The sequence below is a fragment of the Ailuropoda melanoleuca genome, chromosome 8 (genome assembly GCF_002007445.2).
Source record: "Ailuropoda melanoleuca isolate Jingjing chromosome 8, ASM200744v2, whole genome shotgun sequence".
NCBI lineage: Eukaryota > Metazoa > Chordata > Mammalia > Carnivora > Ursidae > Ailuropoda > Ailuropoda melanoleuca.
In genome coordinates this window covers 94,460,447-94,532,030 of record NC_048225.1, presented here as the reverse complement: position 1 = coordinate 94,532,030, position 71,584 = coordinate 94,460,447, and the positions used below count along the sequence as shown (strand labels likewise).

At 44.8% G+C, this 71,584-nt stretch overlaps 2 protein-coding genes across 3 annotated transcripts in view; one reads left to right on the top strand and one right to left on the bottom strand.

Annotated features, from left to right (window-relative positions):
- IRF6 (interferon regulatory factor 6) overlaps positions 1 to 3,011 on the bottom strand; it is an 18,381-nt gene extending 15,370 nt beyond the window's left edge. For both annotated transcript variants that reach the window (XM_011228467.3, XM_019802614.2), the window contains exon 1: positions 2,783 to 3,011. The gene's annotated coding sequence lies outside the window, so the exon portion shown is untranslated. The remainder of the gene's footprint in view (positions 1 to 2,782) is intronic.
- A 20,335-nt stretch (positions 3,012 to 23,346) lies between these two features.
- UTP25 (UTP25 small subunit processor component) lies at positions 23,347 to 46,468 on the top strand. Its single transcript, XM_002922047.4, has 12 exons — positions 23,347 to 23,550; positions 24,293 to 24,332; positions 25,694 to 25,946; positions 27,705 to 27,875; positions 29,784 to 29,872; positions 31,356 to 31,766; positions 33,569 to 33,788; positions 35,632 to 35,834; positions 37,022 to 37,204; positions 37,341 to 37,453; positions 38,250 to 38,495; positions 45,458 to 46,468. The coding sequence occupies exons 1-12, from the start codon at positions 23,444 to 23,446 to the stop codon at positions 45,699 to 45,701; spliced, it is 2,280 nt and encodes a 759-aa protein (XP_002922093.1). The 5' UTR covers positions 23,347 to 23,443; the 3' UTR covers positions 45,702 to 46,468.
- The last annotated feature ends 25,116 nt before the right edge of the window (positions 46,469 to 71,584 follow it).

Sequence of the window (71,584 nt, the reverse complement as noted above, 5' to 3'; positions counted from 1 at the left end):
CGACAGCTCATCAAGAAAAAATTAAAGCAACCAAGGCAACACAGGGAGCTGCACATAGTGATAGGGAAGGAGAAGCAATCTCATAGAGATTGAGCATTAAGATCTAGAGTCTTGGGTTCTCAGCAATCTCTCAAGATGGCACTACACATGAGCAACCCCGCCCTAGCCTGCCTTCCTCCATGCCCCACCTGCACCGCTGCTAACCCTCTCCAACCTCCCGAAAGTCTGCCAAGATCTCCCCTATCTGCCACCCAGTAACTAGGGCTCTAAAAACTGGCAGAGAGGGAAAAGTTGGAAGCAACCAAAATAACAGAGGAAAATGGCTAATTACATATTCATAGGCTACCCTATTAAGCAGCCATTAACAACGGGGTGTCTGAGAATTTTTATTGGATTTAGGGAAATGTTTACAACATGAAGTTAAGGGAGAAAATACAGCATACAGTGTTGACTCAATAGTGGCATCTCCATCCTGTAACAGAACATGAACTTGCCTTGCATACATATGCACATACACACATATAATTTAAAAAAGGAAAAGAAATAATACACCAATGTAACAAGACATCCATAACGGTGACCTGGTGATAGGATTATGGGTGAATTTATACTTGTCTATATACTTTTGTATATGATTCACATTTTCCTACAATGATATTTCAATTTATAATAAAATGAAAAAACAAAACAAAACCAAAAACAAAACCAAAAACGGGGCTCCTGGGTGGCTCAGTCGGTTAAGCATCTGCCTTCAGCTCAGGTCATGATCCCAGGATCCTGGGATCGAGCCCCACATAGGGCCCTCTGCTCAGCGGGAAGCCTGCTTCTCCCTCTGCCTGCTGCTCCCCCTGCTTGTGCTCGCTCAGTCTCTCTCTCAGTCAAATAAATAAACAAATTTTTTTAAAAAAGGAAAAAAAAAAACCTACAAGTAGTATTTTTTTAACCACAGGAAGCTAAGACCTTTCTTGGCCATTGGAAGGTATAAAAGATGATGACCTTCAGCTGCTGAGACCATGATACCAACGCTACTTTATTACCTACGTAGGCTTCACAGTATTTACATGCACTTTAACATGTTTGATTTCATCCTCATGATCTGGAAGTAGTACTATGGTCATCCCCATTTTATAGCTGGGTTAACTGAGACACGGAAAAGTGCTTCATCTGGGGCTGGGACCCAACGCTCCTGAGTCGGAGTACACCATAGTAGTGAATCCTGCCCCGATACCCTGCCTTCCAAGTCCCTCCTTCTGCACACTCACAGAGTAAACCAAAATATTGACAAGATCCCAGCAGCATGAAGGGCCAAGAATGTGGTTAGGGAGGAGACTCCATGATATCCACCCCCAAATACACCTAAATCAGAGTTCTTTTTCAAAACACTCACATCACCCAAATCTCAATGCCCACAGAAACTTAGCCTAGCTGAACTCAGCCCTGGTATCTCTAGCTGCCATCCCAGTGAAATTCAAGGCCTGTGTCTCCAACAGGTATTTACCCCTCCAAAGAACAAAGATGCTAACCCCTCCTCTCCCCTCACACTGGGCATTGAGCAGGGATACTTTCAACCCCCCCAAGGCGCTGACTGTCCTCTCTCACACACCCATTCCAGGGAGCAGGTCCTCTATAAACACCCCCACTGCCACCTCTGGAGCCCCTGCCCAGACTAATTTCCAGGGGCACCACTACCTCAAAGCCGAGATTCGGAGATTGGGCTGCCAATGGTTTGGTTTAGAGTAAAACACACTTGCCAGGTAGTCCTGCTTTTTCCCCTCCCCTGGAGGGAACTAAGGCCATCTTCCAAGTTCCCCAATCTTTCCTCCATTTAGTTTAGCCCTGCTTAGGGGTAAATTCTATGCCTCTCGCCATAATTCCCATGCCCTTCCTCCCTGCTGGATTGAAGTTGGGGGCTGGCAAGAGGGAGCTACAAGGTACTGGGTGCTGCTGTCAGGCATTATGCACACATCTAACCCTAAACTACTCTCCTGGGTCAGCACCAGCCTTCACCAACTCCTACTCAAGCACCTTCTCCCCCTCCCTTCCCTGGATTCCACTTTCGACATCCACTAGGAAAGCAGGGTTAGGACAGAGATGACCCTCTTACTACAAAGCAGGCTCCCTGTAAAGAGTGGCACCCCAGGCCTCCTTTCTAGTCAGGCCTGGGAGACTTTCCCCATTATTCCACACCCACCCTCCATCCCCTTCAGGCAAAGAGGGCCTCACCCCCCCCGGAGCAACCACACCCAGCGCCACCCTCCCCAACACCAAGCTTGGCTACTTGGAGATCCATGGGTGTCTCTGAGGCCCCAGATAGGGGCCTGACTGCTAAACAAATTAAAGGAGAAAAAACAAACTGGCTAGAGCTCTTGGCCGTCCTATCGCCGTTTCCCCAAACACCCACCAGGACCAAAGGCCCGCGGGCCTGGGAAATCCCCTTTGGGACACAGGGGCCAGCGGCCCAGCGAGCTCGTAAGACCGGAGGGGTGGAGGCGCCGCCGCTCTATCCTATGGTGGGTGGGTAGGGGCCGAGAGCGGCACACTCCGGTAGGGCAGGGGTGGAAAGAGAGTAGAGAGAAGTGTGGGCTCGGGAGGGGCCCCGCGCTCCGGGACCAGGACCGCCCAGAAGCTACCTAAAGCAGGGCGACAGGCACCCAGCCCCAGAAGGTCTCCCCAAACAAACAGATGTTCTCAAGCAAGGTTCATAACCGCACAAACTCAGGGGCGGGTGTGTCCCCAACCCCCCACCCCCTTCCAAGCTAATGTTCAGAAGTTAGCGACTCACCTTTTCTCAATCCGGCGACCAGAAGCAGACGTCCCTCCGAACCACGTCCCCAGTTAAGATCACCCACCGCCACCGCTTTCCTTGACCGGCTGGGCAAGCAACACCAGGCTTTGCGCAGTAGAGTCTTTGAGCTCCGCTCCCAGTCCCGCACCAGCCCTTACCTGCCCGATTCAGGTGCGCCGAACTCACGTCAGCGCCTCGCCCTGCGACGCCGCAGCCCCCTCTGCCGTCCGGCCACGCCTCCCAGGTATGGCCACGCCCACTCGCGTTCAGGATTGGCGGGTTACGAGAAATAGGATACTCTGTGTTCCTGGGCGCCCCAGCGCCGCCCAGCCCCTTTCCCACCTCACTCTCCGGCTTCTAACCCCGGCGGAGAAAATTCCCAGACTCGCGTCTGGACCCTATGCCTCGGGGCTGGTGGTCTTGGAAACACCGAGGTCAGATCTAAAGTGGGGAAGGTGCCTCCCCTTTCGTCTTGTCTCATAGTTACCCTGTGGTATGGAGACAGTTAACCACAAATAAGGGTTGAAGAGATTCTGGGCTGGCCCTACTACCTGTGGGCCTGCGTAAGTGAGTGGCATATGGAAAAGGGACTCAGGACACTTAGCCCCGTGGGGGAAGAAGCCCTGTGGCTTCCAGGGCAGGAATTCTGCCTTTATTCTGCCTCTGACCCGAGTAACTGTAAGTTACTTGGCTTCTTGGTTTCACTTTTCTCGTCTATTCAAGGAGAATAATATTTGCTGCCTTTTCCAGTCACTATCTGGTAATGATTAAAAGCATGGGCCCTGGAGCTATTAGGATTCAAACCCCAACTCCATCAGTTACTACAGACTTGGAGAAGTTTCTTAAGCTCTCTGGGCCTCCGTTTCTTATCCATACAACAAAGTAAATAATAGACCCACCTCAAACGGGTGTTGTGGGCGTTCAATAAATTGCTTCCTAAAAAGCATTTGAAGCAGTACTTTGGCACTTACTGAGTGATACATAAATACTTGAAATTTTTGTGTAAGGATAAGAAGTATATACACCTCACAGAATGAGGTGACATCTCCTGTTATTACCTGAAATTCAGGGCCGATATGTCCCCTAACAGGTGTTTGATGAGAGTCTCCTCTCCTTTCCCACCAGAGTGAACCCCAGTCCTTACAGAGTACATGCTTACAGTGAGCTCTGTACCAGTTCATGAGACCCTGAGGCACTGAGCTGGCACAGGTAGGAAGGGGCTTAAGCAAGATACTTAGATTTGGAGTTTAAAGCAATGAGTCAGAGACCATGAAAGAGTAGCGTTATGGCTGAATTGTGTCCCTCCTTAAATTTGGATGTTGAAGTCCTACAGCCCCCAATACCTCAGAATGTGACCTTAGTTGGACATAGAGTCTTGACAGAGGTGATCCAGCTAAAATGAGGTCATTAGGGTGGGCCCTAATCAACTAGGGTGTACTTATTAAAGGACTGGTGTCCTTTTTAAAAAAAGGGAAATTTGGACAAAGAGACAGACAGACACAGAGGGAAGATGATGTGAAGAGACACAGGGAAAAGACGATCATCTACAAGCCAAGGAGAGAGGCCTGGCTCCCTCAGAGCCCTCAGAAGGACCCAACCTTACTGACACCTTGATTTTGGACTTTCAGGCTGCAGGACTGTGAAACAAGACATTTCTGTTGCTTAAGCTACCCACACTGTGGCACTTAGTTCCATTGGCCCCAGCAGACTAATACAGATGTGTTGGAGAACTCCAGATTGGTAATCATGTGGACTTGATTCCTGGTGCCAGTTCAGTTTAGGGACATATCCAGCAAATGGGAAGATAGCAAGTCCCCAAGCCTGACTTAGCCAGCTTCTGGCTCAGCCACTGCTGGTGGCCACTCTTCCCTTCATGAGGGGAACATCAGCACAGCCTGCTCTTTACTATGATGAGCTCACTGGACAAGCAGCATCTCCTATTTGGCTCAGGGCTCGGCTCTTGAGACCAAGCAAACCGCCCACTGCAGGTGTGTGTGAGGGGTGGGGGGGAAGACCACCAGGAAAGCATTATTTGAAGGGGAGCCGAAAGCCCTATGTCATACAAACAGGAGCCCACACACAGGCATTCACGCGTGCACTGGCAGAAATCCTCATAACCAGGGGCGCCTGGGTGGCACAGCGGTTAAGCGCCTGCCTTCGGCTCAGGGCGTGATCCCGGAGTTACGGGATCGAGCCCCACATCAGGCTCCTCTGCTATGAGCCTGCTTCTTCCTCTCCCACTCGCCCTGCTTGTGTTCCCTCTCTCGCTGGCTGTCTCTATCTCTGTCGAATAAATAAATAAAATCTTTAAAAAAAAAAAAGAAATCCTCATAACCAAGGTGATTACTTAAAGATTTTCTTTAGAAGACACATACTTTAAAATCAGAAAATCCAAGCGCTTCTAATCCTCTAGTCTGAGGGCAAAACTGACTTAGAGATGTTTGTTGGACCCACATAGTATTTTAAACACCGGCAGATTTCACATAAACATCCAGATTTTCAGTATCTCTTGAAGAGTCAAATGCTGCGGACAGCCTGGCTCAGCAGTTCCATCCGACACCAGCTGCTCATTTAGACAGAATCCACGTGTTAAATCCAGGACAACCCCACCCTATTGGGTTCACTCATTTACTTTAATTACCTAACCCTGTAGGCATATGAGTTTGCAACTTCTACTCCATATTCCCCCTTTTCATAGATGAGAAAACTGAGGTCCAAGGAGGTCAAGTGATTTGCTCCAGGTCATGTAGCAAATTAGGCGCAAAGCCAAGACTAGCACCCAAACCCTTCCACTTGGGCTCTGCTCAGTATCCCAACCAGAGTCGATTCTGACTGGTGCTGCATTGGTTGTTAATTTTCTTTTTTTCTTTTCTTTTTTTCTTTCTTTCTTTCTCTTTCTTTCTTTCTTTTTAAGATTTTATTTATTTATTTGACAGAAAGAGACAGCGAGAGAGGGAACACGAGCAAGGGGAGTGTGAGAGGGAGGAGCAAACTTTCCGCGGAGCAGGGAGCCTGATGTGGGGCTCGATCCCAGGACCCTGGGATCATGACCTGAGCTGAAGGCAGATGCTTAACGGCTGAGCCACCCAGGCGCCCCTGTTAATTTTTTTTTTTTAATCACCCATGTATCTAGGCGCTGTTGATACTATGGTGAAGAAAACAAAGTCCCAACTCTGGGGTCACTCTACTGAAGAGTCGACGAAAGGGGATGAAGCAGGAGGAGTTAAGGTGGAGATCAGGAAGAAATTCTGGGCTCTTCAAATGATGAGATCCGGCAATAGGCCACCCTGAAGTCTTCTTTTGCTTGAGATACAAGCTCATCTGCTTGGTCTGGGGAATAAGAACGTCTTGTGAGCCCCTCCAAAGGCTCGGAAGAAATCAGTTCTGTGTTCTCAAAAGAGCATTCTTTTTTTTTTTTTTTAATTTTTTATTCGACAGAGATAGACACAGCCAGTGAGAGAGGGAACACAAGCAGGGGGAGTGGGAGAGGAAGAAGCAGGCTCTCAGCAGAGGAGCCTGATTGTGGGGCTCGATCCCATAACGCCGGGATCACGCCCTGAGCCGAAGGCAGACGCTTAACCGCTGTGCCACCCAGGAGCCCCTCAAAAGAGCATTCTTAAGATTCATAGATCCCCAATGTGGCGTGGGCCTGTGATATTCCCATTGTTTTGCCTTCCATCTCCGATCAGGTAAGGCATTGCTGACTCACTTGTGAGTCTGAGTTTCAGGCAGTGAGATGTGCGTTTCAACACAGGGGCATTGATTTATGGCAACAAGGAATCTGGGAATTCCTCTCTCCTGCTTCCAGGCAGCTCCTACTTTGTGAGGACGGGTCTCTTTCACCACCCACAGGCTTTAATCTCTACAGTATCAATCATATGACAATAAAGCTATGTGACCCAAATCCCACTTGTCTTGGCAGTCAGAGGGTGGGGCAACTGGGACTGCTCCCAGTGGTTCAGTACAGTGGAGAACTTAGTGTCCCTGGTAAATAGCACTAGACTGGGCTACTTGTTGGTGGGGCTGTGGAAGAGGCTGAACAGTCCGATTCTGTGCTCTCTCAGAGGAACTCAGACCCCATCCAGCCTTCTAGAAGGCATTTTGGAGCCCATCACGACTGCCGTAAATCCTACCCTGATTTATATCTGGCTCCATCCATGTGTTTCAAGGTCCTGGGGCTACAGATGAGCCTAACACTTTGCCGACACTGCAGCCTGAACTGTTGCTCTTCCTCTGTCCCCTTCTCCCCTATAGAGGCATCCCAGAGTGTGGCCCAAATTTGAGGCTCATTGAGATTTCTACAGTGAAAGGGGCAGCAGAAATAAATTGATAAATGGATCTCACTTTCCACCCTGGCAATGAAACCGACTTCAGTTTGGGACTTTAGGTGAATTCCCCACTAAAGTGTTTAGAATTATTACTTTCTGACTCTCTTTTTATCCTTGAACCCAGCACTAGTAAGTGTTCTCAAAGAAGCAGCTTTCTTTATCCCAAACTTGGATCTATAGGGAGGAGGCAGAGGGGGGAAAACAAGGCCCAGTAAATCTCTTAGAAGTAAGCTGTCTCCCTGGGGTCCTCCCATCATTCTTTCTCTCCTTCAGTGCAAATCCCAGAGTCCACTTCCACCTGCCCTGGCAAAAGAAGCTTCCATTGGCCCTGCAGACAAAAGAGCCAAATAAGAAACCACCATGAACGTGAAGACTCACAGTGCTGATTTTAAATATGCGGCCCTGTCAGGGCAGAGCAGTGTCCTGATTTTGACTCCCTGGTCAACACCAAACAATATAACCTGTGATTATATGCTGCTGTCAAATGAGATTGTGGATATGAAAGCTTTCCAAAATTGGTCAAGTGCGGATGGGAGGGATCATCTCTGCGGTTATCTGCTCTTTGTTTTCTTGTGTAAATCATTCTCTGGACCTAGTTAAGTCCTTGAGGGCAGCAAGGCACAGGCCAGACAGGAACTCTTGTGAGCCAGAAGCTGCTAGCACAGGTCAGACTCAGGGTAAGCTACGTGAGCACTGGACATGTGTTGACTTCAGAAAAATGAATTATCTGGGGATACAGAATCTTATGGAGGACAGCGTGGTTAAGACACTGGACTTCTGTCCAATAGGACTGATTGACCAAGTGTGTTTATCTCTTTTCCCTCCTCCGACCATTCTAGTACAATCACAAGGTTAAGAGAGGACAAAATCATGGGAGGGGGGATGAGAAAGGATGAAAGATTCCAACAGAAATATTAGGAGATGAAATATTATTTCAACAAAAATAGGGAGTGGGGACAGATGATGTTTTGGTTATAAAGCTTTCAGTGCTCTTTGATTTTTAAAACAGATAAATGTAATATTTAAGAAAGATATTATCATCACGGACTTTCAAAGACAAAAGAAAAACCACATGGGAGCCTGGAGACTTGAGTGGCAGTCGGTGACTGCCAAGCTTGTTGCTGCTCCTATCCGAGCCTGAGCCCCTCATTGGAAGGAGCTAAACAAATTCTGCAATCGCCTTCCAGTTCTAACAATTCCTAGTTCAGTGATTAAATTCCAGAGGCAACACCGATGGCCTCAGAAAACCAACCTATGCTTTGGAATTTGTCAAAACTTGTCTCGAATTTCCCTTTTCTTGGTTTCTAGCTGTGTGAACTAGCTGGACCTCAGCTTACTCATCTCCTGCATGAGGATACTGGCTGTTTCACCAGATTGGCAAGAAGAACAAATTAAATAAATGAAATAATAAAAGGTTGATGCAAATGTTATTTTTCTCCACCATCTTTAGGCAAGGATCTGACGCAGTTCTGGGCACCAGGCATTCGCTTAATAGAAACCTGGAGAATTCAGAAATGAGCTACTATATATTTATTCTTGGGGCAGGGAGGATAGGAAGCAAAGCATTTCATTTCTGCTGATTGGATTAGGAGCCAGGTCCAAGTGTGGATCTCAGAGCCCAGGGAATAATTCCTTTGAGGAGATGTAGCTAGGGAAAGGGCAGACCAGGGAGGGTATAAATGTGAGGTTCTTTGATCAAGCAGCCACCCCACCTTGCACCCCACCACCCCTCCAGTGTGGAACTTTCTCTTAACACAGTCCACACACCCAGCCTCAACCTATATCAGCCTCCTATCCATTACTCGGTGGTTCTTCAGGAAAGCTGAAGGTGACATCCACAGGGATTTCCTTGAGCTCCAAGGGGAGCTCTTGAGGGGCTCTGGACTGGCACACTCATTTCCACACTACCAGCTCCCTTCCACTCTAATTTCTCCACATCGCCTAAAGCTTTAGTTGTATAGTATTCAAACATGTCATTCGATCTGGTCCCTACCCCTAGAAACTTACAAGCTGAGCCCCACCTCAATTCCTACAGCCTGAACCCCCATTTGTCTGAACTAAGCCGAGGCCTGGAAGATGACTGCATGCCATGGAGGGTTAGCCCAATAACGAAGGAAGGGAAGATGTACCATAAATGTAAGAGTTCAGTGTTGAGCTCATGTAACTCCTAGCCAAGGGAACCCCAGAGTCAAGAGCAGAAAATGTTCAGGTCTTTCCTAAGATTGACTCAGACCAGAGGCCTGAGGCAATCCCACATGAAAAATGCAAGCATCATTCCCTCATTCATCAATCAGTAAATATTTATTGAGCACCTACTATATGCCGGACAAATTCCCTGACCTCAGGAAACTTAACCGCCCCCTATTGTCTTCTTCTATTGGTACTGAAGCCCTGTTTAAACTTTCACTTATATGTCCTTCTGTTATTGTGACTACCTCCTCTCCACCAGGTTCCAGGCCCATCCTAATCTATCCTACAGCCCTCTGTGAGCTCTAATCCATTCATTCTTCTGCTCAAAACATTCTGTGATGTCCCAAGGTTTATTGAATCGAGAAACTATATTCACTCATCCGACAGATGTTTAGTGTGTATCTGCTATGTGCCAGGCTCTGTTCTAGGTTCTGGGGGATACAGCAGTGAGGGAGACAGACAAGAACTTCTGCTCTCATAGTGCTTATACTTTAGAGGGGGAGACACACAATAACCAAGATAAATAAGTGAAACAAGTAAAGCATGTTAGTTGGTGATAAGTTCCAAGAAGAACAATAAATCAACAGGGATTAAGAAGGGGAGGGGACAGGGGCGCCTGGGTGGCACAGCGGTTAAGCGTCTGCCTTCGGCTCAGGGCATGATCCTGGCGTTATGGGATCGAGCCCCACATCAGGCTCCTCCGCTATGAGCCTGCTTCTTCCTCTCCCACTCCCCCTGCTTGTGTTTCCTCTCTCGCAGGCTGTCTCTATCTCTGTCGAATAAATAAATAAAATCTTTAAAAAAAAAAAAAAAGAAGGGGAGGGGACAGAGGAGAAGTGAAATTTTACATAGACTACCAGGGAGAAGATGACATTTGAGTAGAGATCTAAGAAAGTGATGGATGGAGCCCTGTAGATAGCAGAGGGAAGATTGTTCCAGAAGGAGGTGCTGGCAAGTGAAAAGGCCCTGAGGTGAGCACATGCTTGCCCATTAAAGGATGGGCAGGGAGGTCAGAATGAAGTTCAGTGGCTGGAAGAGTGAGGATCACGGGGAGAGTGTTAGGATATGAGGTCTGAGAGATAATGACTTTAGCTTTTACTCTGAGGGAGATAGGGAGCCACTAGGAGCTTTAGAGTAAGAGCAACATGGGCTGACTTATTTTGCAGCATCACTCTGCTGCTGTGTTTAAGATAGAAAGAAGGGAGGGAAAGGCCAAACAGGGAGACTAGTTGGAAGACCCCTGTCTCACCCTAACCTGCTCTTCCAACCACATCTCCTACCCTACAACCCTAGCAGACTCTTCCCAGAACACCCACTGCGGCTGCTGGCCTCCTATTCTTGATAAAGTTGCTTCCACTTGGAATATTAATAATAATACAACTGGAATAATAGCTGCTGCTTACTAACCATCCATAACTCCAGTCAAATGGGTTTTTTTGAAGTATTATCTAATTTCACTCACAGACATTATTTCATTTAATGTTGTTATTTTGTCCCTATGTATTGGGATCACTGAGGCTTTTTATGAATTGTCACCAATTGGAAGGTTCCTGGGCCCAACCATAAGATAGAGAACAATTGCTCCTCCTTGGGTCTTAAAGGGAGCTATTCCATCTTTGAGGGTCTCCAGCCCGTGTGACTCCCTGGGCATTTCCTCACCGTAAGTCTGAACATGGGGTAGTAATTAGCATTCCTACCTACACTTTAGGAAACTGAGGCTCACAGAAGATAATAGATCACACAGGAAGTGGCCATACTCTGGTTCAAGATCAAATCTCTGAACTTGAAATGAGACAAAATGACTCACAAGACAGATGGATTAAGAGTAGAAACGGCTCTTCACCTGATCCTTACACACCCCCATCCCAGGGCTATTCCCACATGTTACCAAAGTCTTGTGTGAGGCTCCGCCTGGTTTTAACTCCCCTGGGATACTTCTGATCCTGCTCTGTGGGATTGTTTTTTCCCTTATTTTGTTCAGACCTAGGAATTAGAGACGAGGCAGCCCACACACCACCTGTCCCTCCCCAGGACAGTGACATCTGCATAGCGTGGAGCTGTTAGAAGCAACAGTTTCTCCTGGGCCGTTCAGATCCAAGGAGGGACCCACCAGGCCTTCACTGGCCAGGCGCCTGGCTGACAAATCCCTTAGCGTAGCCAAGTAGCTGCCCTGGTTCACTGGTTACAAAACATTATCTGCAGAGCTAGGCATGAATGCTGCATAAATAGAAATGGAAGGAGGAAGGAAAATAGTAGAACCAGTGAGTGGGGATTTGGGAAGATAAAATACTAGTCCTTCGAGGCTTCTAAAATAAGATGCAGGATTTCTAATAAGAGCTACTCAGTTGATGTAAAATCAATCCTTGCTTCTGCCTTTTCTTTCTCCAGTCAGACTTAGTCAATCAATAACCATTTATCGTTCAGTGTTCAACATACTTCCGTAACTGCAGGTAATGGTTTAAACGATCCCCATGAACTGAGTGTGTCACACTTCATTCATATAGTCTTGCACTTTTAATTCATGAAGAAAGGATAAGGAAAGGAACATTAGCATGTTTTACCCACCATTACAAGTCACAGGGGAAAGTTGCTCTTCCCCAGTACAATTCTAAGAGTACTTTACTAATATGAACTTTTCTGGAATCTTTCCAGCATCTGTACTTTGAAGGAAGGGTCGTGGTTCTGTGCCCTGCCCTCTGTCCAGGAATCCCCCTGCAGCGTTGCCGGCCAGCCAGCCAGGTTCATCTTGCCCACATCCATTTTCCTTAAATGGCTCTGTGTTCAGGTACGCAGGGAGACTTTTTAAAATTTGATTTGTAGAAGACTCTCTTCCCCAAGGTCACTCAGCTGGTCCATGGTGAGTGGGAAGCTGACCCCACCCCACCTGACTGACTCCGTGCCCCTTCCATTAGCTCATGAAGGGGAACCAAAGCTTGGGAACGTTAATCTTGCCCACAGGCCCGAAGTAATATCCCAGGATGTAGATGTGTGGGACCATCGGTCTGTCTGTCCTGGGGGCGTGAAGAAGGCAGCATGCTCCGTCCTTGACCCTGACTGACTGAGCCCAGGGGCTGGATCAGGAGCTTTAGGGGCCTGGGAACCTCTCTCAGTGTGTCCGTGGCTGGAGGCCCTGAGAGTTTCGCTCTGTCTCAGAGCAAGCATGGCCACCTCCCAGTTACTATTCTGTCCTGTGGCAAGTGCCAGCTTGTCTTCCCTTCCCGCCCAGCCCGGGAACCCAGCGGCATTTCTCCGTCAGGCCCAGACCCGTCCTGGCAGCCTGGATTCCACTGCCGAGCCTGCAAGCTCCTCTCAGCCCAGGGACCATCTCTCTCTGGTTTTTGTCACAGAGAAATTTCTCTATTCCAGCAGTTTGGGGAGATGCAGGTGGACAGCTGCAGATGTCTCCCTTGAACTACAGAGCAGTGGGGTGCAGGTCAGGGTGCAGAGAAGGAACGATGGGAGGGAGCGATGGGAAGCTTTAGACATTCCACTCCTGAGGCTATTTCATCCCCAAATCCAAGGTAAATAAAGGAGCTGGGGAGGCTGGGCTGCACCCAGCAGCCCAGCCCTGAGTTCTAGCCCTGACAGCTGAAAGGAGGACTTTCTGGCATTCCCACACGGGGGTGGGAAAGAGGCTGGGTCTGGGCAGGTCTGAAGAGCCCTTGTTCCCTGTGGCCCCCGGGGAGAACACGCCCCAATTTGCTGACCTCTCTGGTAGCAGTCTATCACGTAGGAAGCCCAGCCTCTGATTGCTCACAGGCCGAGTGTGGGTGTGTGCGAGCAAATTGTGTAGTGTGTTTGAGTGTTTATTGTTTATCTGAAATTCAGATGTATCAGGGTGTTCCAATATAGGGGGTCAGGGTTCAGGAGAACCAGAGGGAGGCTGACGCTTCCACCCCTCTGCCCCTCCAATTTCAGTGAGGTGAGGGCCAGTTTCTGGAACATACCCATGCTTTGACCTGCTCCCCACCCGAAAGCCAGAGAATTCCTTGGGCATTGGCTTTCCAGGCGAGCGCTGGTGCCCCAGCCCACATAGCTAGGGCCGCTCCACCTTCAGTTCTGAAACTCCAAAGACTTTCATGTCAAGTGTTAATGTCCCATCCTGGAGCCCCTTTGAAGATGAAAAGCCCTCCTGAGAAGTGAAGGGCTCTGTTGTTGTAATTAACATAATTACAGCAATTTTTCCCATAGCCCTGTAGAAAAGTAGGGGACTTCACTTCTTGCAAGAAATACCTACCTCGCTTTCCCAGGAGACAGCCAACCTCTTCTCATCCAACCTTAAGGTAGATGTCCCTGCCAGCCCCGGTCTCCGTTCCCACCCACCTTGACTTAGACGTGGTTTTGGTTTTTGTTTTACTTTTTCAGATGATTCAGCACCGGGACAAGGCATCCAGCTCTCTGGCCACAGGAACCGCCACCCTCTCCTGGGACATGTCTGTGCCTACTTTCCTGGGTTGAAAACACCTGGCAAATGGTAAAGCCTCCAGCTACCATTTCTACCCTACCTCTGCACGGGACAGAAGGGATGCCAGCTGCTGCAGTATCACCTCTCGACCCAAATGCCCTGCAAACTCTACCCCGATTTCAAGAATCAGTTGCTGCTGTGCAGAGTGACCATGTAGGAAGACACGTAAGCATTTCCCTCTGGAGGGAGCTGGTCACACAGTGGTAGCCAGGGCAGCTAAAGGTCATGCCCAGAGGCCCTGTACAGAGTCTTGTTGTCTTCATTGTTTCTAGAATTGCATCCTTCTGCCGTTCCCAGGGAGGTGACCTACTGTTCTACAGAAAGAGAGAGCGACAGCATTTCCTTCCCTAAATGTTTAGCATAGAGGAGATGCTCAGCATTACTGATTGTGCCAAATTAATCTGTTTGTCATAGGCCAAAGAAGCATCTCTCTCTCTCTCTCTCTCTCTCTCTCTCTCTCTCTGGATTCCCAGGGCTCTAAACAGCTTTGGGGTTTCCTGGCATACCTATAGTATGACTCATATCTGGCCTGTTATACGATTGTCAAAACTAACAGAAATGTCTGACGTGGTTACTGTTGACAGTGTAGACTGCCCAAGTGCCCACACTGTCCAAGAGTTCAAGAATTTTAGACTGCAGACTGATGGTGGCTGATTAATAAGATGTTATAAAATTTCCCTGTCCCCCCAAATCTGTCTTCAGTACCTTAGTATTGGTCTTACCCTAGGTTCTCTTAGGAAATCACAGCAAAGGAGAGTCCTGGATCTCAGAAGAATATGTCCTCAGGACCTGGTCTTTACAGCCTGCTCCTTTCCCCACAGACACGCGTGCACACACATGCACGCACACACACACATATGCAAGTATGCATCTGGAAGCATCAAAGCCAAGTCCTCCTCACCCTTCCTGTTTCATTCAGTTTCATTTAATAAGAACTTACACTTAGAGAGTAAATAATGCTCAACAACTGTAACAGCTCATATTATTATTGTTCTAGTCTCTCTGAGATTCAGAGTTACCCAACATGCCAGATGAGCTTAGGACACCCTGACAGAGGCTCAGTGACAGACAGTTGTGATTAGGCTGTTGAAATGACCTTCACCATAGATGGGAGGATCTGGACAGGTGTCCAAGGGTCTCGAGCCCATCAGAGGGGAGATCTCACTCTGGAAACAGCATGGGGCTGATGCTGGAGCCTCCTTCCGACCCACCCAGCTTTACACTGTGGGAGTGTCTGGGGAAATGCCTGTCAGCAGAAGGAATGTTCCAGTGGGAGCTAGTTCTGGCTGGGCAGCCTGAGGCTGAGTGTAACAAATTGGGGGAGCCAACGGAAGGGTAAGGGAGGGAAGGGGAGAATGTCTGTTCTTACCCCCAGAACACAGCCAGGCTTCAGCAGTGATTGCTTCACGTGAGTATGACCAGGACTGACTCTTTGGACATTGTTGAGAGATTTGGCCAAAACAGGGGGAAGGCTGTACTTCCAGCTAATGTATGCATGTAGAAGCTTGAAGTCTTAGTCCGTTTGGGGCATTATAACAGAATACCATAAACTGGGTGGCTTATAAACAACAGAAGTTTGTTTCTTGCAGTTCTGAGGCTGGGAAGTTCAAGATCATGGTGTTGGCACATAGGGAGTTTGATGACAGCCTGCTTCCCAGTTCTTAGAAGGCCATCTTCTTGCTGTGTCCTCGCGTGGTGGAAGGCATGAGGGAGCTCTCTGAGTCCCTTTTATAAGGACACACATTCATGAGAGCTCCCCCTTTATGATCTAATCACTTCCGAGAGGCCCCACTTCCAAATACTATTACTTTGGGGGTGAGGATTTCAACATATGATCTTGGGGGGGATACACATACTCAGTCCAGTGTATTCAGCATCATTGGGATTCCTATATTAAAAGAAACTCATTCCTTTTAGCTAAAGGTTGAAGCACAGGGATAACTTTGAAGAATGAGTATTCTTCAAGTATTATGCTCTACTTAGGAAACAAATGTATCTTCCCTGAGAGAAAAGGGTAGAGTTTTCTTTATTTTAAAATCAAGAATACATAGTTCTCTGACTTTCTTTTCTTTTAATGATTTTCAAGGTCCTTTTGTTTTCTGCAGAGCGAAGACTAATTTCATGGTATATTCCTGGGTGGTTGAAAAAAATTTCCTCCTTGGATCCCAGCTGCCAATGCTCAACCCTTACCCAGACTACCCTCCTTTCCCTTTCCACTAGGACCTGCCTCGTCCCAAGTCACCACCATCCATACCAGCCACCAAAGGGACAACTGTTACGGTTACTTTGGGACTGGAGGACACAGTGATCCAAAGAGTCACCTGGCTCTTCAGGCAGAGCTGGAGAAGCTACCAGTTTGCAGAAAAAGGGTAGTATAGTCCACGGTGCTCCACACTGAGCTCCAAACAGCTCTGCGATCTGCCCTTGCGGAATTTTCAGTTCACGACTTCATAATAAACTCATGAAAGGACGTCTTCAGTTACAAATTTTATGTCTAAGGTTTTCAGTTCGAGCCGGGATGAATGCATAGAGAAGAAAGCAAGGAGAAATAAAACGCACAAGAAGATGCAAGAAATCTTATTCGGGAGAAATGTATGGCTGTTAAATCTCAAAAAGGCTGATGTTCACTGGGGCTTCCCTAGTTGAAGAAAAAATCTGGCCCCACCAAATGGAAGGTAAATTATCGCCCAAGGGGGGCGCCTGGGTAGTGCAGTCCTTAGGCGTCTGCCTTCAGCTCAGGGCATGATCCCGGAGTTTCGGGATCAAGTCCCACATTGGGCTCCTCCGCTGGGAGACTGCTGCTTCTTCTCCCACTCCCCCTGCTTGTGTTCCCTCTCTCGCTGGCTGTCTATCTCTGTCAAATAAATAAATAAAAAATCTTTAAAAAAAATTATCGCCCAAGGAGAAACAGTCGGATCACTGAAGCCTACCACACCAGATGTGATAGGCTCCCTGGTTTGGCCCGCGGCTTGGGGGCTACACTGGGGAGTGATTTGGTGATAGTCAAATGTGGGAGAACGTAAGAGCAGCTGCTGTTAATTTGAGCTAATAGGCGATTGTGCATTCGATTTCATTCAAGATGGTAATTCCTCATTTTTCAAAAGTGGGACCACAATATATACCCACAATCTATGCATCTTCTCTCCAAAAGAAAAAAATTCTCATAAATGGTCACATGGACAGGTTGGTGGTGCTTAGAAGAGTCATGATTTTCTTGCACAACACGACACGTAAAAGACAAATGAGGAAGAGATGCATCACCTTTAAGTCAGGCCATCGCAAGGGGGATTAATCCCCCTCCCTTTCTGCTCTCTCAGTTCATGGCTCATACGTTCATTAAAGAATTGATCATGTTGTGATATCATGGAGAATCATGGGCTTCTGGTGCTGCCACTTCCCTCTGGACTGTAGGCTCCCAGAGCCGAGGGCTTTTGATTCTTTCATATGAATGCCTTTGCCACTCAATATACGCCCGGAGCGCAGTGGTGCACAGTCAGGGATTACTCAACAAGCAAATATCTTCCTGGTCCTAGACTGGACCCAGTAGCACATATGGAGTGTAACCTCACTTAGTACATAACGTATGACTGAGATTTGCATCTGGATCCATCTGAGTCCAGCACTCTCTTGTCTTAGCCTCTTTGTAAACCTACCTTTCCTGAGAAGGATCAGTCAGTAAATGGAAGAAAATAGTCGCTTTCCTGCTCCCCCAATGTCTGCTCCTTCTCAGTCACCTTGCTGGTTCTTCCTCAACGCCCCAGCCTCTTAAATCTTCGGGGCCCCGGGGTTCAGTTCTCAGGCCTCCCCTCTGTATTTATACTAGGTGATCTCATCGTGTCTCATTCATGCTGACCACTCCCAGATGTGCCTGGCTCTCCTGGCATCCTGGACCTCTTCCCTGAAGCCAGTTGTGCACGCATTTCTGACTACCTCTTGGATCTCTCCCCTTTGGTGTCTAATAAAATTCCCAAGCACAGGTGAATCAAATAATCTTTTTTGTTAGGCAGATAGATGCAGGATCTCTGAGGCCAGAAAGGGAGAACAGAAGAAGTTAACAGCTGTGGGGAGCAAGTCCCTGAAGTTGGCCCATGGGATGCCCTGGTGTTGTAACCATGCCCTGCACAGGGACCAGCATGGAGGGTATGGATTTCGTAAACTGAATTCACCATAGTCTCTACTATGATCACTCTATCAGGGTCTCTTGAGATGCTAGTTTCAAAAATGTTGAGAAGTGGAAGGAAGCATTTGATAAAAATATGAAAAAGTCTCCAAAATCCTGGTGGGCAGCAAGGGTAGCAACCTAACTGTTTAGGGGAGCCATCGAAAAGGGAAATTGAATAGCCTTGTCCCATCATTAGGATTTCTCTAAAGTCCACACCTGATCATGTAACCCCCAGGCCCCAAATCCTTTAGCAGCTTCTTACCTCATGTGGGGTTGGGCCTGAAACCCCCCCAGCAAGGTACACAAAGCCTTCAATGGACGGCCTTCTCACCTGTTGGCCTCTCCACCACTCCTCTCTCACACATCCACCCCAGAAACATGGACTTGCCATTTTCCAAACACATCTTTACCCTTTGCTCATGCTACTCCCTCTCTGTGGAATGATCTTTCCCTTCTGTTCACTCGGGAAACCCTGACTTGCCATATCCTCTGTGCAGCTCCCCATGACCCTCTCCCTGCTCTCCAAAGAAGAGTGAGTTTCTTTATCCTCTGGGTTCCCAGAACCCCTTATGCATCCTTCTAATACGGGTCTTATTTTATTTTATTCTTTTAAAGCTTTATTTATTTAAGTAATCTCTACATCCAACGTGAGGCTCGAACTCATGACCTGGAGATCAAGAGTCACATGCTCTTTCCACTGAGCCAGCCAGGCACTGCCAGATAGAGATTTTAGCCCATGACAGTGTAATTATTTATTACTTGCTTTGTCTCCCCAATTAGACTATGAGGTCTTCAAGGGAAAATTCTGAGGTTGGAGCTTTTAAAATTGTTGAATGCCTCGCGTCATGCCTGGAACACAGTGTTTAGTAAATGTTTGATAAATGAATGTATGCATGCTGAGCCCTGCCCCAAAATATGTAAAGTAGAGTATGGTTATACCAATATTCCACTGGAGGGAGGGATGTAAAGCTTTGTTCCCACTAGCACAGCATTTTAGGCTCCATCTCAATTAGATTAGTACAATTGGATAAAATATTTCATTTTTAGGCTTGACCTAACATAAATCAATCTCTAATAAACCTGAAGGAAACGTATTTATTAAAAGTCACTATATGTCAGGCTCTGGGTTTGACAGTGGGTACTTCTCATGAGTCCAGATGAACAGAAAGGGTAGAAACTATATATACTAATATTTTACTTTTCAATGTTATGTGGAGTGCCCTGAAGCTTTTCTTTTCTCAGAGTCTCATTTTCTAAAACGTGCTCCACCTTGAAAATTTATTGCCCCATACACAGTAAATACCGCGGAATCCGATGACTACACAGCTTTCTAATTTCCTGCTGTCCTATATCTCTCATATCCTGTCTTGAACACACACACACACGCTGTTCATGAAGTCAGCTGAAACAACTCCTACTGCCAAAGATCTAGAATCTAGATCAATTTGGAATTCAATCTTCATGTTCAATGAATGTGACTGACTGACAAATGCTCAAGGGCAGCAGTTCCCCCCACACCCCACCCCACCCACCCCTCCCCAAAACAACCGTCCGGGCTGCTTCCTTGGCATTAGCATTCATGGGTTTGGCATTTATCATGGTGCATTGCAATAATCTGCATACTTGTCCATACCTAAACAAGACTGCAAACTCCCTTAAGAAGCCAGCATGGGTCTTATTCTTCCTCCTAACTTCAGCTGCTAGCGTAGCACCTGGCACACGGTGTTTAGTATATGCATTTTTTAATGAATAAATAAACTCATTTCATTATAAGGGTAGTGAGATACTGATTTCTACCAGCATTCTCAGGGAGGGGCTGGATTGCTTTGGGGTGTATAGAGACACATGTGTATGCATGTGATGAGGGAGCTGGTCTTGGGTATAGGAAACTGTCTGATTTAAGACCTCTGGAGGAGAGGAGACAAATGTGTGTGTGTGCATATAAGAACCTTCCCCAGAACCCTCCCAAATCAGTAGTTGAGGAGTCTGAACTTTCATTATTAGAGAGGCATACCTTTAGATTACATATGGCTCCCTGTCAACGTATCTTGAACCCATGTGACCTTGTTGTTATGTAAGTTATCACATTAGTTTCAGAACTCAAGTATCTCCAGTATCTGATCTGTATCCTCAAGTTGTACACCCTCACCACCCTCCCCAAACCTCCCCCTCTTCTGAGAATCTGAGATAGACTCCTGATAACTTTCTGTAGTTTGCATTAGAAAGAGGTTTGTTTATTCATCTTTTCAAACATATAGCTATACATCTAATAAGCTCTTTTAAACCATATACACCCTAGTATTTGCAAGGGATGAAAGCGCATCAATTTGTAGAACTCCATGAGTTCATCATGATACTAAAAACAAAATAAAAAGCTTGATTAATCACCATTAGAATATAGTGAATTGACTCCTTGTGTTGAAAATGTGTAAATAAAGGGAGAGAATCAAGCATTTATTCTGCCTTTCCTATATAAACTGTACCACTGGGTATCCCAACTTTAGATAAGGGAGAAGTTTGTCTTCATAGGAACAGTTCAGCAAGTGAGTGAAGAAGAAATGATAGAATTAGGAGATCACCCCCTGTGACACAATTAGAATGCAACCTTTAGTGAATTAATGAATTTAGACATTAAGCACCAGTGGCTGGTAGCATCACAAATAAAAGACAATCAGACATTATACGCCTCCTGCAGGAAGTACAAAATACCTATTATGATGAAATCTGTTCAAAGTTCTAGATCCAGCAACCTATTCATAAGAAATATAGAGAAGAGCAGAAGACAGTACACCATCAAAGTTTAAAGAAAACAAAGATGACATTTATGAAACAATGAGAAATTTGAACACCAATTAGATATATGATGTTATTAAATAACATGATTTTTTGGGTGAGATAATGCTACTGTGGCTATTTCCAAGAAAGAATACTTATCTTGTTGAAATGCTCACTAAAATATGTACAGATGAAATCATATGATGTCTGGGATTTGCTTCGGAAATAATGCAGGGCTGGTAGAGGTCAGGGGCAATGGGAGGGTGTATTCATGAAACAAGATGGCCTTGTGTTGGCAATTGCTGAAGCTGAGTAATGGGTACATGGGAGTGCATTATACCATTTTGTCTACTTCTGTATTCCTTGACATTTTCTAAAGAAAAAGCTTTTCTCTTTTAAATTATTAACACTTCCTTATTACTCTGATGCTCTTGTCCTAAGGGATAGCCATTTCTCTCCCATCTTTTGAGATCATTATCCTAGGGAATCTCCAGGGAATTGTAACTGTCCTGGGGAAAGTTACATTAATTCATTAATATCTCTGCACACTAGTTACAAGATTATTTCCTGGTCCATCTTTACTCCTGAAAATACTGAGTGCCTGAGGATAAAATTAGAAGAAAACCTTGGAGGAGGGAAAAGTAAGGGCTGGGTGTGAGAAGAAGAAAGGAAGAACAAATTTGGCCTTAATTATGATTTTCCCAGGGCCTTCACTAGTTGGTTCATGCATTTTCTTTGTGTGGGTTTTACTAAGAGAACTTTCAGTGGAGGCATGAAAAAAATGTTTAAATTCTGGATTCTCAGGTCAAAATTTTACACAGAGTTCCCTTTTGTGTTGTTAAGGGCTAATATAAGTATTTCTTAGGAGAAGAAGGACTCCTTTTTCATTGTCTAGTGAGCCAATGATGAGACCGCTGGGGTGGGGCTAGACACAGTTTTGCCTGAGCCTGAGAACTGTCTAGACCTGTCCACAAGACTACAAGGATGTGGAAACCAGGAGAGAGTAAGGAGTCATCTCAAGTGCTCAAGAGTATAGCTTTTTATGGAAGATCTCTGGAAGAACACCAAGAAACTGGTTGCCTCTGGGGAGAGAAGCTGGAGCACTTGGGACAGGGTGGGAGGGAAAAAAAAGTATGACTTTATTGTTACAGCCAGATTATACTGTGGTTAGTGCCTTAAAATATATGATGGCATTTTGCAAACAGCCTTCTGTTGACATAAATGTACCTTTTATCTTGAAATTACACGGAAGACAGATGTGTGTTTGTGTATGGTTTCCTTGGCTGGGCCAGGTGCTGACACCACCGGCTATTTGCATGTTTTCTTGATAGTCCTTCCCCTGCATTCCCTACTCCACCCCAAGCTCCCAGAATCTAATTAGGAGCAGTAGATGGTCACTAGAACCAACAAGAACAGGATTCTAGTAGTTCTAGTGTAATTTCTCCATGGGTGACATGGCATTGGTCAAAGCTCAAATCTTCCCACAGAAGCACCCCTAATAGCAGAACCAAGGGAACACTCTCTTTGAAGGCTTCTGTTTTACCTTAAACGTTCAGATTAATTCTGCAGTCTATGATTTAGCACTTTGTTTTTACAGAACACAAAATTACGTTATTATTAGGGGAAAAAAAGTTGCTGTGTTTATCCCATGGATTCAAGCAGCCTTACACACCTGTGCACGTCTCTGAAGTACTGAGTCTGGTTTTGTTTTGTGCTTTCTCCTCTTTATATGTTGAGATTATTATTTCTGTACATTAAAATTCACTAATTTTAAATGTACAGTTTAATTTTGATAATTAACTGCCACCATCAAAATCTGGAACGGCCACATCACTTTAAAAATTTTTTCCATCCCCCTTTGCCCAAGCGCAGTTTTGAAATACTTAATTTTATTTTATGGCATTCTCTAACATTGACTCTGGGTGATTTGGGGAAAGTCACTTTCCTTCTCTGGAGGAGTTTCGGCTCCTGTAACATGATGAATATAGGAGTAGATTTGTTTCTAGGGGCTCTTCCATTACTTTCAGAAAATGGGGTGGGGGGTGAGGGCGGTTATCTTAACCTTGTGTCCTAGTTCTTGGTACAGCACACGCAGGTGGCCAACCCTAGTGGGTAAAAAGCCTGTGGTCGCATCAAATTTTCCCAACCTCTCTTGCTAGTGTGTAACGTTTTCCTTTTTTCTTTCTTCCTTCCTTCCTGCCTTGCTTTTCTTTTCTTCTTCTTCTTTTCTTTTTAGTGTGCAATGTTTTCTAAGCATCATCAGTTTCCTCCTCTGCCTTATTGGGTATTGGGCTTATGAACAGGACCTCTTTGTATACTGCTATGACAATGAAGTGAGATGTGCCGGTACCCTTACAAATTGGATGGTATTTTTATTATAGCACAACAGAAAGTCCAGGCATTCAACCATCTCCGCTACCACATGTTTACTTGGGAGGATACCCAAGACCCAAACGGAAGCGCAAAGCATGCCCACGCATCTACGCACCCCGGCAGCCCCCTGCCCGCCGTCTTTCTAGACCTCAGAAAACCAAGAGGCACGCGTGCATGCGCTTCCAAAGTGCTTCACTAGAGGGCAGAATCGAGACCAGGAAGTTCTAACGCCTGTCGTACAGGTACGACGTAAAACGGCTCTGCTTTCTGGCAACCTGCTTCCGATCCCGCGTGTGTGAGTTAACGAGGCAACTTCCTGGTGGGAAACGCGTCTTTTGAAGGTGGGCGGCATTGACGTTTTTGCTATGGGCAAACGCGGGAGCCGGAGCCAGAGCCAGCTGCTCACCACCCTGACTAAGAAGCAAAAGAAGCATCTTCGGGATTTCGGCGAGGAGCATCCCTTCTATGACAAGTATGGAGGGGCTGGGACCAGCGGTGCCCGTGGTTTTTCCCGAGTTGGGCCCGCCGGTCTCCCTGGGGATCGGGACAGGACTGCTCCCCATTCTTCCCGCGCTTTCCCAGCGCGCTCGGCTTGGGAGGGTGCCGGTGGCATCCCGCCGGTGATGGGGTTCTTCGTGGGTCCTCTGCTTTTGTTGAGCCCTTCACTTTAAAAAGCTAGACCGCACGCCTCCTGTGGGGGTGGGGCGCTGGTTTTTGTACCGTTAGAGGTTTTCTAAGATTGTTTTTGTTTTTTTTGTGTGTGTTTTTAAAGAATTGTCTGGGCCCTTAAACATCGCTGTTCTATCCAGTTACAATGAGGAAACCCCGGTGTATCGGTAACTGTGAGTTCCATTCTAAGTGTCCAGACTCTCAGTTATGGTCGTCGTGCTGACCGGCCACTCCACTTTGGGGCATTATAATGAAGAAATGTGCTGGAAAAGGTCTTTTATTTGTTAAATTGATACTTCTTTCCGAGGAGAGCCAGTTAACTCTGTTTGTCATGTGACCTTGTTAAACTTTCCATTTATCAGTTATTATCGGTTTGTTATATTCTTAAAATCCCTGTCCAAGTGCATATGTGGCTTTTACATGACTATAGCTATAATGTATTTATAATGGTATACTCTGCGTTTTTCATGTAAAGTTATCATTAGACTTTTTACTAATTGCTCCATGCTGGTAGTTAGAGTTTAACATTACCTGTTTCTTCTCAGGGTTTCTGGAAAGGAGGCAAAACCACAGATTTATCAACTGGTAATGCTTTATATATATATATATTTTTTAAATCATAGTTGGTTCTTGGTTGTTAATTTTAAGATTATATATAATGATAATAAAGCCTGGCTACATTTCCACTCCTTTCGATTTTAGATGTAAGCTGTTATTTTAGTAGTATTGCTTAGTGTTGAATGCAGATGTGTGTTATAATGCCATTGTGATAATTAATATAGTAATCAGAGTTTGAAACTTCCCTGAGAGATTAGCCTATTAGAACCTATCAAGAAGGCTTACCAGAGGGCTCTTGGTAAATCCTAAGGAGTATCTTGTTTACTTAACGTAAAAGGAGCCACAAACAGTGCACACTGAACAAATTCCTAACTCATTACAACAAACAAATAAACGCTACATTCTTTTGTTGTATTGTAATTTTCCTGTTGCTTCTTTCAGCATGCCAAATATCTGACAATAGATTAGATCTCCTTATAACCTAAAGTTCTATTTTTGGTCCACTTTCTTCCCATATAGAACATTAGCAGTTCAAAGAAGATGAAAAGATTCTAGAATCATAGCTAAACTAGCTTTTTTGTTTGTTTGTTTTCTTGAGAGAGAGAGAGAGTGTACATGCACATTGGGGTGGGGAGAGGGAGAGAGAATTTTAAGCAGGCTTCACACCCAGCATAGAGCCCAACCTGGGGCTGGATCCCACAACCCTGAAATCATGACCTGAGCCAAAATCAAGAGTCAGACACTTAACTGACTGAGCCACTCAAGCATCCCTATTAGACTAGTTTTTTAAAATAACTTTGTTGCTGGGCATCATTGAATAGATAAGATTGCATATTTACAGAAAAGCTAATTTTTATTTATGAAAGTCTGAACCAGTTATATTTTTGTTTTTTTTACAAGATTTCATTTATTTATTTGACAGCGAGAGAGACAGCCAGTGAGAGAGGGAACACAAGCAGGGGGAGTGGGAGAGGAAGAAGCCGGCTCCCAGCGGAGCAGGGAGCCTGATGCTGGGCTCGATCCCAGGACCCTGGGATCACGCCCTAAGCCGAAGGCAGACGCTTAATGACTGAGCCACCTATGTGCCCCATGAACCAGTTATATTTTTGCCCTAATGAAAATCATAAGGTAGAAACAAGAATAGTATGTTTCTGTTTTAAAATTTCCCATTTTCCAGGGCGCCTGGTGGCTCAGTCGGTTAAGCATCTGTCTTCGGCTCAGGTCAGGATCTGGAATTCAGGTCCTGGAATTAAGCCCCCTGTAGGGCTCCCTGCTCAGTGGGGAATCTGCTTCTACTACTCCCCCCACTCATGCTCTCTCTTTCTCTCTCTCTCAAATAAATAAATAAAATCTTTAAAAAGAAATAAAATTTCCCATTTTCCTTTTAGTCAGAGAGTTCAGATACTTCAAGTTCTGAAAGTGAAGCAGAGAGTGAACCAGAACAATTTTCTGGGTACCGCAAGCTACTTGCCACATTAAAGAATGCTTCAGAAGAAGATGAGGAGGACGAGGAGGAGGAAGAGGAAGAGGAAGAGGAAGACGACAGTGCTGTAGATGAAGCGGAAGTGAACAGTGAAGATAGTGATAGTGACGTCAGTGTGGAGAAAGGAACAACAGGAGAATCTACCAGAGTGCAGGAGAGTAAGTGTCTTTGGTGTGGGCTCATCATCTTTGTCAGGGCAGATTGCCCCATGAGCACAGTGCCCTATACTATGTGAGTTGCATGAAAGCACATGGATCCAAAGCAGAGACTCTTAACCTTGCCGGTTCAATGATATCTTTGAGAATCTGATGAAAACACAGGACCCTATGGCCAGAAAAATGCAGAAATAATATTTTTGCTTATGATTTCCAGGACTTCATCAATCCTAGATAAAGATCCCTTGATTCAGAGGAAAGGGAACATAATGCTGTTTTTGCGACAGTCTTAATTAAAGAGATCATTGTCCTTTCCTTAGAGAAATCCAGGTTTAATGGAAGACAGACAAAATATACAAAAAATTTAAAGCAGCAGATTTGTACGGAATAGCTAGTTATAAGGCATCGCAGAGATGCTAAGTGATTGCACACTGTCAGAGTAAATGAGGGAGGGCTTCAGGGAACAGCTAAGATTGAAAGCTTAAAGGAATTATATCACTCGGACTTCTAGGTGACTTTTTTCTTTTAACTTTGAAACTAACGTTATGGAGGTATGATTTACAGGCAAGAAAGTCTACCCGTTTTAAGTATACAGTTCAATGAGTTTGACACATACATCTATGTTACTATCACCAAAATAAAAATTCAGAACATTTCCAATACTTCCAGAAGGTGTCTTTTTGTCCTTTTATAGTCAGTTTCCCCCCCTCTGGCATGAGGCAACCACTGACCTGCTTTCTTTCACTAAAGATGAATTTTGCCTATTCTAGAAATTCATATAAATGGAAGCATACAGTATGTACCCTTTTGCATCTGGCTTCTTTGGCTCCTCCTGTTTTTTATGACTAATCCATGTCGTTCATATATTAGTAATTTGTGACTTTGTATTGCTGGAGTCATATCTCATTGTCAGTGTGTCTAAGTAACTTTCTATAACTCACTATTGTAACGCCTGTTTTCCTTGCAGCTGTGTGTTTTCTCTATACTTTAAGGTGTCTTACATCATTCTTAGTATTTTAATTCATCAGTTTTACTGGTCTAAGAGTTCATTGCCTCAGACTTAGGGTTTTGTTTTTTATTTTTATTTCCTGTTTTGGATTTTTAGAAATGAAAAGTTTGGGTTTTTTTCTTTAATTATAAAAGTAATATACACTTACTATAACGATTTAATAGGGTAGTATAGCTAACCTGTATCTCTACCACCTTGCGATGAACATCTTTAACATTTCGTATAACCCCCCATTACTTTTTTATGGATACATGTGTGAGTACAAGTATGTACATATATTTGTGTATGTGTGTGTGCATAATGATCTCATACACTTCTGTAACTTACTTTTTTTGATTGTATACCACAGATCTTTTCCATGTGAGAAATCATGGATTCATCTTCTTAATTATATGGTATTTCATTGTAAATGATATGTGGTAATTTAATTAGTAATCCATTGATAGAAAAGGATGAAATCAATTTTTCCAGTTATTTCTTGTCATAATCAGTGCTGCTTTGAACATCTTTACATGTACCTCTTAGTGTACTTTGTCTAGTTATCATCTTAAAATAAGTTTGTAGAAGTGGAACTGGGTCAGCCATCAGGCTTAATGTTGAAACTTAATCTTCCACCTGAATTTGCTTAAAAATAAATAATAGCAATGAACATCAATGTTGGTTTAGGCTAAGGAATTAAATTCTACTTGTCCACAGAAGTGTAATTACATTTATGCATAAATAATTTTACAAAATGTTTCTCAAAATCACAGGTACGGTTTTACCTGCTGACCCTGAAGGAAAAGGTGGGGATGGGCCAGTTAGCACATCACAGGAATCCCTCGAGGAGTTTACAGATGCAAAACACGAGTCACTCTTCAGCCTGGAAACCAATTTTCTTGAAGAGGACAGTGGAGGCGCATGTTCTCTGAAAGTATCACAAGGTTAGAGCAGTGTGCGGTGTTGGAATTCACCAGATGCTTGGTAGGGGGGCTTGTGTGCTAATACGTGTTAAATCTCCTATTCCTGGAATGAGCAGCAATCGACACAGTTTAGCAGCTATATCTAGAGCTGGGAAGACATACTTCTCAAAGGTATTTTGTGGTTTTCAGGGATTAGGCTCTGCTGGGAGTAAGGAGGCTATTAGTAGGACAAACGGCCGAAGAGTAATAGTAGGGAAGGCCAGTTCCCCAGACTTCATGTTTTCACAGTTGGGGTCAGGGGAAGACTACTGGTTTTTTCTCCAAGCAGCAAAGGAAGAGAAAGGAGAAAAATACTTTGTGCTTTTCTTTCTACCCTTCACTTGCTCTTTGTTATTGGAGCAGGAATTTTTCCAGATTTGTAAGACTCAGGACTGACTAATCTCCTTGGTCCTCATTACCAGGGAGCACCTTTGAAGCCAAAAAGCTCTGTTCTGTCTCTCTAGTCTCTCTCTGCCTCTTGGTCATGCTTCTCTCCCAGGGGCAGTGACTTGTAGGTGTAGGCAGGTCTCTGCTCCCTCTCTCAGGTCCACTTTCTCAGCCTGTGCCTGGAGGCCAAGTCAGGTTGGGCTCATTCTGTATTCTGACTACCATTTTTGGCCCCGTTGCCCTTCTTCAACCCAGCTCTACCGTTAATGAAGCTGAAATTTTAATCCTTATTTGGCTCAGTTGGTTCTTTTGGCTATTGTGCTGGTGAAGGAGAAGTAGCAGGTAGAATTTGGGCACCACCCCAGTGCAAACCATCAAAACTTTAATAACCTTGCAGGAGGGGTGCTTGGGTGGCTCAGTCGGTTAAGTGTCTGACTATTGATTTCTGCTCAGGTCATGATCTCAGGGTTGTGAGATCAAGCCCCGTATCAGGCTGTGCTGCTGCTCATGGAGCCTGCTTAAGATTCTCTCCCTCTTCCTCTGCCCCGCCATACCCCTCATGCTTGCTCGCTCACTCTCCCTCTCTCCCTCCCTCTCTAAAAAAAAAAAATAAAAAATAAAAACCTTGGCGGAGACATTAGGGAGCTTGATTATCCTAAAATTTCTCTGCTGGTTTTGCCTATACAGGTGTGTCAGCACGTAGAATTCTTATGTCCTATTGTTCACTCTCAGGTGTTAGTATGAAGTGCACTGCATTGAAGTTTTACCATTTGGATCCTTGCATGGGTCATTTAACTTTAACTGCTTCTTAATGAGTGGGACTGGAAGGGAGGGTTGGGTGGCCAGCTCAGACGACTGAAGATAACCCTGAGTGTAGGTACTACCATTTGGATCATTTGTTCACCCCAGTTGAGTATTGAGCATTTCTATGCGTCCTGCACTATAAGAGAAATCAGGCACGGAACCTGCTCTCAGGGGTCTTAACACTGTTGCGGTGGGTGGGTGGGGGACTGTGGAGGGCCCTGAGGATGGCCTCTTAGTGGAGCCAGCACTGTGCCTGGCAGAGTAGCTCCAGGGAAATATTTATTGTGAGTCAGGAGATAGCATTAAACCGATAGTATTTGGACATACAAAAATGAGGTGAAGGGAAGGGTAGAATTTTTAATTGAAGGAAGGAAACCCACAGAGGCAGAAGAATTTGAGGGCCATCTAATTAAAAAATTACATTGGAGAGGTAGACTGGACATGTACACCCTAGAGTACCCCAAATTTCAAACTGAGAAGTTTCTTCAAGGGTTTTGAGCTGAGAAGTAATGTGATAAGAGAAATGCTTTAGGAAAAGGAACCTGTTAGAAACTTTTGAGCTGGGAGAGAGGACGCGGAAAGTAGATGGGAGAAAGGATGAGTTAACATTGTGAAAAGGAGTGTGTCATTTAGAGGGAAGACCAAAAAATATCTGTTGTTTCCTCCTAAGTGATCTGGCATTCTTGATTTCTGAATTAGATCCATTTCTACAACATGTGAGCAAAGAACTGAAAGAAAAAGAAATTCAGGCTGTTGCCACAAATCCCAAAACTACTCACCAGCTAAAAGTAAGTATTGCTTGGTCATCCCCGTTACAAACGAAATGAAGCTCCAAGTAAAGCAATGGTCTTGGGTTTTGGCAGTCTCCTCGAATGTATGATATATCCTAGCGGTAGGTGAGTTGATAGGGGAGCATAGCATAGGAAGGCCAGAAGAGCCTAGTGGGGCACAGGTGTAGCTAGAAAAGGCTCTGGGAAGCTGGAGTGTGGGAGCCAGGGAAGAATGGCTTTGGAGACAGGTACACCAGGGTTTAGACCAGCATCTGAGAGGCGCTGTTACGTGACCCAAGGCAAGTTAATCTACTTTTTTGCTATTCACTGTTCTTATCTGTTAGAGGGGGCCAGTAATGCTTACCTCAGAATGAAGTAATTTAGTTCACTGACTGGTACATAGAAAGTATTGAGTAAAACAGTAGCTACTGCTGCTGTTGGTTTGTGTGAAATATCTGGGGTAGGTTCACAGCTACGTTACTCAGATGTGGAGCAGTTTTTGCTTCTTTGTGTTTTTTGTTTTTTACCAGCGGATGCTGTTTTTGAGTTGGTCATCCTTTTTTAATTGAAATTTTTATTAAAGTAATAATTATAGCTGCATTTTTTAAGAAGTAACACAAAGACATCCCTTATGCCCTTTGCCCAGTTTCCCCCCAGTGGTAGCATCTTGGCAAAACTATGCTGCGGTATCAGGGCCAGGAGACTGACATTGACACCCCCTTCTGTCTTATTCAGCTTTCCTCGGTTTTGCTCCTACTCTTGTGTGTGTGTTTAGTTCTGTACTGTTGTGTCAGGTGGAGGTTCCCCTTAGCCACCACCAAAATCATAATTCCTGGGAGATCTTGGGGCAAAGCAGTAATTCATTTATTTTTATTGCTGAGATCATCCTTTTTTCCCCCCTGAGATCAGCAATTTTGTTACAATGCAAAAATTCCCAAACTGGTACTTCACAAAAATATGCTTTATGATTTTAATAGCTATAGCTCAAAAAAATTTATTCCATGTCCAAGAAAATTTGGAAAACTTGAGGTTAAATACAGTAGAATAGAGCTCTTGTCATAGGACTCATCAGAACGTTTTGTATCTAATATACATTGTGACTCTCCCTGAGGGGGATTCGTTTTTGTGATGTTTACCAAAGTTATTGACCATGGAGCCCTTTTTTTTTCTAGAATGAATTTTGATTTCCTAGAACATATCCACAGAGTAGGTTGGGACACACTGACCTAGTGAAGAGCTCGGGTTGGAAGTCAGAAACCTTGGGCTCTAGCTCTCAGCTCTGTTCTCTCCTGGGTCAAGTTTGTCTGAATCCTATATCTCTCTGAACCTCTGCTTTCCTAAACTGTAAGATAAGCATAGTGTCCACCTTGCAGGGTTGTTGCTAAGGGTTAAATGAGGTGATCTGGTAAATCAGAGGGAGCTTGGCAAATTAGAGAATTCTGTGTGAACGTAATGTATGATAACGCATTTCTAACTTAGATCTTGATCTGTCTCTTTCTAGTGGCCCGTATTGGGCCAGCTTGTCTTTTCATCCAAGTTTCAAAAGTTGGAAACATTTAAACCCTCAAAGGACGTTGATTTAAAGTCACTTCATCTCCAGAAGCCTCTGGAATCCACCTGGACCAAGACCAACAGCCAATTCCTCTCTGGTCCCCCAAAATCAAGTGGCCCCTTCACACCCCTCCAGAAAGAGCTCTTCTTAATTATGAATTCTTACCGGGACCTGTTCTATCCAGAAAGGACCGCCCTGAAGAATGGGGAGGAGATCCGCCATGTGTACTGCTTACATGTAATAAACCATGTCCTCAAAGCCAATGCCCAGGTGCTTGGTAACAATAGCAGACGCCGCAGCCAGAAACTTGGAGTGGGTGACGATGATGACTTCAGAGACCAAGGGCTAACAAGGCCCAAGGTGAGTGGCAGCAGGAGAGCTTTGTCCTCCAGAAGGAGGCTGCAAGGCACTGCCATATAGGTGCCTGGCGCTTAGCAGGTTCTCGGGTATTTTAATGATACAAATACTGGAATAATGAATGGGTCCAAGAGTGAGCACCTTAGATGGGCCAGGCAGGGTCAGAGCAGTGCAGCAGACAGCTCAGCGGACTGTTTCTAACCATGGATTTAAGTGGAAACTTGTGAATCAGAGGTACCTCTGTGATAATTCTCCTTAAAGAGAACTCTGAACATACATAAATGACACTCCACTGCAAATCTCTTCTTTGTGATTGTCAGAAATGGATGGAACTTTAGCAAGCCTTTTATCCAGTCCCTAAATATTATAGCTATGGACAGAGATCCAGATTGGTAGAGGACCTTGCTAAAGAGCCCCAGGGAAGGAGTAGCAGAGATGGGATTAGAACCAAGGACTCTCTTTACTGAGCCACACACATAAGTAAACCTTGGAAAACAGAAATTCCTGTTTTTCCATTGTACAGTTACTACTGCTTAAAGTGATGATTACATTTATTTGGGTTTATAAGCCTAAGTTCCAGTGGGTTTGGAGCTTTGGTAGAAAATGTCTTTTTTAATTGTGTCCACGTTATTCATGTTATGTGGCTACATCTTGTGTTGTCCATTTCCCGCACCCCCTTAGCCTGTATCCCTCCATATTGAAGAAGTCTTATCTTTTTAGGTTGTTTTACTGAGTTTCATAGGATCCTAGGGTTTAGTACTGATGTGCCTCTTAGACATTTCTTGGTCCAGCCCCCTGTATGATAGCTGGGGAAGCTGAAGCCTAGATACTTCGTGTTGTAGCTGGGACAGTAACTTGGCCTTCTTCAGTCTTGGCCCCTCAGTGCTGCACTCTACCAGGCTCAGTCACTGCACCTCTCCGGCTGTACTGGTTCTGTTTCTGGGAAACTATCTCAGAGTCTTGAATATAAGGATTGTAAGTTTATCTGTTTCCATTTAGAGTTGTAGAAGAAAATGAGTCAGATTACCCATGAAGCACATTTAGAATTTGATCAGTTGTGGAATCTGACAGGGGTTGTTTACATTGTTCATATTTACAGGAGGGTAGTTAGAAATTTATCATTTGTTACGCATATTCTATTTTCATTCTCACCAGTAACTTTAAGCATTTTTGGAATTGTTTGGAAAACTGAGACCTACATTTCCCATTGAGGTATGATTTTATTTCAGAAATGCTTTCTCATCATTTCTGAAAAATGTACTAGGGAACATAAAAGAAAAGTAGTGATGCATTAATCCTTTTCCTTACTGGCTTTATTTGTTTTCTACTTATTACACCCAATTCCTTTTTTTAATTTTTTGTTTTATTTAAAAAATTTTTTTCCTAATTCATTTATTTATTCAGCATATATTTATCCCTTGGGGCTTATGCATAGAAATACTAAGTTCTGTGGGAGACAGAAATGCGTAACATTCTTTGCCAGTTGTATGTTTGTATTGGATTTTTGCTAGTGGACACCTGTTAAAGGCATTAACCTAATCTTGAAAGATAATGTCTACATTCTGGTTGAGAGTTGCCTCCCGTGGGGCCGTGAGATTAAAGCCCATAGGACACGGTGCTGTAGGTATGAGAGGTACTCAGGTTCTAGTACTGAGCCAGGTCCTGTGTAAAGCGGGTGACCGAGATGTGAGCCCTTCCAGGGCCTGCCACTCTACAGACGGTTCTTTAGCTCCATGTTCTCAGGCTCACCTGCAGCTGCCGGTCCTTGCCCTGTCCCACCAAGGCTGCCATGGCTTCCTCCACAGGTGCTGATAGTGGTGCCCTTCCGGGAAGCTGCTCTGCGAGTGGTACATCTCTTCATCAGCCTCCTCGAGGGTGACAGCAAGAAGAAAATAATTGTGAGCAACAAAAAGAGGTTTAAGGGAGAGTATGGCTCAGATCCTGAGGAGAGACCACCCAACCTGAAGAGGCCTGAGGATTACGAAGCCGTGTTTATCGGCAACATCGATGACCACTTTCGGATCGGTAATTCCTTCTCGTCAGAACTCAAACCCTGAGGGACCTACGGTGTGAGGTTCGCGTGGCCGGAGGCTAGAAGCCTGGAGTTAGGCGTTCTCTCAGTGGGGTGATATCCTCCTACCAGGACTGGGGTGCATTTGTGACATCTTGTCTGCCAGGGGGAAGAGTCTTGCTTGGCTAACGGGGTGGACACTTGGCTCAGGGTGGAGCGCCTCTGAAGCTGTGTGTAGAGACATGCACATTTACAACAGAAATGTCTCGGCACACCCATAGCTAGGAGCTGATTCTACAGGGGGGGTTGGAAGTGACGGGCTGAGTGGGCCACTCTGGGGAGGCTGAATAAACCGAGCATCTATGAGTAATGGACTTCCCTCCTACCGGCCATGTAGAGTGCCTGCCCCCTGAATTGTTTCCATTCACGACTTACTGACTGCTATCCAGCTTGGCACATCTTTGCTTATCTCTCATTCAACTCCCGTATACTTGGTCGGGTGTATATTGATAGAGTAAAGTTCTTGGGAAAATGTCTTTTAGTCACATAAGCTCATTTGAAAAACAGTTATTAAGCATCTACTGTGTGCCAGGTACTGCTAAGAAGCTGAGGATATAGGGGTGCCTGGGTGGCACAGCGGTTAAGCGTCTGCCTTCTGCTCAGGGTGTGATCCTGGCGTTAAGGGATCGAGCCCCACGTCGGGCTCCTCCGCTGTGAGCCTGCTTCTTCCTCTCCCACTCCCCCTGCTTCTGTTCCCTCTCTCGCTGGCTGTCTCTATCTCTGTCAAATAAATAAAATCTTTAAAAAAAAAAAAAAAGCTGAGGATATAGAAGTAAAAGTTATGCTTCCTGCTGTTAAGGAAATCCAGCCTAACGGGAAAACAGTACAGGATGCTAAGTGCTGAGCAGAGGATGCAGTGGATGTTCTGGGAGCGTTTAAAGCAATTTCTGTACTCAAAACGGGGATAGGATAGTTAGGGAAGGCGTCCTGGTGGAGGTGCCATTTATAGAAAGTTGAGACCCGATTAGGATTTAGTGTGTTACAAAGAGGGGTGGTCAGAGTGGAGGAAAAGGGTTCAGACAGGAAACTGCACATGCAGAGGCATCAGGGTGAATAAACTGAGTATGACCTAAGATCTACATAGGCTTTGGCATGCCTGGAGTGTCAGGTGCGAGGGGACGAGATTAGATGTTTAGTTTTAAACGTGCAGGTGTCCTGCAAGCTGCTGATATGTCAGTTTTGGGCTCAGGAAAGAGATGTGGGCTAGAAACACAGATCTTTGTGGAGGTGGTTTTACAGCCGTGGTTAGTGAATAAATTTACCTATTTATTACCCATAAACTTACGTAGTGTGTGAGTAGAACTTAGAGCCGAATCAGGGACTTGTGGAAGAGCTGTTCGGATCTGAAAAGATAGATATGGGCCAGGTCATGGATAGAAACAGAAGTGAGTGTTAAAGAAATGGAAACCACCAGTGAGGAAAAGAACATTTTGAGGAGGATGTGTTCAATATATTGCTTTATGCATTTGTGAGTGTCCTTGAATTGGTGACCTTGGCAAGAGTCCTTTCAGTGGAGTCCTGAGAATCGGGCCAGATTTCAATGCACTGAGGAATGAATGGGAGATTTCTAAGCCGAGACCACTCTCTGGAGAAGTTTGAGCCAAAAGGAAGAGAATGAGAGTTAGACTGGACCATAGAGGCAAGGGGGGAGATGATTATTTTAGGAAAGAAAACAACTGGAGCACAGTCATGTGCTAAGGGGAAAGATGTGATGGTACAACGTGCATGGTGAGCAGGTGGAAGCTAATGCCTGGGTGGGAACTAACGAACGGATGTGTACTTGGCTGTTTTGTGTAGGAGTGGCAATACTTCAGAGGAGCGTCCGACTCTATGCCCCCTTTTACTCCTCCGACATCCTCATTGCCTCCCCGCTGGGCTTGAGGACCATCATTGGTGCAGAGGGAGAGAAGAAGAGAGATTTTGACTTTTTGTCTTCTATCGAGCTTCTCATCATTGATCAAGCTGACATTTACCTGATGCAGAACTGGGAGCATGTCCTGGTAATGGTGGTCATTCCCATTTAGAATGACAACATTCACGTTTAGAGAAGCTCAGTAATTTAAGTCTTAAAGGGTTATTTAAGTCCAAATGAGTACTCAGTTTGGAAATGGAAATATTTCAGATCTTCCAGTTTGAAAAAGCCTTTTATCCCCTCTTCTAACTCATAGTTTGGCAATAATCATGTAGAGAAGTAAAAATTCTTACCAATATTTTCAAATCTCCAGAAAAGATTTCTTCCCCTTTAAGGTCACCTCTCGTAATAGACCACTTTAGTGTAGCTGGTTGGTGGATTGGTTCCTCCTGACCAGGAATGTCTTTACCTAGTATAATTCCTCCCATAGTTTATGCTCATTTTCTTTTGTTTGGCCTTCAGTGGAAATGGGAAAACATCGCTCAAGATTTCTTAACGTGTGATCTTGTCTTACAGAGAAATGTAGGATGTCTTTATCCTCCTACTGTATCTTGTGCTGTAATTTTTTACTCCTTCCCCACATACTCTTCAGTGTTGTCCATTTTAGGATTGAACAACTGTGCTTTGGGACAATTCTTATCACAGAACCATAGGTTTAGTTTTTTTAAGGCATTTGAGAGCTCACTTCTGCAGTTCCAGGGCTTATAGGGACCCAGGAAGGTTGGGGCAAATAAAGGGGATATTTTAATTTATAAAGTGTGGAATAAATTTATAGTACTTGTTATCCTTTAATATATATTTCAAAGTAAAAATATAATTAGATAGAAAAGCCATGTTGATGGTTGAGTCACGTTCTGTAATTTGAGGGAAAGGCATGCGTAGTGGGTCTGGGGCTAGCCTAATGTTTTGGGAACCAGGTCACTGAAGAACAACAGCTCTGTTTTCCATGTTATTTCCCTTCTTGTCCAAGTCCGAGACTGAGGAACCCATAGAGTGACTAGGGTGGCATTTCAGAAGTTCCTTTCAATGTAGGCACCATTTTGATCCTTTTTGAAAGGTCCAAGAGGTAGCCAATTTTAGCTTACCTTCCTGTTGGGGGCGTTCACCTAAGAGGGCAATTCACCCCCATCTGAGTCTTGATTTTCTGGTGTGATTTGGAATTTGGCTGTACATACTCCATGGGGGTAATAAGATGACAGACTTGTAAAATGCTTGCCAGTGCCCAACGGGTATATCCTCAGTAAAAATTAATGGTAGTGCTGTTTCTGCTCAAAGCATTTGATGAACCACATGAACCTCCTGCCCTTGGATTCACACGGGGTGGACTTCTCTCGAGTGAGGATGTGGAGCCTCAATAATTGGTCTAAGTACTATCGTCAGACACTGCTTTTTGGGGCCCTGCAGGATGCCCAGATCAACTCTGTGTTCAGCAAGTACTGCGTCAATCTTCAAGGCCAGGTGCGCTCTCTCCTTGTTTCTCTGGGTCTTCATGAAGCATTGTGTACTGTTTGGGTCATGAGGCATAAGGCGAGGATGGCATTTGATCAGCGGTGGGGGTGGCTTGCTTCCTAATGCTCTCATTGACTCCTGGCAGGTGGCTGTAAGGAACGTCCCAATGACAGGCTCCATCAGCCATGTCCTAGTGCAGCTTCCGCATGTCTTCCAGAGGATGGAAGCTGAAAACCTAGCTTCCGTGATTGATGCCAGGTACCTATCCCTCCCTAGTCCCATTGGACACCTGGGGGTCACAGAGAGGGATTTAGCTTCGGCATACAAATATAGAATTGGATTCCATGTGGATTTTACTACCATTTACCAAATGATATGAGATCATTGAACCTAATCATCACTGACAGAAGAGGAAACCAACCTAGAGAGGTCCTAGTTCTCCCAGGTTGTTAGTGGCGGTGTTAGTACTGTAAATCAGGGGTTCTTTCCACAGGATCGTGGCATTTCTTAATTACATTACACTGCTCAATGCTGCTAAGTGTTCCGTGTCAACAACTTAATTGTAAGCCCTTCAGGGCAAGAACTAATGCCCAGAAGCCAACGCTGAAACCTTTAAATATTCAACTGTAAGCTCTTCACCTTTTGCCTCCCGCAAACACCAAGATTCCAGTATTTCTAATTCTTTCTGTATTTTCCCTGTCTCTTCATTGTGTTTTGTTGGGGGCCCATGGTAGGAGAAAGATGCTTTGCGTATGGAGATGTTCAGTAATTATTTGTTGATTGATCGACCACGGAATGAATGGATGAATGAATGAATGAATGAATGAATGGTGTGCTTATCTACATCTAGAATAATTCTCTGGGATACACTGACATCACATTTATTTATTTTTTTGCAGTGAATTACGTAATCTCTTTGTGATGACATAAGCCAGGTTGGCCTCTTTGGGGGAGGTAGAAGGAGATTGTGACTTGCCTAGGGTAATCCAGTTAGTGGTGACATTGTGCGCTAATCTCTAAATCATTGACTTTGCCCTTTGCTTTTCCAAATCAGGTTTAATTTTTTTGTGAACAAGATTTTGCCTCAGTATCGTGACGCCGTCATGTCTCACACACTCATCTATGTCCCTTCCTACTTCGACTTTGTGCGTCTCCGGAATTACTTCAAGAAGGAGGAGCTGAATTTCACCCACATCTGCGAGTACACCCCGAAGTCTGGTATCTCCAGGGCCAGACACTTCTTCCTTCAAGGAGAGAAGCAGTTCTTACTCCTCACTGAGCGCTTCCATTTCTACAAAAGGTAAGTAGCACTGGGTTTGGAGTGTCCTCTCTGCAGGTGAGAACGCAACGCGATTCACGGCCTGCTTCTGAGTGCATGGCAGTCTTTGCGGTGCGATAAGGTCCTCTTTACTCTCCTTTCTGTGGAGAAGCCGGAGGGTTTTGGAACTGGGTAGACTCTTCTTGGTTGATTGGTCTCTCCCCAAAAAGGGTATTGTTGGAAAAGGTAGAGACCAGTGAGTGTGTATGGTGTAACCTGTGTGTAGATCCGGAGCGCGTCCACACTTGGGATACTTCCTGGAGCTGTGGTTGTACACCTCCAGAAAGATACTCCTGGGTTGAATGCTCCAAGGTAGGCACAGCTGAAGTGAATCTAGGAAGGAGAGGGAAGCGTTCTGGAAGCACAGACAAGATAGCAGGGGCTGCATGGTCCGTGGAGCTGGAGGCTGAGCACCCGGTCCGCGTTCAGAGTTATGGTGTGCCTGGAGCAGGTGCACACACTCTTCCGCACAAGGAGAGCGCGACTGAGGAGCCCCTTGTGTGCGGGAGGCAGAAGGTGAGGGGCTTAGAGTTGAATATTTAATGATTTCGGTATTTGCTTAGCTTCCCCATTATGTGATTTGACAAAACAAATTGGATTTGCTTTTTAGAAAAAAATTCTAATTAGGGCGTTAGTAATCTTGAGCCTTCTGTTACTGTTTGCAGCCACTTGTGCCTCTAGAAGTCAGGTATTTTATTATTTTGCCAAGTCTGTCTCTGCTGCCAAATGAAAAAGCCTTTTTTAAGCCCTTGTCTATAGAGAGATGGAAATTGCATCCTATTATCTTTTCCTTCCTGATGTGCAGTAATGTTCAGTGAATTGATGTTTTGCCTTTACTGTTTAACTCTCAGTCTATATACTACTGAGGGGCATGTTTCCTCAGAGAACCCCAAACACAGTAGCCAGAAATCTTTGAGGCTTTGGCGCGTATTCGATGATGCATGTTGGCATTGCTTTGCCTTTTAGTTTATGCTGATGTTAGGATGTGCTCTCCAGACACGCTCTTGTTTACCAAGATGGGAAGGGAGGAGTCCAGCAGCCTACCAGGGCAGAGGAGGCTGCCATGACATGACCTCTTTGAGTGTTCTGCTGACTGGGTGATCTGTGAGTGGAGAGATGAGAGATGGCTGCACTTGTGTTCCCTGGGCTCTGTTCTTGGCCACCTACACAGGGCTGTTTGGCCAAAGAGTGTTAATGAAGGCCTGCTTGTTGGCGTCGTTATTTGTTTTGTTCCAGTAAGTTGTTTTCATTCATGTTGAAAAGTGATATTTTGGGGGAGTTTGCACTCAGCAGGTCTTAAGAGCCCTTCGTTTTCTATCAGCTTGACACATGAAAGCAAGCCTTTTAAGTGAAGTGGTTGGATTGGAAAACTTCCCAGTGTGATTGTTTATAGCAAGTATGAATTAGGCTGGGATGAAGACTGCTCTCAAAGAGCAGCTTTTCAGTGAGGGGGCATGGTGTCTCAAGTAGGCAGGACAGTCCCCTGTCTTACACCACTGTTATTTACTGAACTGTTTTGCCTCCAAATCACTATAAAGACAAACGTAGCATGTACCGCTTGCTTTATACCCTGGGCCAGGTTAATTGGTATATTCTGTGTTTAAGATGAATAGAAATAATGTGCTTCAGTGTTCGGCAACTGCTAATTATCTCAGGGTTTCCAACTTGGATTTTTTTGCTTGAGAGGTCACCAAGGTGATGATAGGTGCTTTTATCTGAAATGCCTTTGTGATTTGATTTTACCTTGGGAAAGGTACATGTATGTTAGACATGTATGTTATTATCCAGCTCTGAAATTCGTTATATTCTTTGTGGAAGTAGGCAGTGTTAGAAATATCACAGCTCATTTGTGAGCTAGCAAAACATTTTCAACCTGAAGATTAGTCGTTTTTTGTGGGATTGGGGGATGAAACCAGTAGAATTAGGATTGGACAGGCCTTTGGTCATGATGGCCTGCCTGAGGATGGGATGCTTCACAGCCCTTTCCCTGAGCATTGTCACTGGGTTGCCACAGCAGGGAGGGTTCTCAACCAGGGCGCAAGTCAGAAACTTTGGAGGTGGGATTTATGGGGTTGGGAAAGGCTGCTGGCGTGTTCCTGAGTACCCCCGGCTCTACATAAGTATTCCAGTTCTGAAAGTAGCAGACCATCTTTATAGACAATGTGAAGGAGCCAGCCTTTCAAGTCAGTTGTGGGTGCCTCGCTTACCTTTTGACAGTTGGCAGGTGAGGTAGGTGTTTGGCATGTCCTTTGTCCTTAGTTTAAGGACACCCAGCTGTTTGGTCATATTTGTGTTTTGGGTTTCTTTTTTTTAAGATTTTATTTTTTGAGAGAGAGAGTGTGAGCGAGGAGAGGAGCAGCGGGAGAGGGTGAGGGACAAGCAGACTGTGCTGTGTATGGAGTCCGACAGGGGGCTTGATCCCAGCACCCTGGAGATCATGACCTGAGCTGAAAGCTAGAGTCAGACACTCAGCCAACTGAGCCACCCAGGCGCCCCTCAGTCATATTTGTAGGGGTCACTGAAGACCCAAAGGCTATACCAAGGGAGGAAGAAGGTAGAGGAAGGGATGCTGACGACTGGAGAATCAGCACTAACCGCCCCTCCAAAGAAGCCTTCACCACGTTCACTATTACCGGGAGATACCTCGTCTCTGTTGTGGAAGAAGTGAGACAGATTTTCTTGGTTTTTAAATATAACACTTACTGGAATTGGTTTTGTTGTTTTGTTTTGTAAGTACTCTGATTCTAAGAGTATTATACAATTATTGTAGAGAACTTGGAAAATCTAGGTTAAAAAAAAATGGAATCTCACTGCTCTGATATTAATACCTGTTTCAGTGTATTTCTTTCCCTTTTTTAATGTGAAGGATATGTGCACATGTACATATGCGCATGCACACACACAGGCTTTTTTTAAAGGTACTGAATTGGGACCACACTATACTTACCGGGATTTTTTTCTTTTATGTATTTTAAGTGCTTACTGAAAAACAATTTTAATATGTTAACACTTTGGCATATATAGGTGTATATCATGGGTCCATTTTTAAGTTGATCTGTATAGCTCTGTCACATCCGCCCTTCCCCCAACTCTTTAGTTGGAAGATTTCATTTCGAAGGAAATTTTAAGACTGATGCTGAACATCTATAACTCCTTTCACTTGGACTTCACCAGCTGTTAGCATTTTGCCACATTTGCACGCACCCCTGTTCTCTTTCTTTCCTTCTCTCTGTCCGTCTTATTTTTCCTTCCTGTGAACCATTTGTAAATAAACTGCAGGAGGCTTCATGACAATGAACCCCTAAATCTTTCAGCATGTAGTTCCTAACTTTTAACCACAATATTATTATCATACCGCTTGTTATTACTACAGTAATATCATCTGATATGTATAGTCTGTATTCAGATTTTCCTAGTTGTCCCTACATTGACCATTATAGCTGTTTCATCCCCTAATGCAGGATTCAGTTAAGGGTCATACATTACATTTGGTTAATGTTTCTGTAGTCTATCTTAATAGTTCTCAGCTGGGGATAGTTTTCCTGGAGATGTTTTTGGTTGTCAAAACTGAAGGTTATTCTAGTGGTCTAGTGGTTCTTGTGGGTTGAGGCGAGGATGCTTCTAGATATCCTGGAGCACACAGGATAGCCCCACAACAGAGAATTATCTGGCTCAATGTGTCAGTAGTGCTGAGGTTAAGAAACCTTGGCCTAGAATAATTTTCTTGCTTTTTTTTCTTTGACATTTTTTTTTTTTAAGAGTCCAATCCAGTTTCCTCTAGAATGTCCCAGAGTCTGGGCTGTCTAATTGGTTTTTGGTTTTTGGTTTTTTTTTTTTTAGATCAGTGCTTCCCAAACTTTGCTGTACATTAGAATCCCCTTGGGGAGCTTTTAAAGATCCAAATACCCAGGTCATATCCCAATGCCAATTAAATTCCTGTGTGTGGGGGTGGGGATGAAGCATGGATACTTCATGCACACAAACAGGTAATTTAGAGTATAGCAAAGTTGGGAATCACTGACTTAGATTAAATATCTTTGGTAAGAACTCTACATAGAGGATACTTTCCACTGCATCTTGGCACATAATATTGGTTTATATCATATTTGGTGTTGCTAAATGTAATCACTTGGTCAAGGTGGGTCTGCTAGATCTCTAGTAATCTATGAGGTGTGTATTGCATTCTTTTTAATGGCTACATAGTATTATGTTGTATGGATATATAATTAGCCCAGTTTCCTTTTATGGGTAAATAGATTTTTAAAAAATTTTTCTGCTCTTATATACAATAATGCCAAGAACATCCATATACATAGTTGATGGCATAGTTGCCTAGTTATTTCATTAGGATAAGTGTAGAGAAGAAAACCTGTTAGCTCAAAATCTGTATACAATGAAAAATTCATTATCCATTGCTGCTTATTTGCTCCCTACCAACTTCTCCATATCTTGTCCCCCTCTCCCCAAAATACACACACATGATAATTTGTACTCCACTGGCCTATTTGTGCAAAATCCCACTTGTTGCCAGTGACTTGATAGCCAAAATGATGCCTCAGTGTTTTAATGTTTTTTTCTTGTGTTTTCGTGTTTTTTTTTTATAATTGTCTGTTGAATGTGGAAGCTGAGATAAGTAGTACTTACACCCAAGCACACCTCTTACTCTGTCAGGCCGCTAGTGTAGGAGTTATGAATCTAGTCAGGATTTGTTATTACTGTGGCTAACCTTCCATGCTCCACAGACTTCAAATTCCTCTAGCACACAGTGGTTTAGTGTGGTGCCTGGGGTGCCAGAGGGTCTTTTGTTAGTGTCCTCATCTTCTCTCAGCTTTCACCAGCCCTGTACCCCTGTGCCAGAGGAGGGGTCTCTCCCCAGGCTAGCCACTCCCCCAGCAGTAGGCTGCTCTTGCTTGTTACTCCATGTGAGGCTTGAGGTGGGGTTGGGGTTCTCCTGATGCAGCTTGCTTTTAGGCAGGCCCTGTTCGTTCTGGGCTGTGGAGGTGGGGCCTTCTCAGCATTCCTGTAGCACATGCCATGGCAGCCGAACCCTACCTTGTATGTGTAAGGGGTCTTGGCAGGAATTTCCTGCTTCTCCCACGGTAGTGGCTAACCTCTGCTTATGTCCGAGCAGGATCTTGGACTGGGTGGATTTTGTGCTCTTTCCCCAGGAACAGTCTGCTCTTGCTTTCTACTGGGTGTAAGTCTTGCGATGGGGAAGGATGGGGTGGGGCTTTACTGCCCCAGATGGCTTGCTACAACTCCCCCCCCAACAGTTGACCTTTGCCCCTCTCTCATAAATTCAGGGTTTTGCTTCATATAGATATGGATCTGGGAAGTGAGAGGTTTCACCAAAGCAGACCGGTCTCTCTCAGGTCTTCTGCCTTGCCTCCCATCTTTCTCCAGGACTCTCAGTGGAGGCTTGTGGAAAAGAACCCATGAGTGAGTGTGAGCTAAAGAAGTGTCCACAAATCCCAGGGATTCTGAACTGTCACATAGGCCCACACTTGCCCTTTAAGAATTTGTTAGAAGTATAGCGATTTTCCTGCTGCCCGCTTTCTTGGCAACTGCCCTCTTCCTCCTGTGCTCCTTCACAAGTGAAATAGTTCGTGTGCCCTCTCTGTCCGCAGAGGACCTTGTTACTCTTCGGAGTTCAGTGAGTGGTAGGCTGGCTCTTGAGATCTGGTTGCACGTCTCTTCCACGCTCCTGAGCTCAGCAACATCATATTGGTAGCTTGAAATTGGCCACGGTGGGAGTATTTACACCACAGAAATGGGCAGTTGCTTCAAATCAGCACCCTCTCTTCCCCACTGAGAACCAGTTATTAAACATAAACCGGCGCACCCTTGAATCAGTTCTCTTGGTTGCCTTGTGACATTAGCTGTCTGGGCTCAAGAAAAGCAATGCTTTTGTAGGTTATCTGGCTTTTTCTTGTTAGTGTGGAAGCAATATGCTTTTGAGTTTACTGTATACTAAGCAGAAGTAGAACTGTATGTTTATTTTTGTTCTGTTAAATAGTGAGATAGAACAGTTTATTCAAGTCATTAGCCATCAGAATTTCTTCTTTATGATAATATTAAAGGTGAACCAAGTGGTGGATTGCAATTATAGTTTGGAAGACGAGGTTCATCAGAAGTCAGGATGATCGATGGGATAAGAAGACAAGGAAAGCTCATCCCCTGTGAATGAAATCAAATTCCTGAGGGAGTTTAACATCAGCAGTATAGGAGAGAGCTTTAACAGGGAAAATCAGAGCCTTGTCAACTATAACGTCTTTTGTTATGGGGCCCCAGAGGGAATAATTGACCTCGACCGGAACCATACGGCAAGTCCCTAGGGTCTCCACCCCCCACCACCACTGTGCAGCACTGCAGCAGGGAAAGAAGTGCATAAGCTGTTGAAACTAATTGCTTTTCCATAATGCCTCATGGGTCCTCAGGCAGGATTTTGTAAATGGATGAACTTGGGACATCTGCCGTGGAGTTAACATGTCTGCAGAGTGACAGGAAAAGACTGATGGGAGCGCATTTACAGTTTATGCAGTTTATTTTACATACTGGGTCTGACCTCCTCTCCAGTATAGAACATTCTGTTTTGCCTGATTATATTAAGGGTCATGTTAAGTTGTTAAGTGTTTGCTTTTTAAGTTTTCTGTAACAGATCTTCAGTCCTAGTCTACCTCGGTCTACCCAGAGTAGGCTCAAGAAATGATACAATTTATTTTATCATGATCTTAAGCCAAACTTTAGGAATTCACATGTGTTGTCACAAAATAAGTCCTTCCAACTCAAATTAAAATAACCTTTGGTCTGTTGGTTGTGTGTGCCGCTATCGTCCTCCTTGAGCATGGAGCAGCAAGAGTGAGCTTCTGCCCCTGTCCAACTCTTAGGTAGCTTTTCCATACATTTTCTCAAGTAGGTACAGCCTCTCTTTCCCCTTCCAATAGGTATACCATTAAAGGGATCAGGAACCTGATTTTCTACGAACTGCCAACGTATCCCCACTTCTACAGTGAAGTCTGTAACATGCTGAAAGCCACCAGCAGAGGAGAGGAAGCCACGTGGACTTGCACTGTCCTCTACTCCAAGTATGACGCCCAGAGGCTGGCTGCCGTGGTTGGTGTGGAACGGGCTGCACAGATGCTACAGTCCAAGAAGAGCGTCCACCTCTTTATCACCGGAGAGAGATGAAAATTTGTTGGACAGGACATGGTGTTGGCAGGATGCATTATTATGCTCTCTTCTGTGCCACTTGGACCCAGTTCTGATCACTTATACGAGAGAAGGACTGCTACAGGAAGGAAGGAGCACCAGGCAGCAGCATATTGGATAATTCTTTTCAGGTCATGTGTCCCTGAAAAGTTAAATGTAAACCAAATTTTGGTCACATCTTTCAGAGATCAGGAGGGAGCTGATAGAATTCCAAGAGGCTGATACAAGGAAAAACTTTTACTTGAAACTCTTTGTAAGCCATAAGTTCTTTTATTGTTATTTTATTCTCTAATTTATTACATTTGGTAAATTCTTTCAGATTTGCCTATTTCTGTGTGACGCTTTCTTAAAGTAAGGCGTACGTGTCATTGCATGAGAACTGGTTATGAGAAATTGGAATTACTTCTTGCTGCTGAATATCATCTTAATATTGGATCACGCAGGTTTTGCAAAACTATTATTTTTCTCCAGCCAAACTTTTTTTAAACCTTAAACATTCTATTTTAATTCAACCTAAAGAGTACATACTTAAAATCACGTTATTTAAAATAACATTAATCTCTACTCTGTTTCACGAGTTTTGTGAACCTTTGTGTTGTAATAGCCATCTTAATATCACTGTCTTCATTTATTACTGTAGTCAGTTTAGTAAGTCATGTAACAGCTAAAATGACAGGCAAGTTTCACTTTTAAAAACATTTTTATCTTGAAATATTCCCAGAAAAATTAAAAACACCGAACCTGAACCATTTGAGAATAAGTTGCTGACTTGATGGGCCTTTTCACTCGGAAAGGTTACCCCTGAATTTAGTGTGTATTGCCTATAAATAAGGACCTTTTTCTGTGTAACCAAAAAACAATAGGAAATCCGGACATTGCCATTAATACCTATTGCCTTCTAATCCTCGGACCCCATTTTCCAAATGTCCCAGTCATGTCTTCTATAGCAGAAGGATACAATTCACAATTACATACTGCCTTGAATTGTCACATCTTTGTAGCATCCTTAATTCTGGAAGAGTGCCCCAGCTTTTTGCCAGCTTTCTTGACTTTGACACTTTTGAAGGTAACAGGCTGTTTATTTTAGATAATGTTTCCCTTTGATTAGGTTTAGTTTATGCATCGTTGGCGGGAACACTGAGGCACCGCTGTGTCCTCACTGCATCTCGTCAGGGGGCACACACTGTCCACCTTGCCCCATCACTGATGATGCTCAGTGACCACTGGTTTTTCTTTTGTTTTTGTTTAATTTTTTTTGAAGATTTTATTTTTAAGTAATCTCTACATCCAGTGTGGGGCTCGAACTCACAACCCCCATATCAAGCGGTGCGTGCTCTAGTGACTGAGCCAGCCACTTGTTTAACGTACAGTGTTTGCCAGGCTTTTCCAGTATGGAGTTCCTCTTTTCCTCTTTATTAATTTATGTCAGTATGGACTTGTAGTTTCACCTTCTGTTTAGTGGGTTATAATGCATTACTGTCAGTGTGGACATGTATACACACACACCATCTAAATTTTATTTCTGTATCCATGTACTGAAACCGTGAATTCACACCACACCTCTGATTCCAGTCTGACACCACAGGATGCCTTCTAGTTTTCTCCCTCTTTGTAGTTGTAACGAGACATGTGGCTCCCATTATCCTTAGTGGAATGACCCATAATTGGTAACAGATGTTCTTTTACTTGGACGCACTTAAAATTGCTTATCAAAAAAGTAAAATCATTTTTGGGGTAGTCTTCCTGCTGAATATTTAAATAGGTATTTTTATTTCTCTCTTTTCTCAACATGGAACTATTCATTCCATATACAGCTGGGTTCCTAAAGTTCTGAAAATTGAGGTGACAGTCAAGCTGGCCGAACCCACGCTACGAAGGACTTTAATTTATATTCATAGAGTATCCCGTGGTTATCGGCCTACATGTGCTCTTGTTTACCATAGAGCCTGTATGTAATAAGAAAAATGAGTTCACTTGCCTAGTTCAAAGATAGGAGGAAGAAGGGGACCCCCTCTTCTGTTTCCATGTTCATTACCCTGTGCATTGTAGCTGATTTCATGGCTTTCATGCTCACTGTTCACAGGACTCTCAGATTTCCAACTCCTCTGGCTCTCTACACATGTGTGAACCTGGCTTTCAAGTCTATGATGTGGCCTCAGGAATCTACATTGTATTTAGCATCCCTAGTGATTTTAGTGCTGGCATGTAGCCAGCCAAATGCTTCTCCCCTGTAAGAACGCTGAGGATTTCAAGTGTGAACAAAGTACTGCTTTTGTTCCTGGCTCAGCACCCGAAAAAGAAGGTAAGCCTCAGCAGTTGGCCCTGGCTCCTGAGTTGATTGCAAAAAGTTGATTCTCTGGAATGGTTTCATTACAAGGATGCCTTAACATCTGGTCTCTCACATACACAAAATAAGGGAGAGAAGAGAGTCTATTTATGGATAATAATGCCTGAGCTGGCATTATTACTATCTTGATATTCCTTTTTTTTTTTTTTTTAAGATTTTATTTATTTGTCAGAGCAAGGAAGCACAAGCAGGGGGAGCAGCAGGCAGAGGGAGAAGCAGGCTCCCTGCTGAGCAAGGAGCCTGATGTGGGACTCGATCCCAGGACCCTGGGATCATGATCTGAGCTGAAGGCAGACGCTTAAACGACTGAGCCACCCAGGCGTCCCTATCTTGGTATTTCTTAGCAAGACTCATTTGCAGTAAGCAAGTGCCTATCTGGTGCCTATAGAAAATGGATAAAAGAATGGTCTTAATCCTGAGAAGAGGTGGAATTGTAAGGTAGGGAAGGGAATTTACCCCGAAAATAAGATTTAAAAGTTTTCCTTCACCATAGTGATAACAACTAGCTTAGCACTTTTTTTTTTTTGAGGGGAAAAAAAGCTTTGAATCATGAATGCTTCGTACAGCTGGCTGCACCATGTGCAATATTCAAAAAACAAGAACTAGCTAATCATAGAGAACCAGCAGCTAAACAGCCCTCCGCTGGCTTCCAAAGGGCTTATAATTGGTGCAGATGGCCCCGGCGGGATAGGGAGTGTGTCCCTGCTGACTCCTTGCACCCCAGAGGGCCAGAGGGGGCTCAGGAAGGCTCTTGGCCCTGATTGTGCCCTCGTGGGAACAAGGAGCCAGGCTGCTGCGGGTGGAGGGGGAAGGCAGGTGCTGTGGGAGCCTGCTGTCCGCCTTCTGCCCAGCCTTCCCAAGGCTGCAGGAGCCGCTTTGGGCTGCAGAGGTTAGATGTGATGAGTCGAGGGCCTCAAGATGAGAAAAGGCCTGGGGTGAGAGAACAGGAGTTGGAAGTTCTTTATAATCATCTGAAGAGCTTCATTGTGGAAACTGCAGGTGGCTGTGAGGTGCCAGCAGCTTGCCAAGGAGGAGAGGAATGGAAATGCATCGACTTCACCTTTCAGGGGGCATCTCCAAGGGCGCAGCCTTCACAGCTAGCCTGCCCCTCCTCCCACCCCCTGTCCTTCCAGTCTCTTCCCCAATTTCTCTGTCTTTAAAGACTTATGGTAGTGATCTTTATTATTAGTTTTCTACTCCAGACTTCTCGTTTAAAAAAGCTTTTCTGGAAGCCTAGCTAAATAGGATTCTAAACAAATTTCAGTCAGCTTTTAGTGAAAGTCAGTGAGTTGGGAGTATGTACACAGATAATCCGAAGTTGATGTAGTTTTTGGAAGATGAAAGAGAGGAGAGCTCTCTCCTTTCCTGCAGGCCTGTCCCCTCCCTCTCTGGTGAACCCCACCATGTTCGGCTGACAGAGGAAAGTGTGTTTCTTTCTAAAAACTTACAGTTCTCCCTCCTATACCATATGCTCTAATCCGAGTTGCAATAAAATTCTTGGCATTTTCTGTCCTGTTTCTGAAACGGAACACGTGGTTCTGTCCCCTCAGTTTGCTTTGTTTCTGTTTCCGTTCTCTGAGGACTGTGCTTTCTTCAGGCGTGGGAAGGAGTCGCCCCTGCTCGCCTTACATGTATTTCAGTGTAAATCCTGGGTTCCCTTTACCTCTGGCCACATCACCATTATTTTTGTGGGAGGTGAGGACACGAGAAAGAACAGAGCTCCAGGCTGGCCCTCTTCAAGAGTGAGGGTCCTGTGCTCCACAAAGGAGTCAGGGCTTCTTAGCCCCCACTGCTGGTGGGCAGCTCTCCCCAGGTGTCACTCTCGTTGCTGGAACAAACAGCTGCACTTGCTTGTCCTCATGACAGCCCCTCACACAGGCGAGGAATGACGCATTCCCAGGCTACTCCCGGACCCGCGAGCATGGTCTTCAGTCTTGGGCCTCTGCAGCTGGCTGTGACCAGGTGGGACCTAGCTGTGGCTGACAGGGAAGGAAGGCAGTCTTGCCGCTTGGCTGATTTGGAAGCTGCACTGAATTCCTGCCCATCTGTTCTCCCAACTGAGCCAGGGCCAAAGCTGTCTACCTCTTGCCAACCCAGGGAATGACAGTAGACCAGTGTCCTGCAGCCCTCGTCCTGCCTGCCCTCTGCAGCCCATCTCCTATTGCCAGTGGGGCTCCCTGCAGAGAGATGGCCCTGGGCCCACAGCTGGTGTTTGCCCACAGATGTGCATGGGTTTCTGCCTTTTGCGTTCTCCATCATTTTTCAAAGCCGGCCCTGAACGGGGTGCTGAGACTGACATCACCACTGACCTACTGGGACTCTGCATGGGTCCCTCTGCCCCTTTTCAGCCGCCTTCTCTTTATAAAAACTAGGGAAGAATCCCGCTGTCCTGACAGAGGGGCAAGAGCGGAAGTGGAAGAGGCTGCTCTTTGCCCTGCAGTCACCTCCTACTCCCTAGTAACAGGACTCTGAATTTTACTGGGGTGACAGAGTGCCCAGCTAAAACTACGTTTCCCAGTCCCCCTTGCAGGTGTGGCCAGGGAGATGAGCACTAACCATTGCTCATTTGAGGAGAGCTGCTTTTTTTTTTTTTTTTTTAAAGATTTTTACTTATTTATTAGAGCATGAGGACAGCATGAGCAGGGGGAGGGAGAAGCGGGCTCCCTGCTGAGCAGGGAAGCCCACCACAGGATCATGACCTGAGCCAAAGGCAGATGCTTAACCAACTGAGCCACGCAGGTGCCCGTGAGGAGAGCTCTTTAAGAGTGAGAGGAACACCCCTTTGCCTCCTATTCTTCCCTTTTGCCTACCTGGAACACAGAGGTGATGGCTGAAGCTCTTGAGGGTGGCGTTTTGCACAGAAGATGCTGGAGCAGATAGAGAGCGGCCCAGTGCTCTGATCGTATTCGGAAGGTGCCATACCGGTCCTACATGGGCTCCCTTTGCACTTTTAGGTGGAAACCTAAATCCCTAATTTGTTTAAGCCTCTGAGGCCAGGCCTCTATTATTAGCAATTCCTAACCGATACAGAGGACAAAAATGGGATCACAGAGTGCTGAAGTCCAGAGACTTTGCCCCTTCTTTCTTCTGTCCCCTGCAGGGTCCAACATCGTGACTATGCTTCAGGGTCGATGCCTGGCCATTGGTGACAGTGGGGAGTGAGCGCTGAGGTGCTTCTGTGTGCTGTCACTGCCGTCGCCTGCAGTCCAGGACTGGATCCATGAGAATGAGGGAGGACAAGGGTCTTCTCATAGCATTGAGCAGAAACCTAGAGTAGCAGAAAAATAATTGGCAAGAAAACAGACTTGAGCTCTCTGAAAGCTGGTGACCACCTGCCTTTTATCTGTTCTGTGTTTCAAGGCACAATTAGGTAATGAATCCGGATCCCCGGTTCAGTGGGAACTCAGAGGTCTTGTGATCCAGTCTGCCACTTGACCCGTGTGTCGTCTGTCGATCTTCTCTGAGATGCGGTCAGCAGCCTCTGTGTGAATGCTTTCAAGGATGAGGTACTGCTCACTGTGGCTTTTCTAATCAGCTCCAGTGAAAAAACAGAAGAGTCTGTGAAGCTTCCATCTGTCTGTCCTAGTTCAGGTTCTGTGGTTACACAGTACAAGGCTTTCTTCCACTTGTTAATCCTCTATTAGAAGACATCTACCGTGTCCTCTCTGAGACTTCCTAGTTCCAAATCATTCTTCATTCCTTCAATAATTTTTCTTTTTTTTGTCTTCTGAAAAGTGTAGTACTTTTGGTCTTACTAAAAGACATGTTCATTCAGCAAAAATAGGTAAGACAGTGAAAAACAATACAAAATCAAAACTATACCTACTTGGTGATAATATCTTGGTATGTTTCCTCCTAGATAGTTTTCTGCATGAATAATCATAACCAGCAGTTTCTATAGAGGGATCCTTGCATTGAAAGGGGTTTTATTTGTAATCTGCTTAGAGCAGTGCCTGGCACATTATACTACACGGTGACATTTTTTAGAGAACTTATTCTGTGCCAAAACTCTTCTAAGCTCTTTTTGTGTATTAAATCAGTTAATTCTCGTACACCTGTTTGAATTGTAGGCATCATTATTTTCCCTGTTTTTTTTTTTTTAAGAGTTAATTTTTTTATTTGAGAGAGAGAGAGAGAGTACAAGCAGGGGGAGTGGCAGGGAGAGGGAGAAGCAGGTTCCCACTGAGCAGAGAGCCCGACGTGGGGCTCAATCCCAAAACCCTGGGACCATGACCTGAGCCGAAGGCAGATGCTTAACCAGCTGAACCACCCAGGCGCCCCTTCCCTATTATTCTGTAAAGGAATTTGGAGTTTGGAGATGTGAAGTGACTTGCTTAGTAACACAGCTAGGATTTGAACCCAGGTAGTGTGATCCCAAAACTTACATTGTTTTTCACTACAGATCTTCCCTGACTTAGAATGGGGTTATGTCCTAGTAAACCCATCATAAGTCGTAAATACCATAAATTGAAAATGCATTTAATACACCTAACCCACCAGATATCACAGCTTAGCCTCGCCTACCTTAAATGTGCTCAGAACACTTATACTAGCCTACAGTTGGGCAAAATCACCTAACAGAAGGCCGATTTTATAATGAAGTGTTGGATGTCCCATGTAACTGAATACTGAAGAGCTGCACGGTGGTGTGGGTACAGAATCGTCCTAAGCGTACTCGTTCTTTACCCTCGTGATCATGTGCCTGACTGGCCACAGCCCAGCGTCACGACAGGGTATACCATAGATCAGTAGCTCAGGAAAAGATGGAAATTCAAAATCCGGTTTTTACTGAACGTGTATGGCTTTCACACCCATAGTAAATTTGAAAAATCATGAGTCAGAATTGTAGGTCAGGGACTGTCTGTAGATAATTGCTTCTCTAAAGTGAAAAACAAGCACTCAATAAACAGTAGCTATAATTACTATTACTCTTCTTAAAGGAGCAATCTTGTGAATTGTTGAGTTCTTAAAAAGACTGAGGGGAATATAATATTTTCTTGGGGGGAGGTTACCATAGACAAACACTAAGTTGTTTTGTATGCCATATTTCTGGATCACATGACATTCTAAAAGGGAATCTATGCTTCTGGATAGCTTAATGTCTCATATAGCAGAGGATTAGTGAAGGCATATTTTTAACTTCTTAGCTGCTCTGTTTATTCTTGGTCCACCAAGCTTTACACAGAGAAATTAAATTTTTAATATTAAATAAAAATTGAGATATATTTTCTTGAAACACACACCTATATGGAAAAGCAGCATAGCAGTGGTTAAAATCATGGGCACAGCAGCAAAGCTGCCTGGGTTTAAATCTTTGCTTTGCTACTTTACTTTTTTTNTTTGCTTTGCTTCTTTTCTTTTTTTTTTTTTTTTTTAAGTAGGCTCCCCAGTGGACATGGAGCCCAATGTGGGGCTTGAACCCACAACCCTGAGATCAAGACCTGTGCTGAGGTCAAGAGTTGTACGCTTAACTGACTGAGCCACCCAGGCGCCCCTGCTTTGCTACTTTATTTTTATTTTTTAAAATAATATTTTTATTATATTATTTTTTATTTTTTAATACTTTTATATTATATTATGTTAGTCACCATACAGTACATCCCTAGTTTTTGATGTAAAGTTCCATGATTCATTACTTGCGTATAACACCCAGTGCACCATGCAATACATGCCCTCCTTAATACCCATCACCAGCCTATCCCATTCCCCCCCGAAGCCCTCAGTTTGTTTCCCAGAGTCCATAGTCTCTCATGCTTCATTCCCCCTGTTTACCCCCCCTTCTTCTTCCCTTTCTTCTCCTACCGATCTTCCTTACTTCTTATGTTCCATAAATGAGTGAAACCATATGATAATTGTCTTTCTCTGCTTGACTTATTTCACTTAGCATTATCCCCTCCAGTCCCATGTTGCAGCAAATGTTGAGAAATCGTTCTTTTTGAAGATGGCTGATGCCTTGCTACTTTATAGCTGTGTGATTTTTGGCAAATTCTTTAAATTCTTTGTGCCTCAGTTGCCAGTCTGTAAAATGGGCATGATAATAGTAATACCTTTCTCTAGAGTTGTTATAATAGCTAAGCTACTTAATCCATGCTGGGCACTTAGAACACTGCCTGGCACATGGTGCTCAGTCTTGTATTACAGACCTTCCCTTCCACCTTACAAAGCGAAACAAAAACAAAGGAAAATCGTAGGGCATCAGCTGTTATTTTAGATTATTCTTGCTTGTAAGAATCATACTTTTCAAGTAAAGGAAGAAGAGATTTTGAGAGAGAATGCTTCAGAAGATAGCTGTGGGGATTTCACTCCAATTTTCAGATCTTAAGGATGAAGCAGCTTGAATATTTAGGAGTCATGAACACCAGGTGGTGCTGTAAACAAGTGCAGTAGCAGGCTCTTCCTCCTCCCTCTGACTGCCTCTAGGTGGCTGCTGTCCTGTGCTGTGAGCTGCAGAGATCCAGAGACCCAGGTCTGTCCGTCTTTCTCTCTCTCTTTTTAAAAGATTTTATTTATTTATTTGACAAAGAGATAGAGAAAGCACAAGTAGGCAGAGCAGCAGGCAGAGGCAGAGGGAGAGGGAGAAGCAGGCTCCCCGCTGAGCAGGGAGTCCGACACGGGCCTCGATCCCAAGACCCTGGCTCCCCTTTACCACACTCTGGCAACACCTTTTCAGCAGTGAAGAGCCTGGCCACAGAATTAGAATTCTGGGTGCTTGTCTGAACCCTTATCTTAGAGGGGCCAGAGTGTGCCTCCCAGAGAGGGAAGTTTTCCCTTCTGCATACTTCCCGAGCCTGTTGTCCAGCCACCTCTCCCAGGCCTAGCCTGTCCCTCACTTCCTTCTTGGCACTGGCCATTACAGCACCTGCGCCAGAACAGATGTCCTCTTAACACTTCCTCCTCCTTCTTTGGTCTTCTCGGGAATAGTATTGCCCACGTCAAATGACATCAGGAGACCATGGGAAAAGCTAAGTGAGTTGCTATTGACTGAACACCTACAATGGGCCAGGAACTGACCTGGGTACCTTATCTACACCATCTCATACAACCTTAAAGCTAGTATCTATCACCACTTTGGTGGGGGGCGGCGGAAGATGCTCAGAGAATTTAGGTAGTTCTCCCAAAGTTAAACAGCAGTTAAACAGCCAAAGCCAACTGTGTTGTTTCTGTCATCCCCATGTGACTGGGCCCAGGCAGGAGAGAGGTCAGGGCCAGCCGCTGGGCTGGAGAGGAATCTGCACAGGGATCCCTCCCTTTCCATCTGGCCAGGTCTGGTCAGGTTTGTCAGTGCATTACCTCCTGAGTACCGGCTCTCCCCTCTATTCCTTTCCCACAGTTTTACTTCATTCAGGCCTTATTACCCTTTTCCTGGTATAGTCCAGACTTTGGAACCTGATGCCTATGCTTTAATCCCAGCAACGAAGGCAGGTAGGAGGGGAAAACCTACATTTTCTAGCAGGCCCAAAAAGGCTTCCTGCAGGAGGCTGGATTTCTAGGAGCCTCTGGAATGAAGGCATTGTCCGTCAGAGGCACACAGTGGCTGAGCGAGTCTGCGGGGCCCTCCCTGCTCCTGGGGAGCCCCACTGCCACCTGCATCACTCACTGCTCCGGCACCCTGATGGCAGGTTCGTGCTTTTTAGTTAGATACTCAGAGTCTGAATGCACCTTCTTCCCGGGGTCCTACTCATTTCCCAGAAAGTCGCCACTCCGCACCCTGGAACTGGAGTTTCTGACTTTTCCCCATCCATCTCCACACGGGTGCGGAGGTGTCGGCAGGAGGGGGATGGATGTGTAGAAGCTGTCACGGGGTTCTTCCCAGCCACTCTGGGTGGGCAGGGAGAGTTCTCGGTTTTGTTCTATCTGTTATGAAACCTGAGGCAAAGACTAAATCTGGTTGTGCTGATTCAGCTCCCTTGGTGGGAAAAGGAGCTTGAGGCTCTTGGGTGTGGAAGGGAATGTCACCCAGCGGCCGTCATTCATAGCTGCCTTTGTCCCCCACAGGAATTTGAACTTAGAGGAAATGCCAGCCGAGTCCTGTCCTAGCTCCTTCCATGACAGAATTCCAGCTGTACCCTGATAAAAAATAAGGCTCTGGGAGTGAAGGGAGTGTGGTAGTTTCCTTATGCTCATCAAAACAAAGCCGGGTGATGCTAATTTATGCTCTGTTTTTATTGCCATAGATGTTCCTGCAAATTCCCACCAAATTAACCAGTCCTATGTGTTCTTCCTTGGGGAGCTTTTGGGGGAGGGTGAAGCAACCTTTTCCAGGAAGAGAACTTTGATGACTTATCCTGGAGGTGGAGGATTTTTGAGGCCAGGGTTGAGGAGAAGGGGCAGAGGCGGCCAAAGGCGAAGAATTCTGAGGGCTTGTTTCTCCCAGACTGGGAAGGGTATTGCCAAGATCCCCCCACCACCCTACCCGCCCCCCTGGCCCCGCAACCACCCCCTTGCCAAGCAAAGTATGAGAGCAATGCAACTGCCCCTTTAAGAATTCACAGGAGTCTGGGAAATGAGCAGGTCAACAGACCAGAGTAGCCGAAGACCAGATCAGAAGGCCTTTCCCTAAACATTGTGGACTTTATAAGACCCCCAGGATCTTTGCACAAATCTGGAAAGGGAGCCCTACCTGTGACTGAGATTTCTAATCAACTAAGGAAGGATGAGGTTCAGAGCAGATTAAATCTGTTGTAGAGAAATGAAATGAAATATGATGTTGCTTATGCTCCTAAATTTTATGGAACAGGAATCAGAATATTGGTGCAGCACCCCACACACCCCGCACACTCACCCCACACACCCCGCACACTCACCCCAAACACCCCGCACACTCACCCCACACACTCATCCTAGGAATAAACAATAGGGCACAACTGGGAAGCAAAACCCCAAGCAGGACTCGAGTAGCTTTATTCTCAACTTTCTAAAAGGAAGGAGGGCATGAGTTGGAGGAAAAAGCAGGACCACATTCTAGAATGAGGAGTGTATTAGTTTGCTAGGGTTGCCATAACAAAGCATCATAGACTAGGTCACTTGAACAGAAATTTATTTTCAATTCTGGAAGCTAAAAGTCCAAGATGAAGGTGTCAGCAGAGTTGGTTTCTTCTGAGGCCTCTCTCCTTGGCTTGCAGTTGGCCGCCTTCCCTCTGTGTCTTCATGTGGTCTTTCCTCTATGTCTGTCTGTGTCCTCATCTCTTCTCACAAAGACATAAATCATAATGGGTTAGGGCCCGCCCTAGTGACCTCATTTTGCTTTAATTACTTCTTCAAAAGCCCTATCTCCAAATGAGCTACATTCTGAAGTACTGGGGGTTAGGACTTCACCATATGGATTTGGGGGGGGGCAGCCACAATTCAGCCCATAGCAGGTAGCCATACACCCTTTCTGCTCAGACCTTAATCCAAATATGGATTCACCGGTGTATTAGGAGGGAGCCACACCTCCGGGAGGAACTGACTTCTGGAGGAATAAAACAGGCCGCTGCAAGTACGGTTCCTAGAAAGGAAGTTGAGAATCCATCTCTTTTCAACATTCACTGTTGTTACCCCTTGCACTGGGCTGTTAAGACAAGGGTGCCACCCCATAAGGCAGCCCTGCTTGTCTCCACCCGCCCATTCCCACTGTCTGCGGAGAGCTGGGAGAAACATTCTGATGTTTTAGTTCTCCTAAATGTTTGTGGGGCAACTTTGCCAAAGGCTGCAAATATTTTGCAACATAAAAACACCCAAATCTCTTAGTAAGCAAATNCCACTGTCTGCGGAGAGCTGGGAGAAACATTCTGATGTTTTAGTTCTCCTAAATGTTTGTGGGGCAACTTTGACAAAGGCTGCAAATATTTTGCAACATAAAAACACCCAAATCTTTAAGAAACTACCTCGTTAGACCATTTAGTAGGAAAAGCTGGCCCTAGAAGATTGGCCCTAGAAGATAGGCCATAGGTTGCTGGCCCAAATAATAATAATCGCGTCTGCCCAGGGGCTAACTACATCTATGTATGGACCACATCTATGGTCCCGCAGAGGGCGGCACAGGCTCCCGTGGCCTCTGATGATGGGGCGTCCCAGTAGATGAGGAGTGATCGCCAGTAGGCATTCATTCTCCTGGTTTCTCCCTGCTCGGTGCAGGTGGACAGTGGCTGCGTTCTCTCATGCACCCTCTCTTACTGCACCCCACTTTCTGGATTCTCTTCCCTTGCCCATGGGGCATTCCACCCTGTTAGCTTCCCCTAACCCTGCCTATACCTTTGTGAGTAGACACCTTTAATTAATCTCTTCTTAGCAACTTAATTAAATGTGCCATCTGTTCCTCTCAGGACCCTGAACTTTCCTACGTGTTAGGCATTGTTATAAATCTGTTTTCTTAAAAAAACACAACTTTACTAAGATATAATGTATCTATCATACAATTCACTCATTTAAAGTATACAATTCAATTGTTGTGTTTTTTTTTTAAGATTGNGCATTGTTATAAATCTGTTTTCTTAAAAAAACACAACTTTACTAAGATATAATGTATCTATCATACAATTCACTCATTTAAAGTATACAATTCAATTGTTGTGTTTTTCTTTTAAGATTGNTTAAGATTGTATTTATTTATTTGACAGAGAGTGAGCACAAGCAGGGGGAGCGGCAGAGGGAGAGGGAGAAGTACACTCCTCACTGAGCAGGGAGCCCAGATGTGGGGCTTGATCCCAGGACCCTGGGATCATGACCCTAGCCGAAGGCAATTGCTTAATTGACTGAGCCACCCAGGTGCCCCAATTCAATTGTAGAATATTCAAAGCTATATGCAAATGTCACCACAGTCAATTTTAGAACATTTTCATCACTTCAAAAGGAAACCCCATTTCCTTTGGCTATCAACGCCCTACCCCTGCCCTGCCCCTCACCCCTATCCAGCACTAATGTATTTTCTACAGATTGCCTTATTCTGGACATTTCACATGGACAAATTCGTGTAGCATGTGGTCTTTTGGAACTGGCTTCTTTCATGTAGCATAATGTTTACAAGATTCTTCCACATTATAGCAATTATCAGTACTTCATTCCTTTTTGTGGCTGAACAATATTCTAGGGCATGGGCATACGGACTTTTACTTCTCCATTCGTCAGTTGATCCATTCTACCTTTTGGCTGTTAGGAATAGTACTGCTGTGAATAATTAGGTACAAGTTTTTGTGTGGCCATATGTTTTCCTTTCTCCTGGAGTGGAACTGCTGAGTCATAGGGAAACTATATTTAGCCATTTGAAGAACTGCCAGACTGTTTTCCAAAACAGCTGCACCATTTTGCATTTCTGCTGTAACATAATTGGAGGGTTCTGATTTCTTTACATCCTCACCAACACTTGTTATTATCTGAATTTTTTATGCTAACCATCCTAGCGGGTGTGGGTGTGAAGGGGTATCTCATCAGGGTTCTAATTTGCATTTCCTTGATGACTAATGGTGGCAGACATCTTTCAATGTGCCTCTTGGCTTATATATCTTCTTTTATGCTCGCAGCTACTTTGGGACTTAGGTGGGTTATTACCTCCATTTTACAGATGAGAAGAATAAGACACAGAGAGGTGAAGTGGATTACCTAACATTTATAGCCGAGGAGGGTCAGGTGAGAACATGAACTCTAGGGGTGGCTTCCGTGCTCCTAAGTGCTATACCCCCTGCCTTTGCAGAAAACAGCAAGAGCATTTGGGGGCTAGTGGAGCAATGAGGCAGAGTGGTCAAAGACTTTTAAGGGAAGGAATATCTTCTACTCGCTTTTATTTTATTATTTTTAAAATTTTAGGTTTTTAATTTAATTTCAGTTAGTCAGCATACAGTGTCACCTTAGTTTCAGGCCCTGTGCTCATCATAGCAAGTGCGCTCCTGAATCCCCATCACCTGTTTCACCCATCCCCCCATCCACCTCCCCTCTGGGAACCATCAGTGTGTTCTCCGTAGTTAGGGTCTGTTTTTCAGTTTGTCTCTCTCTCTTTTATTTTTTTCCCTTTGCTTGTTTGTTTTATTTCTTACATTTCACATATGAGTAAAATCATGTGGTATTTGTCTTTGACTGACTTACTCCGCTTAGCTTTATACCCTCCAGGTACGTCCATGTTGTAGCAAATGACAAGAATTCATTCTTTTTTACGGCTGAGTAATAGTCCATTGTGCATATTTTTACCACAGCTTCTTTATCCATTCATCAGTTGATGGACACTTGGGCTGCTTCCGTGTCTTGGCAATTGTAAACAATGCTGCTATAAACACCAGGGTGCACGTATCTCTTCGAATTAGAATTCTTGTATTCTTTGGTCAAATACCCAGTCATGCAATTGCTAGATCATAAGGTAGTTCTATTTTTAGCCTTTTGAAGAACTCCATACTGTTTTCCACACTGGCTGCACCAGTTTGCATTCCTACCAACAGGGTACGAAGGTTCCTTTTTCTCCACATCCTCATCAACACCTGGTGTTTCTCATGTTTTTGATATTAGCCGTTCTGGCAGGTGTGACGTGATGTCTCATTGTACAATGTTTTGATTTGCTTTTCCCTGATGATAAGTGATGATGAGCATCTTTTCATGTGTCATCCATACACATCTTCTTTGGAGAAATGTCTGTTCATGTTTTCTGCCTACTTTTTTTAAAAGATTTTATTTATTTATTTGACAGAGAGACAGCCAGCGAGAGAGGGAACACAAGCAGGGGGAGTGGGAGAGGAAGAAGCAGGCTACCAGCCTAGGAGCCTGATGTGGGGCTCGATCCCAGAACGCCGGGATCACGCCCTGAGCTGAAGGCAGACGCTTAACGACTGTGCCACCCAGGTGCCCCTCTGCCTATTTTTTGATTGGACTATTTGTTTTTTGGGTGTTGAGTTTTAAAAGTTCTTTATATATTTTGGATACTAACCCTTTATTGAATATGTCATTTGGAAATATCTTCTCCCATTCTGTAGGTTGTCTTCTAGTTTTGTTGGTTGTTTCCTTCGCTGTGCAAAAGCTGTTTATTTTGATGTAGTCCCAATTGTTTATTTTTGCTTTTGTTTCCCTTGCCTCAGGAGACCCTATCTAGAAAGAAGTTGCTATGGCCGATGTCAAAGAAGTTACTGCCTGTGCTCTCCTCTAGGAGTTTTATGATTGTAGGTTACACATTTAGGTCTTTAATCCATTTTGAGTTTATTTTTGTGTATGGTGCAAGATAATGGTCCAGTTTCATCTTTTGCATGTAGCTGTCCAGTTTTCCCAACACCATTTCTGCTATTCAATTTTAAATTGTTTATATTGCTGCATATAAATCTCCTTCATCTCCGTGTTTGAATGGCTATTTTGTGGAAAGGGGATCAAGTTCTTCCATGCTTGGGTTAAAGCCAGGGTGAAAAGAAAGGAACAGACATAAGATATAGGGCAGAGAACAAGAACTCAGCAGGGGCAGAACGTTGGTGCCTGAGTGGAACAAGATCATGTTGGTCCCCTAATAATTCACAGAAATCTGGAAGAGAGATCTAGCTTTTGAATAATCCAGACAGTTCAAACAAACCGTATCTGGAGCTGAAGGGACTGAGAGTCCCCAGCTGGGTTTCATCTGTGGAGTAGTTTCACAGAAATGTGCTAGACTTGTCTGCCCGACTTCTCCGCTCTACCCCACTCAGTTCTTAGCCTCTCATCCAAACAAACACACGGGTGCCAAAGCCCTGCCGTTCCCCCTTCTCTCCTTCTATTAACACTGTATCCCCTGGCCTTTTACTGTGACCTTGAAGAGGCTGTAAAATCAGCATCATTCTAAATATTCCTCAAAGATGGGCCTGTTTTGGAGCTTTCTCCCCTCCAACTCATTCCAGGAATCTTCTTCCTTTTATTCTGAGTGCTCCCCCCACCCACACATGCACACATACACACGTGCACGTGCACACCCCCCCCCCACTCCTTGGTTCACAGCCATACTGCCTGATGCTTCTTCCTGATGTGAGAGAACAAGGTAACAAGAAGGAAGGAATGAGTCTGTGTATCAGGTTTATTTTCTGAATTTCCATTCTGCATCCCCAACATCTGTCTGCTAATTTATCAAGAGGAGCAGCGAGAGTTTAGGAATGATGGACAGTCCTCTGAGGAAGCAATGCCAGAAGCATGAGGAGCAGAAATGCTGAACAAGATGCTGGCTGGAGGGGAAATCAATCTCCCAGGCCGATTAGTTTGGGTGAGCGCCAAGAGAGGCAGAAACTTGTTACAACCACAGTCATCTTTCTTGCTACCTTTTCTTCTAGATCCTAGAATAAAATCAGGTAAGCTAACCAGTCGGAGCATACCATAGCAATGTCTCAACACAGATGACTATTATTAAAAAACGCATGGGATTCATCTGCCAGGGGGCCTGGAAGATGTGTTAGGACAGGGGCTGTGGCCTTTCTTCTGTCATTCATCGACTAACCAGTACAACGCTGGGCCCAAAAGGTCACCAAGCAACTTGCTCAAGTGAATTGGCTTCGAAGTAGAAATGAAAGGAACTTTCATTTTTTAAAACCGAGACTTTGTCTAATCTGTCAGCCGAGAAATGAAAGCCAGATGAGTCCAGTTTGTATGGTGCATGGAAAATACGATGGCTAACTGCAGACAGGGAAGCCCACAGCGAATTTTAGAAGAGGGGTTTCTGTAAATTGTGAGAAATATGATTCTCACAGAGATGTACAGTCAAAGATTTATTCAATTCATTAGTGAGGGAACCAGCAGGATGCCAAAGCCAAATCGAGGGAGAATACAAGAGACCATTTCATATGATTGCTGAAAGAATGGATGTAAAAGGAGGTTCTCAAAGTTAGATAAAACTAGTTAACATCCTCAGCAGTGATAACATCAGACCCTTGGGGGATTATGCTTGCTATTGGATGGAATTCATTTCCATTTCTACTGAATAAACATCATCTGCAAATTTGAGTGTTCTCAAGTTAACATCTAAGTTCCCAGAGCCCAGACCCTCAGCATTAGTAATTAGTAAATCCCAGTTGCTTCCCCTGGAGCATTGGGTGATTCTCAGGTGGGCTCATGAAACAATGAAATGGCACGACATCAGATGGCACACACAATAATTTTGGTCTTATTTCCAAGTTTTGTATGATTTTTCTTTTTTCTTTTTTTAAGATTTCATTTATTTATTTGACAGCACAAGCAGGGGGAGCAGCAGGGAGAGGGAGAGGGAGAAGGAGACTCCCTGCTGAACGGGGACCCCCGATGTGGGTCTTGATCCTGGGACTCGAGGATCATGACCTGAGCAGAAGGCAGATGCCCAACCAACTGAGCCACCCAGGTGCCTCTTGGATGATTTTTCTTAAGACACAGCTTCACTCTTTGTGAGACACCATTTGCCAGTAAATAAGTCTCCTTGAAGGATCACGTGTAAGCCCAGCAAACGGTTGTCAGAAGAGGTTCTCTCATCCAAATCGCACGCCCCACTTACTTTTCCTCCCTGCACTCTTTCGCCATTTTTAACCTTTCTACTTGAGTTGCGNTGCTATGGCCGATGTCAAAGAAGTTACTGCCTGTGCTCTCCTCTAGGAGTTTTATGATTGTAGGTTACACATTTAGGTCTTTAATCCATTTTGAGTTTATTTTTGTGTATGGTGCAAGATAATGGTCCAGTTTCATCTTTTGCATGTAGCTGTCCAGTTTTCCCAACACCATTTCTGCTATTCAATTTTAAATTGTTTATATTGCTGCATATAAATCTCCTTCATCTCCGTGTTTGAATGGCTATTTTGTGGAAAGGGGATCAAGTTCTTCCATGCTTGGGTTAAAGCCAGGGTGAAAAGAAAGGAACAGACATAAGATATAGGGCAGAGAACAAGAACTCAGCAGGGGCAGAACGTTGGTGCCTGAGTGGAACAAGATCATGTTGGTCCCCTAATAATTCACAGAAATCTGGAAGAGAGATCTAGCTTTTGAATAATCCAGACAGTTCAAACAAACCGTATCTGGAGCTGAAGGGACTGAGAGTCCCCAGCTGGGTTTCATCTGTGGAGTAGTTTCACAGAAATGTGCTAGACTTGTCTGCCCGACTTCTCCGCTCTACCCCACTCAGTTCTTAGCCTCTCATCCAAACAAACACACGGGTGCCAAAGCCCTGCCGTTCCCCCTTCTCTCCTTCTATTAACACTGTATCCCCTGGCCTTTTACTGTGACCTTGAAGAGGCTGTAAAATCAGCATCATTCTAAATATTCCTCAAAGATGGGCCTGTTTTGGAGCTTTCTCCCCTCCAACTCATTCCAGGAATCTTCTTCCTTTTATTCTGAGTGCTCCCCCCACCCACACATGCACACATACACACGTGCACGTGCACACCCCCCCCCACTCCTTGGTTCACAGCCATACTGCCTGATGCTTCTTCCTGATGTGAGAGAACAAGGTAACAAGAAGGAAGGAATGAGTCTGTGTATCAGGTTTATTTTCTGAATTTCCATTCTGCATCCCCAACATCTGTCTGCTAATTTATCAAGAGGAGCAGCGAGAGTTTAGGAATGATGGACAGTCCTCTGAGGAAGCAATGCCAGAAGCATGAGGAGCAGAAATGCTGAACAAGATGCTGGCTGGAGGGGAAATCAATCTCCCAGGCCGATTAGTTTGGGTGAGCGCCAAGAGAGGCAGAAACTTGTTACAACCACAGTCATCTTTCTTGCTACCTTTTCTTCTAGATCCTAGAATAAAATCAGGTAAGCTAACCAGTCGGAGCATACCATAGCAATGTCTCAACACAGATGACTATTATTAAAAAATGCATGGGATTCATCTGCCAGGGGGCCTGGAAGATGTGTTAGGACAGGGGCTGTGGCCTTTCTTCTGTCATTCATCGACTAACCAGTACAACGCTGGGCCCAAAAGGTCACCAAGCAACTTGCTCAAGTGAATTGGCTTCGAAGTAGAAATGAAAGGAACTTTCATTTTTTAAAACCGAGACTTTGTCTAATCTGTCAGCCGAGAAATGAAAGCCAGATGAGTCCAGTTTGTATGGTGCATGGAAAATACGATGGCTAACTGCAGACAGGGAAGCCCACAGCGAATTTTAGAAGAGGGGTTTCTGTAAATTGTGAGAAATATGATTCTCACAGAGATGTACAGTCAAAGATTTATTCAATTCATTAGTGAGGGAACCAGCAGGATGCCAAAGCCAAATCGAGGGAGAATACAAGAGACCATTTCATATGATTGCTGAAAGAATGGATGTAAAAGGAGGTTCTCAAAGTTAGATAAAACTAGTTAACATCCTCAGCAGTGATAACATCAGACCCTTGGGGGATTATGCTTGCTATTGGATGGAATTCATTTCCATTTCTACTGAATAAACATCATCTGCAAATTTGAGTGTTCTCAAGTTAACATCTAAGTTCCCAGAGCCCAGACCCTCAGCATTAGTAATTAGTAAATCCCAGTTCCTTCCCCTGGAGCATTGGGTGATTCTCAGGTGGGCTCATGAAACAATGAAATGGCACGACATCAGATGGCACACACAATAATTTTGGTCTTATTTCCAAGTTTTGTATGATTTTTCTTTTTTCTTTTTTTAAGATTTCATTTATTTATTTGACAGCACAAGCAGGGGGAGCAGCAGGGAGAGGGAGAGGGAGAAGGAGACTCCCTGCTGAACGGGGACCCCCGATGTGGGTCTTGATCCTGGGACTCGAGGATCATGACCTGAGCAGAAGGCAGATGCCCAACCAACTGAGCCACCCAGGTGCCTCTTGGATGATTTTTCTTAAGACACAGCTTCACTCTTTGTGAGACACCATTTGCCAGTAAATAAGTCTCCTTGAAGGATCACGTGTAAGCCCAGCAAACGGTTGTCAGAAGAGGTTCTCTCATCCAAATCGCACGCCCCACTTACTTTTCCTCCCTGCACTCTTTCGCCATTTTTAACCTTTCTACTTGAGTTGCGTGGCAATAACCACCTACATGGAGTGAATAGACTTACCTCTCTCTGTCTGACTTATATTAAGCCCTAGATTTATAAGCCAGTATTTCCTAGTACAAATGTGAATTGCCGTTGTTAAGCAAGTGTTTGTTTTCTTTTTGTGTTGTCCCTCACAGACCAAAAGCCATTTCTCTGGACCCCACTCAAGTTCAGGTTGGCCGTGCCAAAGCCATCCACTACGGCGGCTGTATTTATAGGCCAGTGGTGTCTGACAGGGAGGGAATTTGCTTGTTGAATAACTTGGAGCACATCCCTGCCCTATTGAACCAGGGTTAATAAACTCAGCAATAGAGCTTTGGCGGCTTATCCGTCCACCTCTGAGGGTATGGCTGGGGATGAGCCCAGACTCACCTCGATGGCACTCTCAAACTGGCAGAGGCGAGGAGAGGATTAGCACTTGTAAGTGTCATTGCTACCTGCTATACCAGCCGGGGGGTAAAACAAAACGAAACAAAACAAAAACAGCATTTCTATTGTTGAGCTCCATTTGCTACTATGAGCCCTCCAGCCCCCTCAGAGTCCCCTCTGCTGGTTCCAGGGGACCCCAATGAGCATTTCACATGGGTATGTAGACTAGTCTTCTGGCTTATCACTAGCTTCTGCCATTCATCTCCAGTCCTGCCCCAGCTTGCTGGGCTGAGTTCTATTAGAAAGGTCCCATGTGCCTGTGCGGCCCCCTGGAACAGCCACAGACCGTCATGCATTGTGCCAAAGCCACCAGCACCAGGGCCCCAAGTCCGCTGTGCTGTCTTGTACCCTCCGTGCCCCTGCCAGAACTCACTGAGTCTTCACTCTTTCCTGATGGCAGCCCTTCCTCTCTAGGATTCAGGCACTTCCTGCCTGGAGGGAAGACCTCCTGCATTTCTCTGCTCCTCTCCCATGACCCCAGATCTGTGCCACTCTACCCTTTGCTCCTTAAGTGAACTCTTTCCTGGAGGCTCACAGGAAAGACCCCTTAGGAGGTCCATGCCATGATTCTCCAAACATGCCCAAGGACGCCTGAATGCAAGGGGAACAAAGCTTAGGTCTGGACCGAGACGCTGTCACTCCTTCAAAGGGACATGCACGGAAAAACAGGACATACTCATCAGCTCTGACAGGAAGCTCACGAATATGGACTTGGCAAAGCAGAGGGTCACAGGGGACAGTTTCCTGGCTCTTCTGAATCAGATCTTCAGACTGAGCGTTTGTTATTCAGGCAAAGAAAGAATGGGATATTCAAAAAGAGAAGAAGGACCATGGAGACCTAGCATACATCTCAGCTATATCATTAATGAGTCTGGGCAAGTCACTTCCTCTTCCTGGCCTCACTTTCCTTACATATAAAATCAGAGTGGTACTCTATCCAGGCCAGGGGTCAGCAAACCTGTTCTGTCAAGGGCCAGAGAGTAAATATTTCAGGCTCTGTGGGTCATGTGGTCTGTGGCACAACTAGTCAACTCCACAGTCATAGCATGCAAGCAGCCATGGAAAATACGTTGCTGTGTTCTAATAAAGCTTGATTTATAAAAACAGGTGGTATCCTGGATTTGACCCACAAACCGAAGTTTGTGAACCCCAGGTCTAGGTGATCTCCAAAGTCCCATAAAGTCTCAATAATTCCCTTAGGTTAGAAGGGAATTTCTTTGATAGCAGACATACAGTACATTTAAATATAAAATCCCAAATATAATAACACTGATAGTTTAGTCATTATTTTATTTATTTATTTATTTATTTTTTAAAGATTTTATTTATTTATTCCACAGAGATAGAGACAGCCAGCGAGAGAGGGAACACAAGCAGGGGGAGAGGGAGAGGAAGAAGCAGGCTCACAGCAGAGGAGCCCGACGTGGGGCTCGATCCCATAACGCCGGGATCACCGCCCTGAGCCGAAGGCAGACGCTTAACTACTGTGCCACCCAGGCGCCCCTAGTCATTATTTTAGATAACACCTTTCCTTCTCTCTTCTCCAGTGATACATTTAATTTCAGCATCTATTGAGAGCCTGGAGTGTGCCAGGTGGTGCCCATACTGTTGGGGAATCTAATAATACACATGACTAAATTATACATCTCAAGTTATTCACAGTGTAATGAAAGAGGCATGCAAGTGATTATATAACAATATATACTATAAAATTATATAACAATATAATAATGCAAAAACATTACAATAACTGCTATAATCGTGCTGTAATCCATTATCAAGACTTAAGTTCCATTACATCCCCATTGCAGGTGCAGGAGAGCACCAGGGTCAAGGACATTGCAGGGTAGCCTGTGTAGGATATACACTGGGTGAGCCACCTGAAAGTGCATTTCTGTGAGGAGTGATGGCTGTGACCTCTCAGAGAAGTTCTGACTCAGACTGGAACTGGCCCGCAGAGCGATGCCGTGACAGAGTGCCCTTGAGGACAGAGGGGTGGCTCTCTGTGGTAAAAGTCAAACCTTCGTTCCAGTGCAAAGAAGTGAGGAGTAGCTTATGGAGCAGACCCGGTGAAGAGAACATTGGTTCTGGAACGTGGCACGGGACATTCCGTGTGAATGGGAAACACGAGGGAGAGACTTGTTGTAACGTTCACATGGCATGACCCCCAGTTCCACAAAGCGTTGTATTTCTTGTTATATTTCTTTTTTCAGGAAGATGAGGAGATGGGTAGAGGAGATGCTCTGACCACCAGCAAGTCATTGTGCCTAGATTCTGGTCTTTGACATACTTATTTCTAAAATGTCATCATGACTTGATAATCCTTTTTGACAAACCCGCGGTAAATGAGAAGTTCCTTTGACAATGTAGCTAGATTGATCGAGAGGCTTATCTCAATCAAATCTAGAATAGCTACGTGGATGGGAGGAGTAACAGTGCAGCTAATTCAAAACACTCGCAACCCATTTCTAGTTGACTTTGGAATGTAGTCCACTTTTGCAAGAGTAAATTTATATTTTTCATGTTTTGGGGAATCACGGAAGCTTAGAATTTTACCGGATTTCTTCGTTTTACAGAGGCTGTGAAAGGAAAGTTTAGAGAAGGGACATTAAGAGCTTCTTACGGTCACATAGCTCACGGGAGAATCCAAATTAGAACCCAGGACTACGTTTTACGCCATGACTCAGTGTGTGTAGAGCCCTGAGAGCACACCTACAAGTATAAACTGGCAGTTTCTGTTCTTCGCTCTTCTAGTCAATTACATCCTTTTCAAGAGTGCTGGTCATGGCCCACTCAGTTGGCTTCACAACCCACAAAAAGATTTCAGCTCAGCTCAGTTTGCGATAAACCCTGCTTTAGGGGACAGCGTTATTCATCTGACATCATAACCATACACCAAATCGAAAGGAATGTTTCTTACAACAGTGTGAACAAATATTTCCCTTTGAAAGATTACATTTCTGTGCCACTTTTCAGAGGTGAGTAGAAAGAATTTGTAGCTATTTCTTTGGTTTTCTTGGGCAAAAAAAAAATTTTTTTAAAGATGCATAAAGGGAATCACAAATCTGTCAAATATTTTCAAACCATGTTCAAAACCCACTTTATCCATGAATTCTTTCCAGTCTCAACTTATCAAGCTCTGATCTTCTCAATGCTGATATGCATTTTTGCAATATATTCTGTCGCTTAATCCTAAACCTCATCTCTACCCCTTTCCTTCTAGGAAAATTGGAAAAAAATTCCCATTGGTGCCTGGGGGACTCTTGCCTGTGTTAGTCCCAAATCTAGGAGTGGGGATGGAAGCTCATCAGTATGGTGCGGAATGACATGTCATCCATGCAGATCAAAATTCTGTCTATCTGAGTGCTAAAAATAGGAATGCAACAAAAACGTCAAAATCAAGCTGCTTCAGAATGGGACCCAGGCTTTTAAAAAATATACATAATTGGATTTCCAGTGCAATTTTAGAAACTTTTCAGCATCCAAACAGCACAGCCACAGCTGGATTCAGCCTCCCGCTAGCCCCCCATCGCAAACATCCTTCAGAATCCTACACTCCCAGCAGGGATACCTTTGAAATTCATTTTGTTTTCTCAGCCGCTTGGGCTGCAGGAGGTCATGGCTAGGGGCAAGGAGCAGAAGGGAGAAGCACAAGAAGCAAAAGGTTTTTAAAATCCTTGTACTGGAGACTCAGGCTACCAATGGAAGAATCACAGCCTGAGATCGTGGGTGGACTCACAGAAGACCTTAAAAAATGGCCTTCGGGCCTGATCTATCTCTTTTCCCCACTTCAACTGCTCTTTCCTAGTGCGGTTTCAGTTTCCTCCTTGTCCAAGAGGCAGCCACAGAAAGAAGGGAGCCAGGAAGGCAGAGGCCAAATGCTCTTCTCAGTGGCTGCCCCAGCCATGCTCTGACAACTGAGCTGATGGGAACATGGCTCCTAATTAAATCACTTCAAAAAAAAGAGACCGTTTTCCATCTGAATGCACTCCGCAGTTCTCCTGTTGGGTAATTTGTTGTTCTAATAAGCCAGAGAGGTTGAATTCCAAGGTTGCAGCCGCTGATAGTCCGCAGAAACAGGGACCATGTTTTGGCAATGCCCTTACGCTGGGGAGGGTACTGAAGCAAACTGATAAATGACAGTTCCTTATAAGAAGGCTGCTCATTGGAGACCTGGGGGCTGAGATTTGTGTTTCCCAGTCTGTAGGTTTAGGATCATTCGGTGCCACCAAGACAAAACAAAAGCAAAAAAGCAGAAAAAGCTCCTTTGCCATTTGGCAACTGAAAAATAAGCAGGAGAGGGCTTCCTTTTTGCAGATTGGGCTGTGATGGGGAAGGAGGGTGCTCCTTCCAACCTATTTGGACAGAGGCGTGGAAGTTCTCCACCTTCATTCAGCTCCATGGTTTAGGACAGTGGGAGGGGCAACGCTGCCCAATTTGAGACTGTGGGCTCTGAAGGTAGACCAAGTGTCCATTCCAGCTCTAACACTTCCCAGCTGAGTGACCTTGGACAAACTGGCAATATGTCCAAGCCTCATTTTTCCCACCTGTCAAAAGACAATAATAATACCTACCTCTTGGGGTGCTGGTGAAGAGTAAAGATCGTATGTGTAGAGTGCATCGTGTCTGGCTATAGAAAACACTCATGTAACAGTAGAGAGAAAGTGTTTTCTACTTGACAGATGAGGAAAGGGAGGATTGGAGGGATTAAGTAGCCTGACCAAGGTCATCAAACTAGTGAATGGTAAGGTCAGGATTCTGTTTGACCCTAAATCCAGCAACACAGTTCCATTGTTGGAACAGATGGAAGCATGCATTTAAATGCATACAATTTGGGGGCACCTAGGTGGCTCAGTCGGTTAAGCGTCCGACCCTTGATTTCAGCTTGGGTCATGGTCTCAGGGTCTTGGGGTCAAGCCTCATTTCAGGCTCTGCACTCAGCAGAGATTCTCACTCTCCCTCCCCCTCTGCCCCTCCCCCTGCTCCTACGCGTGCTCTCTCTTTCTCAAATATATAAATAAATCTTTAAAAAAAAATAAATGCAGGGGCTCCTGGGTGGCTCAGTCAGTTAAGCATCTGTCTTCAGCTCAGGTCATGATCCCAGGGTCCTGAGATTGAGCCCCATGTCAGGCTCTCTGCTCAGCAGGGACCCTGCTTCTCCCTCTCCCTCTGCCTGC

Bases quoted from the DNA above. Each gene is read 5' to 3' on its own strand.
- UTP25 (XM_002922047.4), top strand. From the start codon at position 23,444: ATGGGCAAACGCGGGAGCCGGAGCCAGAGCCAGCTGCTCACCACCCTG. The intron at 23,551-24,292 runs GTATGGAGGGGC...GTTTCTTCTCAG, and splicing joins GAGCATCCCTTCTATGACAA to GGTTTCTGGAAAGGAGGCAA. The intron at 38,496-45,457 runs GTAAGTAGCACT...CCCTTCCAATAG, and splicing joins CGCTTCCATTTCTACAAAAG to GTATACCATTAAAGGGATCA.